A 71,280-nucleotide genomic window follows, 5' to 3' on the forward strand; every position below is an offset into this window, starting at 1 on the left:
CACAAGCTTTCTATTTAATCCTTTTCAATGGCAAACTGGAATATGTTTTATTTATTTTATTCTATAATTGGCTGGCTTGGTTGCTTTTTGTTTTTCAAAAAAAAATTTGTTTGGTTGGTTTTAAATAGTACAATTCAGTTGAAGAGTGGAATGTTAATCCTGGAAGGGAAGAAACAAGGCAGGTGTGTCCGGTTTTGGACTCTTTAGTACAGAAAAGACAAGGAGCTAATGCAGAACATCCATTGGAGGGCACAAGGATGATGAGGGGTCTGGAGCATCTCTTGTCAGCAGATAAACATCTCAAAGGCAGGTGTCCAGAGAATGGCGCTGGACTATTTTCAGTGGTGTGCAGCAACCGAATGAGGAGCATAACTGGAATGGACATAACTGAAATACAAGAAGTTTCACTTCAGCATGAGGAAGAAATTCTTTATGTCGAAGGTGGTTCTACAGCTCCGGTAGAGGTGGAGGAATCTCCCTCTGTGAGAGAATTCAAAGCCACCTGAACTTTCTGTGTGACCCTGCTTTATAAGGGGTTTGGTCTGGGTGATCTCCAGAGATCATCTTTATTTTGTGATTGTGTGATTTCCCCCAGGATCTTTTCCAGGGCCATTTGACTTCTTCACATCCCGGAGCTGCTGCAGGAGCACCGTGTAATTGGGGCCGGGATCTACGGGTGTGTGTGTGCACAGCTGGACTGGTTTTCCCTCACAATTCCCAGTCTGTGCCACCCCTGGTCGGTTTTCCCTCAGGGTTCCCGGCGAGTCTGTGCCACTCTAGTCCAGTTTCCCCTCAGGGTTCTTGGTGTGTTTCTGACACCCCTGTCCGGTTTCTCCTCAGAATTCCCGGTGTGTTTCTGCCATCCGTGGTCGGTTTCCCCTCAGAATTCCCGGTGTATTTTTTGCCACCCCGGGCCGGTTTCCCCTCAGGGTTCCTGGTGTGTTTCTGCCATCCCTGGTCGGTTTCCCTTCAAGGTTCCCGGTGTATTTCTGTCACCCCTGATCGGTTTCCCCTCAGATTCCCGGTGTGTTTCTGCCACCCCTGGCTGATTTCCCCTCAGGGTTCCCGATTTGTTTCTGCCAGCCCTGGTTGGTTTCCCCTCAGGTTTCCCGGTGTGTCTGTACCACCCTACCTCAGTTTCCCCTCGGGGTTCCCGGTGTGTCTGTACCACCCCTGGCCAGTTTCCCCCAGGGTTCCCGGTGTGTTTCTGCCACCCCTGGTCGATTTCCCCGCAGGTTTCTTGGTGTGTCTGTGCCACCCGTGGCCGGTTTCCCTTCAGAATTCCCGGTGTGTCTGTACCACTCTAGCGCAGTTTCCCCTCAGGGTTCCCGGTGTGTTTCTGCCAGCCCTGGTCGGTTTCCCCTCAGAATTCCCGGTGTATTTCTGCCACCCCTGGCCGATTTCCCCTCAGGGTTCCCGGTGTGTTTCTGCCAGCCCTGGTCGGTTTTCCCTCAGGATTCCCAGTGTGTCTGTGCCACCCCTGGCCGATTTCCCCTCAGGGTTCCCGGTGTGTTTCTGCCAGCCCTGGTCGGTTTTCCCTCAGGATTCCCAGTGTGTCTGTGCCACCCCTGGCCGATTTCCCCTCAGGGTTCCCAGTGTGTCTGTGCCACCCCTGGCCGATTTCCCCTCAGGGTTCCCGGTGTGTTTCTGCCAGCCCTGGTCGGTTTTCCCTCAGAATTCCCAGTGTGTCTGTGCGACTCTAGCCCAGTTTCCCCTCAGAATTCCCGGTGTGACTATGGCACCCCTGGTCGGTTTCTCCTCAGAATTCCCGGTGTGTTTCTGCCACCCCTAGTCGGTTTCTCCTCAGAATTCCCGGTGTGTTTCTGCCACCCCGGCCCGGTTCCCCCGAGGTCCCCCGGCCCCTCCCGCCGCCCTTCCCGCCGGACCGCCCTCGCCGTCACGTGCCGGGAGCGCGCTCCGGGTGCACGATGATGGTGGCGGCGGCGCCCGGCGGCGGCGGGTAGAAAATGGCGGATTTCGAGGAGCTGCGGGTGAGGAGGAAGGAGGGAGAGAAACGGCCGCGGGGGAAAGATGTCGGTGCTGGGGAGCCCGCACCATCCCTGGGATGAGAGGGGAGGGAGGGAAGGAGAGGGCCTTTCCCGACTTCCCGGGGGTCGGCGGGGTCTGCCTGGGGATACCCTTCTCTGTCAGTGCCCGGTTCCCCGTCCCCGCCGCGCGGGTCGTGCTGCTGCCGCCGCCGGGGAGGTTCTTCCCGCTCCTCCCGACATTTTAAAACCCATCTCGGCGCTGCCGGGCGGCCCCAGGGCTCGAACGGCTCCTGCTGGGCCCCGCTCTCCGAGCGGCTTGAAGGGAGGGCGATGAATAAACCACCGGGGCTGTTAAAAAACGCTGATAGTTGTAGAATCTCTGTAAATCCACGGACCCGCTTTCCAACCGGGGAAAGCCGTGCCTGCTCAGCGTGAAACCCCAGCGCTGCTTTTTTTTAATTTTCGGTTCATTATCTTTGGTATTGTGGCGGTGGACTCTGTGTGTGTATCAGACTTGTCGGAGTGGGTGTGTGCGTGCGTGTCCTTTCATTTTGTTTTAAGGTGCGTACACAAAGAGCTGGCTGCTTTTCCTCCTCTTTCCTGAACAATCCGCCGGGTATCTTTGTGTGGAAGGAGGAGGTCGTCCTTCAGCAGCATCCACACCTGCAGAAAGTGGGATTCCTGGTGGGAATTCCGTGTGCAGGCCGCTCCCGCCCAGCTGGACCTTGTTACAGGAGGGATAAAAGCCGGTTGAAATTGAGCCACTGTGAGTTGGGCTTTATTGGAGAGAGGGAGAGCCGTGCTGGTGTGACCCGCAGTGGGAAATGTGCTGCAATGGCCAGAGAATTTCCCGTGCTGAGGCTTCTTCCAGCACTAACACTGGTATTGCAGCTGAGGAGCTCACTTATAAAAATATAGTGGAAAGAACTGAGTTTCTTTGTCTGAGGACAACAGTGCTCTGTCTCAGTTTTAGGTTTTAGGATTTGTTGGCTTTTTTTTTTTTTTTTTTTTTTTTTTTTTTTTTTTTTGTAAGTGAACCTGGTGTTGTCGGGGATTTTTTTTTTCCCCCTTTAAATGTGTTTGTGTTTTCTCGATTGGTGTCCTCACCCATTCTCAGCCCTCATTCCAGGGTGTCTCAAAGGGTTTGGTTGGAGCTCCAGTGTAAACTTTGTGCCAGTGGTGACTCCGCTTTTATGGCTGGAGTTGTGATCTGTCTCTCCCAAAGCACTGTAATCATTTATCTAGATATCCATAAATATTGATAGTCTCCGTCAGGGCCTTAGGTTCCTGAGTACCTTTAAAACTGACAAGAAACTGAGGTGCACAGATAGATGTAATGCAGGAAGTGTGGAGGGAAGAGGGAACTGTGTTTCAGGCCGACTGCAGGGCTGCCCTTTCATCATCCAAGACTAGTTAAAAAAAAAAAAAGTCTGAAGACATATCTTTTGATTTTCTCATTTGTCTTATTTGTAAACTGGAGTGCCTGTGGGATGAATCTGTTAGCCTGGAGCTTCTCTGAATGTTCAGTATCCGTCTGATAATAATTCACGGCCTGTTGTGGGGAAGCTCTAGGTAATTTTTGGAAAAGAATGTAATTGTCTACCTTGTGTCTGCAAGGCCGTGGCTGAAATTTTCCTTTTTTCTTCTTGCATTTGAATGTGCCTGCTTGAATACTAGGCACTTGGTTTTGATGCTTACATTTTTTTTCAGGCAACCAAATCTTCCTGCTTTTGACCAAAGACAAGAGAGATTCTCCCACCCCCAGCAGATTTTGTGAATTGGTCTTTAGTGTGATCTGAAATGGCTGCTTTATAGATTAACCTACTGAATGTTTTTATGGCAGTATTGTTTGCTGCTCTCTTGTTGGCTGCAGTTTCCTGTAGTAAGTCATCTCTACCTGCTTTATAAAAGGCTACTTGGGTCATTTTGAGAGTGGAATTTATTTTAGTAATTTGTTAGGAACTGACTAAAGGCAGGAGGTCGGAGTTCTCTCCTAAACCCTGTTTCTTGAGGGAAGCAAGCAGAAGCAGCATTTTTTTAAAAAATTATTTTTATTTTTTTTTTTACTTTTCAAGGCACAGGAGCATTTTAGCATTTGTTTGGACTATCCCTGGCATCCTCTGGATCTTCACAGTAGAAGTTCTATGGAGCTGGGACTCAAGGGTTATAATTGAGAGGTTATAGTGAAAGAAACCAGACTTCAAGAAACCTGCTGTTACATGGAGGCCTTTTGGAAATCTTCAGTTTTGTTAAAGGATTTGGATGTTTGCTACTTTTCAAGGTTTTGGTGACAATATCTGGTCTAAGGCTTACCCTTCCAGACCATGTGATGAAGCTTTTAATTAGTAGTGTTCGTTGATTTCTGTAGATTTGTGGTTTCTGGAGTATTAGGGAGTGGCTGAGAAGATAGGAAGCTCATGACTCTGTTGTGTCTAGTTGTGAGTTACAGTTAGTTTTTTGAGATACCATTTCCAGAGCTGCTGTTCACAAGATGTGTTTTTAAACCTGGCTCATACCTTTATTCATAATCCCCTCCCCAGAGCAGCCCAGTAAATGTTGAAGGAATTACTCAGGCACAGGCGGATGTGGAACAGAATCATCAGTCTGGTGTGGAGGCCAGAGATGACGAGTAAACACATTTTTTGAGCAGAATTGGCCCAGAAGTGGGGAACTACAGCTCCTTCTGAGAGCCATCTGTGAGAAAACAATTCCATCCAGCTCCCAACAGATTCTGAACTCACCAAGGTCTGGCTTGAAGCTTGTTGAATCTCAACAAAACACTGCAGATAAGAGTATCAGTTACATATTGTTATTTAGTATTCTTGGGTCCCTTGCGTTTCTGCTGGCGTCCTGACTCTAAAGTGGAAACGGGTAACGTGGAGTCTTTGAAACAGATCTCTAGTTTGGGTGACAGCATCAGTCTCATAGTTCGTGTTTCATCATATTTTGAAGTAATTTTTTAGTGTCATGTTTATGGGGCAAAACAGAAGGCTCTTTATAGGCAAATGGTCCTCTCTGTGCCAAATCTGTGACACTTGTGATCAGTTTCATAGCCACTGTGGAAAAGAGCTCGTTTGGTTGAGAAGAGATGGAAGTGTGCTAATATATCCTTTCTGGCAGGAGAGGTTGCACAAAATTTACTAGAAAATCACGTTTATAAGTGCTGGAAGTAGGTCCCACTTTTACTTTTTTTTTTTTTCTCTTGCACACCCAGCACTGAAGTCACACAATTCAAACGGGAAGAGAAATGTTGTTTGGATACCATATTAAAATACAGAAATTGAAGTCTCATTCTTTTATATATTGGATCTCTTGTTCATACCAGACTTGGTGTCTTTCCACTTCTCTTGCTTTATTTTTTCCAGTCTGGAAGGACAGTGTCACTGCCTCATGTTTACCAGGTGAGGCAGTGCTTGGTGCTAAACTGCTGACAAGAAAATGCTGAGAGCTGTTTTCACGTGTCCTCCTCAGGCTCATTGCCAAGGAGTGTTTTATTTTATCTGTGTTAGTATCATTTTATTGTATATGCTGACCAGTTTTTGATGTGGGAATCAAATTCCACATGATGATCTGGATTAAACTTAAGATGGTGGAGAGAATAGTTATTGGGAAGTTGCTGTTGGTGCTGTAATGATCCTTAGGCTGCAGAGAAGTGGAGTGTATTAAATAACATAAATGCTGATAAAATACTCTTAATAATCTATGATAATATGCTGTTACCTTGCGTGAAATTCCTGTGTTCGCCATAATTCTGGATTATTGGGGTTTATCGAGACGCTTTAAAAGTTTGCTGAATGTGAAATCATTAACAATTAGCTGGTTGTGCCGAGACACAGTGATTGGGAGAGGAAGGAGATAATGTGGTTTAGGAGTACTCTAAAAAAGAGGCTGCAATGAAATGGCCAAGCTATGTTTTGTCTTAAATATCTGTGTTTGTTTAACTTAGGATTTTTGCTGTTATTAAGTGCATGCAACATTGGACCTAATTCCTAATTTAGAGTCTGTGCAGAGGAAAATCTCCATAATACTGAGGATCTGGTGGTTATGATTTGCATTGACTGTGGTTTTCTCCAGAGCTTCTTTTGCTGTCCTGTACTACTGACACAGATTCCAGTAATGGCATCTCCATTTTTCCCCGTGGCTCACATTTCTTTATCTATGGTTACATCATGTTTGAGAAAATGTTTTCACTCAGCAGAGAGGTCTTCAACCATCCCAGGACAACAGGTTGTTTTTCCTTAACCATCATCACCCATTTCCAGCCTTCTGTAAGTCAGCATGGACGCAAATCTACCGCAAAAGGTGTCACAGATGAACTGCTTTGCTCTGAACGTCCGTGAAAGGCTTTAGAGTCAGGAGTGAGGGGATTTGTGGAACCTGTCCTTGGTGTGTCCCTGCTGTACAGAGCATTCAGACACTTGGGAGGTTGTCTGGGAGCCCGTGTGGCTGAGGCAGAGCTCCTGGGGCAGGCTGACCAGTGCTTTGGGCAGGCTGGGTTGGTTCTGCAGTTCAAGTGTCCAGCTGGCTGCTGCAGCAGTGCTTGCCCTGAAAATCACAGTTGTTGCTGCTTATTGTAGACATACATCAAGAATTAAACAGGCATTTTCAGTTACCTTGGCATTGAGAGAGATACAGAGAGATGTAGAGTGACTGTTAATATTGCAGGGGAGTGTGGAGAATCACACAGCTCCTGTTTGGAGAGATGTTTGGTCCCTTTCTTTGCTCTGAAACACGCCTGCCCCTTAATTTCAGTGGTATGTCAGCATTTCCTGGGCTCCTTATCATCATCCTCCCTGGGAGATTAATGCCATTCCAGATACACCTACGGCTTAATGCTTTAGAACAGTGTTTCTGCTGATGAATCATGGTTGCTAAAGTTTAACTGTAAGAAACAAAAAAACCCTAATGAAACTTCTTATAACCTTCAAGTATGAATTTCAGGGAGGGGAAATATTTCTGGAATATAAAAGTGGTTGATTTATCCAGTCTGATTTCCTTCCGTAAAGTTCTGTCAAACTACTTTGTGTTCATGGGGTAACATTAACATTAAAACTAAAATGGCTTTGGTTTTGTGTTAAAAAAGCTTTTTTTTTTTATTGGGCTGTGCAGCTGTAAAGAACTTCTCTTAAGAGAAAATGGCATCTACGTGACACAACTTGAATGTCTAATCTTAATTGAGTGATGTGAAAAGCATATTAATAACGAGTCTGCAGTCTTCTGCAATATGCTGGAAAACCAAAAGAAAATAACTTGATAAACGTTTGTTGGAGGCAGTGTCTGCCTTGCACCATGGTTATAACTGTTCTCAGACATACATCTCCATGAAAGTTTGTTGGTGGTAATGAGTGTCCACTCTATGTTGGTAAACAGAGTAGGAAGAAAAGTGCAGAATCGTAAGTTTGGTTTGGATGGGACCTTAAAGCTTCACCTCCATGGGCAGGGACACCTTCCACTGTCCCAGGCTGCTCCAAGCCCTGCCAGCCTGGCCTTGGACACCTCCAGGGATCCAGGGGCAGCCACAGCTGCTCTGGGCACCCTGTGCCAGGGCCTCCCCACCCTCACAGCCACCAATTCCTGCCCCACATCCCATCTGGCCCTGCCCTCTGGCCCTGGGAAGCCACTGCCTGTGTCCTGTCACTCCATCCCTTGTCCCAGCTCTGCTGGAGCCCCTTCAGGCACTGGCAGGGATGTTTTCTTAGACACGTTTGTTGTAGCCTTAAAGGGAAAGTAGAATCAGCTTAAGAGGTTGTCTATTGTTTAGATACTCCTGTAAAACATCACTTTTTGCAAGTCTTCTTTCTAAAGCCTGTGTGAGGTTTTACACTGATGGACAAAATTATGTATATTTTTCATACAAGCATTTTTAATGTGGGTGTTAATTTAAAATTTTGATGGCTATAGCGTTGAAGCCAGGCTGTGTCTTCTAGTAAAATGAAATCCATCTTGTAACAAAGTGCTAGTTTGTGAAATTTTTTTTTGTATGAAACATTAGCTGTGTCGAGGCGTGACTGGCTGCACATTTCACCTTGATTAACTTGCAGGAATGCACAGAAGGCAGGCAGCCGGCAGGGTAATAGACAGTATTTTGCAATACATGCTGTTTCCATAATCCCAGTGTAAAGGATTATTTTACTCATTTGCATTGTGGTTATGGAATCCAGCATCGTGCTTACTGCCTGCATCTGAAATAAAGGAGCTGGCGTTGCTATCAAGCTTATGCAGCTATCTACAGAAGCGTGCAACGTGAAGTTTTCTGTAAATTCATGAATACCAGTATTATCTTTTAACACACTTTCTCTTTTATGCCGTGACTATAAAGCTGTTACAGTACTTCAAGCCATTTTTAATGAATGCTGGAACACTTTATTTTCATCACTCTGACTGAGAGCAAGGAAAAGGAGAAAGGGAACGCCAGGTGGAAACTAACGTTCTCCATCTTGTATTGTTTTGTTGTTGAGAGAAGTCGCTGGAATGAAATTCAGGTAACATCTGCTGTTGGCCTCCTCAGAAGTTTGGGTGAGCCATTCAGTGCCTCATTTGATTTTTTTTCTGGCTGCTGTGTCCATGTTGGGTGTTGGGGGAATCCCTGTGTGGGGGCTGCTGTGTTAGCTCTGATCAGAACAGCTGCTTGATAAAAGAGTCACTGCATCCCAATGGGCTGTCTGGAGATATGAAAATCAGGGGCTGAAATATGATAACCTTGTCTCATCAGTGATGAGGAAAGGGTGTGCCAGATGAGGTTTCTGCCACAGTGTTTTAGATGGTCATTTTGATGTGCATAAATAGCGTGGCCCTTGAGAAGGTGGGTCCTGGCTGGTTACTCCTGCTGTGTTTTCATGGCACAAGGAATGTCCATTGGCTTGGACTTGGGGCAGCACGTGCCCAGACTTGGGTCAGGGTGTGCCCAGGTGGACAAAGTGCCCTGGGCTGTCCCAGCCTTGGTGTGACACAGCCCCAGGGCAGGGCCTGTCCCCTGGGCTGGCACTGCTGAGGCACCTCCAGTGCTGGGGACAGCTCTGGGCCCTCAGGACAGGAGAGACACCGAGGGGCTGGAGCGTGTCCAGGGCAGGGAACGGAGCTGGGGAAGGGTCTGGAGCCCCAGGAGAGGCTGAGGGAGCTGGGGAAGCAAGTTTGGGTTCTGCTCTCAGGTAACAAGGGATAGGACAAGATGAAAAGGCCTCAAGTTGTACCAGAGGAGGTCTAGATTTGATACTGGGAAATATTTCTTCACCTGATATGCAGCCCTGCACGAGTTGCCCATGGCTGTGGTGGAGTCCCCATCCTTGGGGGGATTTAAAAGCCATGTGGCATTTGGGACATGGGTCAGTGGTGACTTGGCAATGCTGGAGCAATAATTGGACTTTATTATCTTGGAAGTCTTTTCTAATCTGAATGATTCTATGATTTTAAGTCCAGTTTTCCTCTGACCCAGTTTGCTGATCTTAATGCCAAAACAATTTTCACAATATTAAAGAGAGAATAGGAAGCAAGCCAGAGGCATTGAGGGGGGTTTTGTTTTGGTGATTGACTTGATGTTTGGGCAAAAGTTGTGTTAAAACTTCAGCTGAGATCAGATGTGTGTCAGAACACAAATGTTAACTCTGTGTAGTAAGGACTTGGAAGGTAAAGTAAAAACATTGTATTTTGAGTTGTGTCCCTTCTGAAATCAATGCCCAAAGCTTTAATAAAAGTCCAGATGCACTTCTGAACTGTTTTTGAAAATACATATGAGCCCAGATGTCTATTCAATATCTTCTGTTAGTGCCTTCACCTCCACTCCTTGAGACTGGAGTTGTTGTGGTGCACCAGCACTGAGGGAAGGCAGGTGTTCTTTCACCTTTAAAAACTTTAGCTCCTTGCTGTGGTGAGGGTCCCCCAGAGATAGGAGGGAAGTTGGTTAGAAGGAAGCTTTACACCTCTGAAATGGAGGTGTAAAATGCTCACAAAAATGTGAGATGGTGCATCTGTGCAAAGGTAATTGTTAGTAGGAGCAGGGCACAAGATTGTTTCCTTTTGCATAGAGGACTTTTTAAAATTTATTTTTTCATGAACAGAAGGATTCTAAGCTTTTTAACCTTGCACTTCAATCCTCAATCTTCCAAAACTAATCTTGATAACCAAGTAAATAGTGTTACTTGTTTTAAAGATATCTTTGTGATGCTTGATAACAGAATGTGATCTGACAAGGAGAGGTAGTTCTTTGTGACGTTTGAAGAATCAGTTATGTTGTTTGTATATCATATGCATATCACAATATACAATAGATAATGCAGCTTTTTAAGAACTGTCCACCTTGCTGTGCATACCTTTCAGCAATTAAACCTGATAATGCCCATCTCTGTTTATGCATCCCTTTAACAGTGCCCAAAATAAAGGGAGTTTCACAATAGACTATTCAGAAATTAAGAAATAAAACAAGGAATAAATAAGCTTAAAATGTGTTGGAAGACAGGTGATAAAACTGATTCACTTGGTTTTATTTTGGTTTGGTATTTTGTTCCACAAGGTGAGACAGATTCTTCTGGTACAGCTTGTGCTTGTGCCGTGAATTCAAGATTTTGTTTTCACTATTGTTTGAGTGCAGAAACAAATCTTTCCTGGCCAAACTCAACCTGCATCCCGGACTCTTTGTTTCTTCATTTTAAGCTAACTGCACTCTGGTGTTCTGTGAAGGTGTGGGCAGCACCCATAACCAAGTAACGAGTTATCAGATTAGGTGGAAAGACCTCCTCGGGGTGCTCTTGGCTCACCTGTACTTCCTTGTCTCTCTCCCCTTTTTCCAGAATATGGTATCAAGTTTTCGCGTTTCTGAGCTGCAAGTGCTGCTGGGATTTGCTGGACGTAACAAAAGTGGGCGCAAACATGACCTCCTGATGAGGGCACTGCACCTGCTGAAGAGCGGCTGCAGCCCGGCGGTTCAGATAAAAATCCGGGAGCTCTACAGGCGTCGGTACCCGAGGACGATCGAGGGGCTGTCGGATTTATCGGCCATAAAGCCCGCGGCGTTCAACCTGGACAGCAGCTCCTCTCCGGTGGAGCCTGACCTGGCTGTCGCCGGCATCCACCCGCTCCCTTCCACCTCGGTCACGCCTCAGTCTCCATCCTCTCCCGTCAGCTCCGTGCTCCTCCAGGACACTAAGCCCCACTTTGAGATGCAGCAGCCGTCCCCTCCGATCCCACCCGTTCACCCCGATGTTCAGCTGAAGAGCTTGCCTTTCTACGATGTGCTCGACGTGCTCATTAAGCCCACCAGTCTAGGTAAGTGCTTAATAATGCCTCTGCAGCTTGCTTGGCTCGTTAAATGAGCTTTGCTTTTGACAATGCTGAGCCCCAGACTTCAGTGGCTCTTTGCAGCTGGGACCAGTGGAAACTCCTTTCCTTTTATGTGTTTTCCTTTTCTTTACCATTTCCCCTCAGAATGCAAAACCACACTTCAGAAAATACAGTTTTCTGTTATAAAAGCAATATGGTTAAAGACTTCTGTCTTTTGAACATTAAAAAGAAGAGCAGGGTAATTCAGTTGGAAGGTACCTGCAATGATCATCCAACTGCCTGACCAAAAGTTAGAGAATAATAGTTAAAGCCATTGTCCAAATTCCTCTTAAACACTGACAGCATTGGCTGCTTTTCCTAGAGCCCTGTCCTACTGTTTGACCATCCTCTTGGTAACAAAATGTTTCCTGATACCTAGTCTGAACCTCCACTTTTTGGCTGAAAGATTGGCCCCTGAAGTTTCTGCCTAGTGCAAATGAGGAACAGTTTTGTCAGAAATAACAGATAAAGGATTTCAGGGTCAGTAATTTACAGATTGCAACAAGGTAAAGAGAGCCAGTTCCTTGGTTTGCTACTTTACCCTTATCTCACTCCCAACGATTCTGCAGGCTCTGAGATCTGGTGCTGAAATAGATACTTTGTGCTGGGATGTTCAGAGTAGTGAAGTTTCTCAGCCTACAAAGTTGTTGCAATGCTGTGTGTTGTAATATGGAATGGACAGTGTCTTCTAAATAACCTGAAATACAGTTTGTCTTCCCCAAGTGCCTCAGTCTTGAGCATTTTTTTGACTTTTTGAATTATTTGGAAGTACATCTTCTGTCTTGAAATTCACTCTTGCTTACCTTACACGGCAAAAAATATTCCCTAACTATTTAGTAATAAGTTTATAAAATAGTTTGCATCTTCTTAAACAATTTAGTTTCTTAACTGATCATAAAGTCTTTTTAAGCTGTGACTTGTACCTCAGTGAGGGATGTACTGATCATCTGCCATCCTCCAATACCTAAGGCAGAAAACTGTACCAACAAACAGTAATTACAGTACCTGTTGTCACATCTCTTTTTTTCTCTCATTTTTTTGTGCATTTGAGAGTTAAGAATTTAAATAACTAATAAATAAATAAGCTAAGTCAGAGAGCTAGGAGTATAATCTACCTCACTGCTTCATGCATGAAAGGTGACAAGTGTGGTATTCCTTTGCAAAATATGAGAGCACAAGTGTAAGTGTGGGGTTTGGTTTTAACCCACACTGAATTAAATAACAAAATACTTCCACTGTCTTGTTTTACATGTGCTCAAGTATTATTCTTAAATATCAAATGTGCTCTGTGGTCTGTGTGTGTGTGCATATGTGCACACTGTAGCTGTTTGGAATTGCTTGAGGAACTTGGTTTGCTTTGTCTGGGTTCCATTTCATGTTTGCCTCCTTTTCACGTTTATTTTTTCTTTGGGTATAGAAGCAATCTCCCCTGAAGGTCACAGTGCACAAGGCAGTCCAGCTCTTCCAAATTTGCCTGGTTGAGTTGTGCTGTTTTTGCATTTGTCTTCCCTGCTGCTTATTTTAAATTGGACATGTCTGATCTATCTTTGTTTCAGGTCAAATTTTTTAACCTCCCTTCAATTTTCAAATAAAGTAGGAAAGTGACATGTCCCTACTGTGGACTTCAAATACTAAAACATCCCATCACTGACAGGCAGGTTGGACTCTGATGTAAATGCTGTATTTATTTATTTTTTTGTCAGATGCCACTGAAGGTTAACTCCAGACATGAAGTCTGTCTGGCTTCTCTGGTTTGAAGGGTTGTGCTCCCTCCCTTCCTCCCCAAAGATACAATTGCCTGTAGCTCTTTGTGAATTTTCCAGCTGTCCATGAATAACTTTTGGTGCACATGTTGTTCCTGTAGTACCTTACAGTAGTTGTTGGCATCTCTGTGGTATTCCTTTTGTCAGGTATCCAATGAAATATTTTGTTGTGTGTTTGTTTGACCCTCCCTCCTTTGGGAGGAGGGATTATAACACAATTTGCCAAGCTGCTTTAGTGCTGGAGTGTAATGTGATATTAAACTGTCTGAATGTAGTTTAATGAAAGATTTGTTCCATTTTTTTGTTAACAGTTAAATGCAGTTCAACCACCATTTGAGTGACTTATGCCCTATTCCAGGAAAAGCTCAACTGCAGATCATGTTATAATCAACAGCTTTAATCACCATGGTTCAACCTCTTTTGTGTCTTTTTTTTCTTCTTCTAGTACAAAGCAGTATTCAGAGGTTCCAGGAGAAGTTTTTTATCTTTGCTTTAACACCTCAGCAGGTCAGAGAAATCTGTATTTCCAGGTAAGAAGTAAGAGTGTGGTAGAGTGTAGGTAAACTTGCACAAAATTTCAGGAGAAAGTGTGAGGTTTTGGTCCACCATATGCATCACTTACTCTGCAGATGCAGAGTGATAATACTCACTGAAGCTACTCTTGAGTTTGTGTCTGGTCTGTTTCCTTCAGGAACAACCATGCACAGAATTTCTGTGCATTTTGTGAAAATCGTACCCTGTTAAAGAATTAACAATTACTCAATTCCAAATTTTCACTGTTTAGAAAGGTGGGAAGCTTCCTTACATTTCTCCTGGCTGCAGGGATGGAAGCCTGCTTTTCTGTGTTTTTCCCAGGGTTGATGTTGTAAACTATGAGAATTCATAGATGCTTTTTCATCCCTGGCAGCATCCTACTTTATTGTTGCTATGAACTTTTGGTGGAGGATGCTGATTCTGAAGCCCTCTAACTTGGCAGTAGTTAAACAGAAATGTCAGTTGTAATGTGTTCATAGCTCTATAAAACAAAAATAAGAGCAAAGTTTCATGATGCTGGGGCAGATATGTCAGTTGTTTCTCTGTGTGGCTGCAATATGGGTCCTGCTAAGTGTGTCCTTCTCTTTTTCTTTCTCTTTGTCACAGGGACTTCTTGCCTGGAGGCAGGAGAGATTACACAGTCCAAGTTCAGCTAAGGTACATTTTGTGTAGTGTTCTCTGAAAACTTAATTGCCTGATGGATATTTGTGGGGACACTTGAAAACGATGCTTTTCTCTTTGTGTGGATACAGGCTATGCCTAGCAGAGACAAGCTGCCCTCAAGAGGATAATTATCCTAATAGTTTGTGCATTAAAGTAAATGGGAAGCTGTTCCCTTTGCCGGTAAGTATGTATGTATTTGTGGCTTCTTGGTGACTTGTGGAGCGTGTATGTGTTTTTCTGTTGTGTTACCTTGCAGAAACAGTCAAGCTCTTTGTTATCACTCAGATTTCTCTAATGTTAGGCATGGAGTTTGTACATTTGCTGTGTGAGATGGCCATTACTGCTCTTAATCATATTACAGCCACTGCATGGACTAAATCTGATTAAGCCCCCTATAGCCAACCCTGTCTTTTGCTGTTAACATAACTAAATAATTCAGAAACAATCTGGTGTGTGCATGGAGAATATTCCTCACAGTGGAGTTGATTTGAGGGTGGCAGCCCTTTCTGTGTGGGCTGCCTGTATTTGTGATAGGCTTGAGTTCCTTCTTTTTTTGAGGGAAATGGCATCAGCCTCTTGTGTGCCACTTGTGTGCACTGCTCTGCATCAGTCTGGTTTAGAGCACAGTTTGTTGTGAGGATGAAGAACAACAGCCATGTTTTAGCATGTCCTGATAACAGGACACTGTTGGCAGTCACACTTCAAGGATGTCTGATATTGCAAAAATTAGTACACAGTCTCAGGGTGATCTGGAGGCTTGGGTATAGACACAAAGGGAAAAGCTCCTCTCTCATTCTTAAAATATCTCTGGAATGGGTTTCTCTCTTTTTTCTTTCAATAGAACAGAGAGAAGTTCTTGCACAACCCATTCAGAAATACTTCTTGAGGCTATAAAGGGTGGAAAATGTCATAGAACAGAGAGGTTTTTTTCAGTAGTGGGTTTGGAAAGATGCTGTGTGGAGAGAGAGAAGGTGTGAAACCTCTTTTTAGAATGTTTTTAACCAGCTTGATGTGTCAGATATATTGTCCTGTACACTCCCTCCTCCCATATGCAGCTGTGGCTGCTTTTTTATTTTTGTCTCTACTCAGCTTAAATGAGACTCCTAGATTCTCTTCCTCCTACTTCAGTCTTCAGTTTATGAAAGGGTTTCTTTCTCGTGTTCTCTGCAAATGCTGGTTACATTCTGTGTGATAACTTCGAGGGTGTTCTCATCTGCAGATTGTCTGTCAGTAACCAACAAAAAAGAATTTGATCTGATGTTATCTTATGTACATCAGTGCCAGCTGATTCTCAGTCTTGTTAATATGGGTTACACCCTGCTGTGCTCTCCATTTTGTGTGTAAGGTGGCACAGTTGTAGCAGAAACTACTGCTAATCTTGGATTATTACTTTGCTTTAGGCCTAAATCCTCTAGCTTCTTCCTGCACTTCCTTCCTGATTTTTTAATCTGTTCCGCTGAACTTTAGGTGAGAAAGTGAATAAATCACTATTGTCTTGGCAGCTTCCCTTCCCCTCCTCATTCACTATGAGCTGAATGACAAATAGTGTCTCAGTCTGAGTGCTTCTGCAGAAGCACTTTTTTTGTTGATTCAGTCTCTCTCTGCATCATCTGGCACTTCCTTTCTGTTGCAGGAAGCATAAAGTAACTTTTTTCCTCAAAGACCACTATTACCCATTGCACTAATGTTAGGTAATTAACCAGTGACCTTCTGTTGCACAGTTCATCAGTGAATTTGTCTTAGCCTAGCAGGGCATTTCATGCCTCTATGGAGGAAAATTATCCTTGTTCATCTCCTTGCCTGCAATCCTTACCAGAAGCTTCAGAGAAATGCTGCCTGTGTGCCAGTATTGCACCAGGCTGTGCTCAATGTTAACACCATGTTTCCTTGTATCCTACATCTGTGTCACTGGGAAAAGTCAGATAAATTAGCAGTTATGCTTTCTCTTGATGAATTTCCTTGCTGTAGCAGATGATCACCTGCCTTGAGGAGTGTGGTTCTTAGCAGAACCGTGGAAGACTTCAAGGCCCAAATAATAGTGGCAGTTTCTTGCCACTAGAGGTGGCAGCTTGCCTAAAGAGTGCCAGGCCATGCTGGTTGGGAGGCAAGCAGAATGCTCCTAGAAGGACAGGAAGGGAAGGTTCCAAATCCTTGTAGGAGTATGAGACTGCATCTGTTCTCAAGAATAAGCTCTGTGGAAGAAAACACTAAAAGCTTCACTGAAATGAAGCATGTGCACTGTTGAGTCTGTCTCTAAGAAAAAAAATAATTGGGAAATGTAAGGGAACTTGCATTCACTCTGTCTTTTAAATGTGAAATTGTCACCAGTTCCCATATCTGGGAAGTGGTCTTAATCTGCTGCCTCTCTGTTCTGGGATAAGCCCTTATGGAATACTGGGCTAGTGAGTGGAAGAGGCTGATTTCTTTTTGATTTTTTTATAAATTATTATTGTTTTTATTTCCAGACTTAGCATCTTTTAAAGTAACTCCTTTCCCAAGCACTGGGTTGTGAATGTGTGTGTATTTCTGTGGCTAAAGAAATATTTTTTCCCCAGCCTATCCTTTCTGGGCGAGTTTTTTGTTTAAAACAACAAACAGCACTGTCTGGAAATGCATCAGTCAGGCCTGTGCAAGAGACTGAGCTGCATCTTCCTGGCATCCTTCAGGTGCAGGATGAGTTTGGGATGAGTGGCTGCAGGCTGGCTGTGAGCTCAGAGCAGGATTTCTCAGGGTAACTGTGGCAGACTGATTTGTTTTTCTTGTGACAGATGCAGGGCAAGAGGAATAAGCTGCAGGCTTATTGCATGACGAGGGCATTGGAACTGGATGATCTTTAAGGTCACTTCCAGCCCAAACTACCCTGATTTCTGTGATCTCTTAAATACAGCTGGTACTGCATGTGCAGTCCTTCTTCAGGGGCCTTGGCAGAGGACAGGTGACACCTGGTGCTGATGGGGCCAAGTGTAGTTGATACCAGGCAGAATGGTCACTGAGGAGATGTGGGGCTCTTGGAACAAGGTGTAATTGTTTCTCTGATAATCAGTGAAGTGTTTTCAGTGTGTGAAACACTCAGTTAAGTCACATTACTTAGCTCTGTTTGTCACTAAGGCTGTGACCTTGTGATGTTTCACTCTATTCTGTTAGGGCGTGGGGGTGGGAGGACAAAACATCCACATGACCTTTTTTGTCTTCCAGTGAACTTACCTGGACCCAAACTGAGTTCTCTTTCACCTTTTCAGCACTTCTGTAATGCCCTTTTAAAACAACAAATGCCTTATAAATGTGTTTGGCTTATGGTGATCCACTGTGAGAGTCTGATATTTCTCAGAATAAATGCTGGCTTTGCTCTCCAGCCTGGAGAGCCTCTAAGTTTGCCTGCTTTTCTCATCTGTTTAAACAAGTGTGTGTCAGCAGTTTCAGAATACAGTGGGTAACACATCCATTGTCCTTTTTTTCCACAGGGATACGCTCCACCACCAAAAAATGGAATTGAACAGAAACGACCTGGGCGTCCCTTGAATATCACATCTCTAGTTAGGCTGTCATCAGCAGTGCCAAACCAGATTTCCATTTCTTGGGCTTCTGAAATTGGAAAGGTAACCTCCATGGTCTGTGGGATGTGGGAAGTCATCTTAAATAACCTGCTTGAGCATTCCTGCTCTCCCCTGCTGCCTGATGTGGCTGGCAAGTGTTCTTGTGTTAGATGTCTGAGCTTATTATCAGTGCCAGGAAACAAAGTTTGCTCTGGAACTGTGGTAGTTTTCAATAACACATGTGAGATTCACATACAGATGGAAAGATTTTCTTACAGGATTCACATTGAAAAAGTCTGTTTTTCGAGTTTGCCTGAAATGCATGTCAAAAATAACAAACTCTTTTTGTGGTATGAATAGTAAATCCCCCTGTAGATTTATTAAGGAAAGAAAAGGAGAGTGCAAGGAATTTTTGACTTGAGGTTTAAATAACTTGCAGCACTTTTTCAGCTGTTGTCAAGTCAAGAACTGTTTATTCCTTATCTGTGACTGGTGTAAATTCTGGACGCAGTTATCAAAGTAGTTTTCTCTACAAGGCTTTATTCAAAACCAAATTCTCTGGACTGAAAATACCACATATTTCAGAGAGACTCCACTATAAGTTTTCATGTTAAAAATTTAAAAAGAAATTGTATTGAAAGCTAATACTCAAAAAATAAATGAAGAGCAGTGCTGACATCAAAGGATGATTTTCTAGAAAAGGGATGGAGACAAAAATCTGAGCCATTGCTTCCCAGTCAAAGCACAAAATCTTAAAATGGCTCCAGTGCTGTGTGTGGTCTTGGCCTCTCATGCTGCTGCCTGCTGGCTTTCCTCCCTGCATTGCCAAAATACACTCCCATGGAAGCAGATGACTCGGAATGCTTGGACATCCTCCCCTTGCCCTGAGAGGTGAAGTGAGTTCTGTGGTTTAGTGCTGGTGCCAGAATTCCCTGCTTTCCATCCTCAAAGTGAGACCCTTAGGAACAGCAGGGGCTTGTTGGGATGGGCTGGGCTGATACTGGGGAGCCAAAGGGGCACAAACCCCTCAGTGCTGGGCAGGCTTGAGCCTGTGGAATCCTCTCTGTAAGGCAACAGGTGACCATTCTTTAAAGAAAAAAACAAAAATCTTAGTGGCTTCATGTGCAATTAGAATGCTTTATCTGCTGCTCTAGGTAAAAGCTGGTTTTCCTATAGGTAGTAAAGGAGGAGCAGGGCTGTAGGAGTTGTTTGAAGTGCCTGTGCATTACCCAGGCAGTGCAGGAGCCATAGAAAGGTGGTTGGCAAGAAATAAGAGGTTGCAGGTTGTTCTTGTTACACAGATGAAACCATTTTTTATCCTGCAGCACTGGGGCTTGCAGACTTTTCATTAGTGACCTAGAAGAGGGAGTGAGCACTGAACAAAAGAAGCTGACAAGTGGTGTGAGTTAGGGAGGAGTAGAAAATGCTGGGGAACAGGGCCAGGCTCAGCAGAACGAACAGGGTGTAATAAGGCTGGGCTTAGAAGTACAGAACAAGCTGAAGAACAGGTACAAAGAAACTGGGGCAGCTCTGTACCATCTGAAGCTGTTGCTTGTACCATAAAGACCATTTATCTTTTGTCAGGTGATTCTTTGAGCTCTCCACTGACAGTGGAAAAAAAGGGGGAAATTAAGGAGACCAAATGTGAGAAACTCTTAAAAGACTACATGTATGAGATGTGTCACATATGATCTTTCCAGGAGAAGAGCTCAGACTGTCTCTTGGTTGTGGAATTACCTTTTAGTTCAGTCATAACTGGAGTAGGAAAATTACACCTGATTGGCCAGAGAATCTTGGCAGAATGTTGGACCTCCACAGAACTGAAGTTGTCTGTCAATGCTCTTAATAATGATTAAGCACAAAGTCACTTTTTTAAAGCTGTGTGCTTCCACTAGTGTAAATAGTCATCTCTTGTCATATTCGGAGTACTGTATGAAATCAACATTTGATCTTTAATCCTTCTTTTTGTAGAATTACTCCATGTCTGTGTATCTGGTTCGCCAGCTCACCTCAGCTATGCTTTTGCAGAGATTAAAAATGAAAGGCATCAGAAACCCTGATCATTCCAGAGCACTAAGTAAGTAATTAATTTGCCTGTCTATACTCTTGGGGAGTGGTTAGTGGCTCTTTAGAACTAGAATTGGTAATATAGAAAATATTTGCTGTATTTTGAGAATGAAGTCCATGCCCAGGGTTTCACAGGTTCCCTTGGCTGTTGGTGAGGCATCACACTCTTTTTCAGTGAGGGTTTTTAGGGAACATAAGGAGAAATCCATCTGAAATGTGGTTATGGGAATGCCACAATCACCTCTTACTGTGCTGGGCTGTGAGGTGCAGGTAGTTGTCCTGAGTTCTCTTCACTTGTACCTCACTCATAACCATTTATTTATCTCTTGACTTGCTGGGTTGACTTTTCTCCGTGTGGCTGTTGCTGCATCTCCACTTAAACAACATCAGATAATGTGATACAGTTTGCCAGTTGCTTATAAGTAGTGGAACTGTTGTTGTTTGTGAACTAGTTTCCTAGATTAATTTTTTTAGATAGCTGAAAGAAAAGTGCATGTACTTCTGAATTGAAGTTACCATTTGAAATAATGACTTCTATGTATAAATTCTTTATTTATTTTAATAGTTAAAGAAAAGCTAACTGCAGATCCTGATAGTGAGATTGCCACAACCAGTCTGCGAGTCTCTCTGATGTGTCCTGTAAGTATGGCTGGAAATTTCCAGATAACAGATCCATATTTTCATCTGAAGTGCAGAATTGGGGATGCCTTTCAAAGGCCTTGCTTTAGAATCCTCACTGGCTTTATATTTTATTAGCAAGCCAAGATAAAATAGTGAGGAGAAAGGTGCATCTACCAGCACCTGATTGTAGCAGCAGTAAACCCAGCTGTGGTTTAGGGCTGTGCATGCCTCAGCTGTGATGCTGAGTCAAGCTGCTTCTTGTGTACAGTGAGTCCTGTAGAAGGATTAATCTCCTATATTGAGGTGATGAGGCTAATCAGGCAGGCTGGCAGAATAATTAAAGGATGGAGTGATAATTAAAACCTCTCATCTCCTCATCTTGGCGGCTTTGCCTATACTGCAGGTACAGTAGCAAACAACAACAAGAAAAAAAAAGATGATCACTTTGTAACAAGGTAATGCTGCCTTGGGGGTTCTCTACCCAGCTAGAGATTGGTCATTCTGAGTGTAACAAGTACCTGGACCTCAGGAAAACACCTGAAATATTGGGTTAAAAGAAAATTATAGAAGGTGGGCACTTCAGTAGATTGTTTAATAAAAATGAAACCCTGTAAATAACATTGTTACAGGTCCATTAGAAGTGTTTCTGACTATTCTCAATGTGGTGAAGCCTTGGAGCAGGGCTTAAATTTTCCTTTAGGAATACTGTGGGTGCTGTGGATTTAGTTGTAGCACCCTCAGCCCCAGGCACTCCTGTAGTGAGCAGGAAGAGTTGTTTCACCAAGTGCCTCTGGATTAGTTGTTAACCATTCAGGCCTGTTTCTCTGTCTTCTGTTTTGACACCCTTTAAATGCATCTCCTGCAGCTGGGGAAGATGAGACTGACAATCCCATGCCGGGCTGTGACCTGCACACACCTGCAATGTTTTGATGCTGCTCTTTATCTTCAAATGAATGAAAAGAAGCCTACCTGGATCTGCCCTGTCTGTGACAAAAAGGCAGCTTACGAGAGCCTAATACTTGATGGGTAAGAGACTGGCTTTGCAGAGTATAGAATTACTTAAAAGTTTTCATTATGTACTCAGTAGCTACTTTTGTGAGTTGAGTTTTAGCCATTCCATACTATTTTTTGTCAAAATACTTCAGGCTGGAGGAACCAGCCTGAACTGTTAGACTCTGTTAGTTTCTCTTCCTATAATGAAGTATGTTGTAAATCTGTCTCCTAACTGCACCATCAAATTCTTTGCTGTCAGTGTATTTCCTATGGACAAATAAAATTGCAACACCTGAGGATAGGTCTTCTTTTTAGATGTCTCTATCCCTGAAAGGTGTTAACTTCAAAATGTAACTTCTAACAGTTGTCTAACTTGGTTTGAGGGATGATAGTTTCTGCTTCAGTATGGAAATCTGTGTGTTGCAGTAGTGTTGGAGTGAACTGTGGCTGGGTTGGCATAATTTTATTCTCTGATATCTGCGAAGGCTGTAATTACAGGCTTTCAGGTAAAGAGGAACTAGGGGGAGAGGAGATACAGCAGGTAGAAGGTGATCATAATTATCTTTTTCTCTGTGTCTCCTTTTCACTTAAAATAAAAATGTCACTTAGAATCAAAAGTGAAACTTTATTTCTTTTTCAGCCTCTTTATGGAAATCCTTAATGAATGTTCTGATGTGGATGAGATCAAATTCCAGGAAGATGGCTCCTGGTGCCCCATGAGGCCAAAGAAGGAAGCTGTGAAAGTGTCAAGTCCACAGTGCACCAAAATAGAAAGTATGTACATCTGGGTACTGGTTGCAAACCAGCACAAAGTCCTGGAAACTTAGTTTTAGGTTGGTTATAATGCATGTGGATATTGGTATTTGTTTTGTGGAGGGATTGCTACCTCTAACCTTTTTGTAATTTAAACTAGAAAAGAAAGGGTGGTGTCCCTAAGAGTGCATTTTTGGTCTTTGTCTCTGCTCTTTATAATAGCAGTTAAGAAAATGAAAGGTTGCTTTTGTTTTATATCCTTAAAATGATAAATGAAAACAAAAGTTTGTTCTTTAATAGTCTCAGTGAGACAGAGAAGAGTCATAGAGCAGGTACTGGGGCATAACATTCTTTGTAATGGCCAAGGGAGGTGATCTATTATACAGGATCTGAGTTCCTGGTCCTCTTGCAAATAGAAACTGCTGACATCACCAGCTTTTGGAGAACAATGATGTTTTATTTTCTTTTTCAGGTTCCAGTGTTGTTAGCAAACCATGTTCTGTGACAGTGGCCAGTGATGTAAACAAGAAGAAGGTTGATGTTATTGACTTGACAGTAGAAAGCTCTTCTGATGAAGAAGAAGATCCTCCAGCCAAAAGGAAGTGCATATTTATGTCTGAAATACACGGGAGCCCAACCAAAGGGTTTGTCAATTTTAAAGTCAGTTGTTATTCTGTAATGTCTCAGCTAAACTGATCTGTAGAGAAATGTACTTGGAATCCAGCTCTACCCTTACAGAGGAGAATGTCTAGGCCTCTCCTGTAGAAGGTTGTATTGCTACAGTAACTTCGTACAGGCAAAACACTATTAAATAGATTTACACCTCACAAAAGACTTGTGCTGACTGTTGCTGTGTTTGCAGGGACACTTCTCCGTAGAAAAGGAAGCTGACTAAGCTAGTGGGCAGTGTTCTCCTGAGAAAGTAGATTAAACCAAGTGGAGGAACTTTATGCATTCTTGCTGAGTTAGTGTCATCTTAAAGGCTTTTCTCTTGCTGTCTGCTCTGTATCCTCTATCTAATCTGCTCTGGTGCCCAGGGAACGAGGCTGTGTTGTGTGTTTCATTCATCCTGTCAGTCTTGGAAGGGAGCCACTTTGCTGTTTTGAATCAAGATGAGCTTTTCCTCCATCTCTCTGTTAAACTTTGGAATGTCTTGGATGCTGTTGTTGGCTGTGGTCATCAGTCAGTCCTGCACCTTGATTAGCCCAACCAACGACTCCCCAAGTCCTCTGGCAACCCCTTCATCTTTGTAGTCAGTCAGACTTGAGCACCAGGCTTGACCAGCTTCCCTGCTGCTGTGCCACCTTCATTCTGTCCTGGTCTGTGCCCCTCAGCTGGGGTGCTGCTTTTGGCTTCCAGAATGTTCCTGCTCTTGGCCCATGGGGCACCCCAGACCTGCAGAGAGTGAGGGCCCCTGCTCAGGCTCACAGCACTCACTGCTCCAGGCTCAGCTTTCAGTGATGGCTCCTCAGTTGGTGCTGCTGCCTGCATGGGGTGTGTGTCCATGTCTCTCTGTGTAGTGGCTTATGACTTGTACTCAAATGATAATAATAATAATAATAAACCCAATCCCCTTCTGTTTTGAAGGTCCCCCTTCTGTTTCAGAAGTAATGAGCAGGTGTGGTGAGTCTCTAGTCCACAGGAATGTCTGTGTGGTCCTTGGTCAGCAAGTAGTTGGTCATCTTCAACCACTTTCAGCAGTGATACTGCAAAGCTGTTGCTTTTTTGTGAGGATTGTGGAGGAGTCCTTCTGCAAGAGACTCTTCCTCACTTTTACAAGAAAGTGTAGCTACAGATACATCTCTTAATGAAGTTTCAGAAGGCACCAAGACTTTCTTCTGTGCTCCTATGTTTGAGATGGCTACCTGCAACTGTAATTGTAGGAGGACTGACTACTTTTCTCTCTATGACCCATGTATTTTTCCTTGTTTTTTGGGGATGGATATGGCATATTGGGGTATAGCTTATCTCCTTTAAACAGTGTTGTCTGAATGCTAGTTTTGGGAAAACTGGGGTGTCTTCTTAGAGGCAGCAACAATGTAGGCTGAAGTATAAGAGGTGCCTGAGAAGGGAGGGTCTGAAATCCAAGCTTCTGATGTCAGATTAGCAGGTAGGAGTGTGGGAAGGAAGAGGAGTGGATAACACTGATGGCTGGAGGGAGCGATATGGAGCAGAATTCTGTGTTTCCTCCTGGCTTGGGGAGTTCATGAACTGTTCTATGCTCGTGGCTGGTGCCTGGGCACCACCTGTGGTGGTGTTTGTAACAATGCTGCCAAGAGGTCGGGCAGCACGAGAGGGAAGCAGAAGGGTTGTACATGCTCCTTGAGAGCCAAACTGGAGGCTGTGAGTAAAGACAGGCTTATATTCAATTCCCACCTGTGTAATCTGTGTCATCCTGTGGGGCAGGATAATGGTCAGTGGTGCCCTTGGTGTAACGGGTGGGCGCTGAGCAGCAGTTCTGTGGAGAAATCAAACCGAGCACTCTCCTCCTGGCTCTGGTCACCTGCACATCCCTCTGTGGGTACTCACAGTTGCTGTCTGACTGCTGCCAATGACTCCAGCACTGTACTTTGTTTTAATGCCAACTTGCTCTTATGTCACAGCTGCTGTTGAGAGCCAAGATACGGTCATGTTATTATGAAGACTGTTATGAAAAAGGAGTTTAGAGTGGAGTACTTGTGTAGTGAGTAGCTACGCCGTAGTTGTGTTGTCGCACGGTGACTTGTGAATGACAGTGCACAGCAGTGCATGGTTTCCCTTGTGCAACTAACTAACAGCCAGGTTGTTTGTAATTTCCCATGCTGTTTGAAACAGGGTTCTCATGTATCAGCCATCTACTGCCAGAGTGCCCAGCGTGACGACGGTCGATGCTGCTGCTATTCCTCCTTCATTAACAGACTACCCAGTACCATTCCATCACCCACCAATATCCAGTATTTCATCAGACTTGCCAGGTAGGTGCTGGGTGTTTTTTCATGTGTGTTCTGACTGCAGTATTAATTTATGGGGTGGGTAGAAATTGGAAGAATTGATTAACTCTTTGTTTTTGGTTTTTTTTTTTTTTTTTTTTTTTTTTAAATGGAACAAGTCTAAATGCAGTATGGCACTGATGTGTTGTCTAGACAAGCCCAGTACAGGCTGTCTGCTTGTTTACAGATTGCATTTCACAACAGTGATGTGGCAAACACTGCTTTTGGGGTACAAACTGGCACTTGAGCACGGCAGCCAGAAACTGCTCTTGCCATGCTCAGCCAGACTTTGTGTAAACATCCAGTAGTTATGTGTTGTAGATGCAAGGGAGAGTAGTTGCTTGTTTTAGTTACTAAAGGTGTGAGGGTGCTGACTCATCCCAGCCCTCAGTGTAGTTACTCTGCTAGCTGATTGTAGTGGTGCTCTGTCTAGACTGTTTGAAAAAGGTTAAGGTGAGCTACAATCTGTGAGCTGACCTCTATTGACTTTCTTTACCTAGACATACCCTAAATGCCTATGATGTATTCTTCAACACTGCTGCTAAATATCAGACAAAAGGTGGGGATACTGATTGTTTTCTATCCTGGCTCCTTGAAAAGAACACTGTGTATAGGGACTCTGGGGGTTCTCTTGGCCGGCTGTAACAAACCCAGAGCCCAGGAAGTGGTGACTTGTGGTGACAGGTGTCACTTTGGCCTCCTGTACTTTCCCTTTCCCTGCTCCATTGCCTGTCTCCATTCCTCCCCTGCAACATCTCTGGGTTTTTTCCTCTTCTTTCAGCACCAGTTTGGCAATGAGATGGATATCATTCCCCTTGTTTCTCTGTCCATTTTTGGCTCCCTTACTGCTCCCTCCCTCCACTTCTCCCTTGTCAAGAAATCAGTTGTCTTCCCAAATTGGGTAGGAGAATAAGCTGGGAGAACAGATGTCTACAGCTGTTGTCCAGCTCTTACCAACTGAAGTTCTAGAATTTGTACAGATGAAAGAAGCTGTCAGTTCTGTAAATGCAGCTGATCTTTAAAATCTCCTTCAAATTTTTTCTCTAATGGAGAAGAGAAGGAGAGCTGTCATGGGCCAGAAGAAATTTGGAGGTGAGGGGAGAGGGAGGGAGTATATCATTTTTCTGTTGACATAGCAAACACAAGGCCAATATTTAGAAAAAAAAAATCAACCAAAAATGTGGTAATTTCTCATTGGTTTCATAATTCTAAACATCTTGCCCTAAATGCTCACACGCTAATGGTGTTTAAGATGGACACTAGTTGTCACTGCTCTTGGAGGATATACATTGAACTACTTGTAGTTTCCTCTTCTTCGTTCCTTTTATTTGTCTAGACACAAAACGGGGATGATATTAGAAATGTTTCCTTATTGGCTGCCCGTGGGTGGAGGAAGAGACCTGCTGCTTGTTTTTGGACTTGTGCATGTTGTGACTTTACTTCATTCCAGCATCTTTAATGTGATGACACTCTTCATGTCCCAGTTTGGCCAAGTCAGGTACAATATGCAGTGAAACTTGCATTAATGAACCAACAGCTCCAAATGGCAACCTCCATCTAAGCAACCACATTGAACCACCCAGCAATATCCAGTGAATAATACATCATTATGTCATCCTCATTCTTAAAAAGAGCCACTTGTACTAGATAACTCGTTTTGCTGCTGCCTGAAGTAGTCGTTGAGAGTGGTGTCACAGTGGTATATTCCATTTAGAAATTCTGTATGAATTGCAAAATCTGTTCTGCAACCACCAAAAAAAAAAAAAATCCTTAAATTTGTTGTGTGTGAATAAAGGAGAGACTTGTCTATTTATCATCCTTCTCTTCTTCTAGGTCTGGATTTTCTTTCGCTAATCCCAGTTGACTCACAGGTATGTTTCTGATCTTTTATGGGGTTATTTTTCAAGTTTGATTTTTGTGATGTTGTGCTCCAGTAATTATCAGGGTGCCAGACTGTGTTTGCAGTTTGCTTGCTTAGACCTAACTAGGAAAACCTAGCAAGAGCTGGTAGTGAAGATACATTAAAGAGGATTCAGTTTAGCTTTTCTATGATGAACCCAGGCCTGGAAACTCATTCTTTACTGATAGTAAAGAATGTTAGATTTAATTTTTAAAGTAAATATGTGCTCAGCACGAACTTGAATATACCCAGAGTGTATTTGAGGCCTGGCACAGGCTGCACTGAGCAGCTGTGGCTGCCTGGAATTGTCCAGGTTGGAGCAACCTGGGATAGAGGAAGGTGTCCCTGCCCATGGGAGGTGAGGGGATGGGATGAAATGAGCTTTAAGGTCCTTTTAAACACAAACCATTCTGTAGAACACAGAGGGGAGGGCGAGGGAGGTCACAAATTTGCAAAACTCAGCTTCTCTATGCACACACAGGAACGTTGTCTGTCGCTTGTTGTGTGTGGGGAAGATGTATCTTCAGAGCATACATTTCCCTCGTGCAGTTAGTCTCTTCACTCTTCGTTGTTTGTTTCAAGCAGTACTGTCCTCCTATGTTTTTGGATAGTCTCACCTCAACCTTAACAAGCAGCACGCCTGGCAGCATCATCACCTCCACCAGCCACCACGAGAGCAGCACGCACGTTGTTAGCTCCTCCTCGGGCCGGGCCGAGGCCGGCGTCATCACCAGCAGCGGCGGCAGCGCGCCCGACATTATCTCCCTGGACTGACCCCTGGGGGCAGCACGGGACCCCGCAGGCATTGCACACAGCTGCTGCTGCTCCTCCTCCTCCTCCTCCTTTCCCCCCCAACCCTGGAATTCCAGCACCTCGGAGCTCACGCTGATATTTATTTGAAAAAAGATTTTGCCTCCTTTTGGGAGAGAGTGGGGTGAATTCGTTGATGCTAGGAAGAGAAGGGGTAGAATGATTTTTTTTTTTTTTTCTTCCCTGGTTGGGGCGGTGGTGTTGTTTTGTTTTTCTTTCTCCTGCTCGTTGAATAGCTGGTGTAGAAAAAAAGGCCCTTTTGAGAACACGTGTTCAAGCTTTTGGTTTGTTCTGGGGATATAGACTTCTGTTGTGTGGATTCCATAAGTGGTTTCTAATTTTGTTGTAAAACACAGCAATAATGTAAAAACAACATAAGTTTGGTTTTTTTAAAATAAAAAAAAAGCACTTACTCTAGGACAGCAATTAGGACAAAGCTGCAGAAGTGTAAGAATTAGTGAATTTTTAATGTTTTCACTGGGGCCTGTAATAAACTTCATTAAGAGAATGAAGCTCTGAAATAGCCATGACATGTGTTTTATGTCTTGTTCCCCACCCTCCCCCTTACCTGGGGATGTACAGGAAGCCTCTATAAATGGAGTTGTTGGGGGTTTTTTTTCCAAGTTTCATGTTTTTCGCAAATGCAACAAGAGCCTAAGCTGTGACCTCTTCCTCTTTTATGTTCTTTGAGCTAGGAAGGGGACAGACTATCTATGCAAACCCTGCATCACACAGTCTCTGTGCTGCCATGTTGTAATTGGGACACCTTGCCACCACCAAAAACTCCCATTATACAGCTGGGTGAACAGCTGCTTTCTGTGGCAGCTGCAAGGAGATGAAATAGGAACAACTTTCTCCAGTGCAGGTGTATTTTCTAGGATTCCCTGATTATGGTTTCTGTCTCTTCAGCAGTTGCTGTACTCCACGTGGACTGTGAGGGAGGCTTGGCTTTTTTAGGAGATAGAAGCCATAGCTGCGCAGTATCCCTACCTAGTTTTGAATTGTGTGTTTAGGGCTTAATGATGCTTTGCCCCGCATTTCCTGGCCTCCTGATTGTTGCTTTTCTACTTCAAAGGGAACAACTTGCCCCCCTGTTTTACTCCTCTGATGACTGTGCTGCTTTGTTTGTGTGTATGCGGTGTCTGCCCACACACACCTGGGGATAACCTCAGCAGTACTGTATGTGGAAGAGGTTACAGACTAGGAGAACCAAGTCATTTCCATGGAGCTGGAATAATGGTATTGTCTATGTATGCTGAAATAACAGCTTTTCTAAGTGTTGCGTTTCTGTTAAGTAACTGTATTTGAGATATTCCTTCCCTAATGACCAGACTAGGTTTTTTGCTAATTTTGTGTTCCTTTTTTCTTACCTCTTTAGTTGGATTGTCTGGTGCTTTTTTGCCTTCCAGTACTGTTACAGTATTTGAACCAAGTACATGGATGAGAAATATTGAAACAGGATGTTTTGTAACTTTTGTCTGCCCTATACCCTTACCTTTAATGCTGCATTACTGTTCCTTACTGCCTTTTTTTGTATGATTTTTCACAGCAGTCTTGAGTTCGTATGTTGGTCTTAATAGTGCACCCAGTTTTCTTTTTTTCTTATCTGTTTAATATTTTGTACCTGTTAAGGATCAGTTGTTAGCATGATTTATTTCCAATAAAACCATGCTTTTCATGAAGTTTTTCCTGATGGCCTGCAGCAGATCAGTGCTTTCTGCATCACCATTGCACGTCGACTTGACCTATAAGTAGAGTGTGGAAAGAGGTTCTAAGAGTAATTCTGAATAAAAGATTTAAAACTGGTCTCTGCTGAAGATGCTGTTTGTGCTCTTAATATCAATCCCGAGCGTGGCTGAACTGGATGAGGGGATGAGAACATCTCACATGTGCCTCAGGAAAGTGAAGTAAGGACAAGTGTCCTTAGGATGTGCTCTAAACCAGTCAGGCTTTAATAAAATACAGCTGCAATTTTGTAAATTGCTGTGCCCTGTGTAGAAGGCAGTAATTGAGGCTGAGGTAGGATTGTGTTCTTTAGCTTTTGTGGGCTGCAGGCTGCATTTAGCTTCAAACCTTCCAGAGCCATGACAACAGCAGTGGGAGCTGAAGACACTTGAGCCTGGGTTGTCACAGATCAGGGAGTGTGCTTTTCCTACAGTGCCAGGGAGGACAAGCTCTGCTGAGGATGAGGGTGTACCAAGGAGTCAGAGCAGCACAGTGCCACCTTCCATCCTGCTTCCACAAGAGACCAAGGAATTTGTTGGGGTGGGTGGGGAGAGGGACAGGGGCTGCAGCTGAGGTGGAGCCTGCACCACCCTTGTCCTGCTCAGCCACACTGGCCAGTGTAGCTTGATGTGCCTTTGTTTCATTTTCCTTTTAACAAGTCCCCAAACACATCAGGATCTCTGTCCAAGGACTTCTAAAAAGACAAAGCTTGGAGAGAAGGTTAGATAACTTCTTGCCTCTTTCTTTCCACTGTTTGAGTGGACTGTGTCAAGTACACCTCTGAACCAGCTGCAGGAGGGCAGTAAAGCTGATGCGATTAACACACCAGGTCCCCCCCACTGCACAGATAACAACAGCTGTGAAAGCCTTGCTGCACAAACCAGCTTTTTTCCCCTCACCCATTCATTTAATGTGATTTTTCTGCCGTTTCTGGAACCAGCTACTAAAATCCTGGTGACAGAAAGACTCTTACCTTCTTCAAGGCTCTCAGCCTGAGCTGACTTCTGGTTTTCATACTCACCATCAGATAAAGCTGTTGGAGAGCTGTGGAGACAGGACTTTCCTGCCCAACAGCACCACGCCTGCTCCAGGAGCTGGTGCACCTGCCCAGCAGCAGGAACAGGCATTTCCTGAATTGGAAAACAGTGTGACCACAGTCCTAGGACTGTACCTGTCCCCTGTGCTGGCACTGCTGAGGCACCTCCAGTGCTGGGGACAGCTCTGGGCCCTTCAGGACAAGAGAGACAGTGAGGGGCTGGAGCGTGTCCAGGGCAGGGAACGGAGCTGGGGAAGGGTCTGGAGCCCCAGGAGAGGCTGAGGGAGCTGGGGAAGGGTCTGGAGCCCCAGGAGAGGCTGAGGGAGCTGGGGAAGGGTCTGGAGCCCCAGGAGAGGCTGAGGGAGCTGGGGAAGGGTCTGGAGCCCCAGGAGAGGCTGAGGGAGCTGGAAAGGGGCTGAGCTTGGAGAAAAGGAGGCTCAGGGGGGCCCTTGTGGCTCTGCACAAGTCCCTGACAAGAGGGGACAGCCAGGGGGGTCGGGCTGTGCTCCCAGGGAACAGGGACAGGATGTCCTGGTTCCAGCCAGGACAGGGCTCCTCTCCACAGCAGCTGGGAGGGGCATGGCCAAGACCTGGAGGTTGTTCTGTAGGACCTTACATTGCCAGTGGTGGGAGGGAGGGAACCTCTCAATGGAATGGAGTGTTTGCAGTTGGTTGTGTTCCGTGGTGACTACTTTGCATATGAATCTCTCACTTTTATACACTTTTATCAGTACTGGTACTTTCACTGTTTATCTTCTTATCTCATTGCTGTTCCCAGTAGATTGTTCTTATCTCAACCCCTGATCTTTACCTTTAGTGCCTCCAATTCTCCTCTCCAGCCACCTCAGTGGTGGGGATGAGAGAGTGATTAGTGAATACCATTCCTAAACTACTAACTACACAAGAGCAAATGGCCTCAAGTTGCGCTGGAGGAAGCTTAGACTGTAAATTATGGAAAAATTTTTCACAGAAAGGTTGTTGGAAAGAGGTGGTGGAATCCCCATCCCTGGAGGTGTCCAAGGAGTGACTGGATGTGGCACTTCAGTGCTCTGGTGACAAGGTGGGGATTGGTCACAAGCTGGACTTGATGATCTTTGACTTGGAGGTCTTTTGCAATTTAAATAATTCTGAGTTTGTGATCCCAATGTTAGCAGGGATTTTCTGTATCTCTTTTAAATCTAGCTGGTGGGTGCTGAAAAGCTTGCCTAGAACTTGTATATCTAGGTAAAGCTTCTTGTAGGAGACAAGGAACTCAGAGTAAAAAAGAGGGTGTATCATCTTTGGAAAGAGGGGCAGGCAACTCAGGAATTGTTCAAGGACATTGCTGGGTCATGCAAAAAGAAAAATGGAGAGGTGAAAGCCCAGTTAGAGCTTAATCTGGCCACTTCTGTGAAGGATAATAAAGAATGTTTTTATAAATGCATTAATGGCAAAAAGAGAAGCAAGGGCAACCTCCATTCTTTATTGGATGAGAGGGAAATACAGTAATTAAAAATGAGGAAAAGGCAGAGGTATTTAACACCTTCTTTGCCTCAGCTTTCAACAAGAATTGTCCTCAGGATAAGTGGCCTCCTGGGCTGGTAGGTGGGGTCAGGGAGCAGAATAGCTCTGCTGTTATCCAGGAGGAAGTAGTTGGTGACCTGCTGAGCCACAGCATGGCCCAGGGATCAGACCCAGCCAGTGTGGGTTTAGGAGGGGCAGCTCCTGCCTGACCAACCTGAGCTCCTTTTATACCCAGGTGACCCACCTGGTGGATGTGGGAAAGGCTGTGGATGTGTCTACCTGGACTTGAGCAAAGCCTTGGACACCGTGAGCCACAGCATTCCCTGGAAAAGCTGCAGCCCATGGCTTGGGCAGGTTCAATCCCCTCTGGGTTAAGAACTGGCTGATGGCCATGCCCAGAGAGTGCTGGTGATGGTGCTGCATCCAGCTGGTGTCCAGTCACTGGTGTGTGTTGGGGTGTGTGTTGGGCCCAGCCCTGTTGTATATCTTCATGGATGATCTGGGTGAGGGCATTGACTCCACCATCAAATTTGCAGGTGACACTAAGCTGGGAGTGAGTGTGGATCTGCTGGAGGACGGCTCTGCAGAGGGACCTGGACAGTCTGGATCCAGGGTCTGAATCCAGCAATGGAAGGTTTGACAAGACCAAGAGCCACGTCCTGCACTTTGGCTGCAGCAACCCCTTGCAGGGCTACAGGCTGGGGACAGAGTGGCTGGACAGTGGCCAGGCAGAAAGGGACCTGTGGGGACTGATGGACAGCAGGCTGGACATGAGCCAGCAGAGTGCCCAGGTGGCCAATGGCACCTGGCCTGGATCAGGAGTGGTGTGGCCAGCAGGACCAGGGAGGTCATTCCTCCCCTGTACTTGAGTCCTGTGTCCACTTCTGGCACCTCTAATTTAGGAAGGACATGGAGAGGCTGGAGTGTGTCCAGAGAAGGACAACAAGGCTGGTGAGGAGTGTGGAACACAAGTCCTGTGAAGAGCAGCTGAGGGAGCTGGGAAAGAGGCTTAGCCTGGAGAAAAGGAGGCTCAGAGGGGACCTTGTGGCTCTGCACAGGTCCTTGAGAGGAGGGGACAGCCAGGGGGGTTGAGCTCTGCTCCCAGGGAACAGGGACAGGGTGAGGACACAGTCCTAAGCTGTGCCAGGGGAGGTTTAGGTTGGACATCAGGGAGAAGTTCTTCAGATGGTGATTGGACATTGGAATGGGCTGTCCAGAGAGATGGTGTTGTCACCATTTTTAAAAGACTGGATGTGACCCTCAGTGCCATAGCCTGGGTGACAAGGTGGTGTTGTGGTCACAGGTTGGACTCAATCACCTCAGAGGTCTTTTCCAATCTAATTGTTTCTGTGGTTCTGAACTGACAGCCTTTTCCCATCCATCTCCCAGAGCACAGAGAGTTCCTGTCAGGAAATCAAAGAACCTCTCTTCTGTCTAAGAGGGCAAAACTTGACTGTTCAGCAAGAATTCCTGACAGAGCAACAGTGAAGGGAGGCACTTTCTGGGTTAAAAACAATTGTGGTCTAGGCAAACTGTAAAGAACATCATTAGTCACAGGTGGATTTTTTTTTTTAAAGTGGGTTTTTGACACAGGCAGGAGTGGTCACAGACAACAGGCAACAACAACCACATAAGTCAAATTAGGGTGTCATTTTTATTTTTTTTTTAATAGATCATCGTGCCAACACCACACTTTGTTAACACTCTGTATGTATTCAATGTCATGCCCTAAAAAATTTCCATTTCCTTCCTGGTTTTAAGAGGAAATTGTCAGGATAAAACTGGGCAGTGCATCACACACCATGAAACACAAGTGATTACAGCTTACCTAAGAAGTTATCCAGAGGTAGAACAAACTCCTTGAAGCCTTTGCCTTTACTGTTTCAGGCACAACTTACCAAGGATCTCCAGTCAGAATCTGCCAATGATCAAAGATGCACTGGAAAAACCTGGCTGCCAGTGTTGAATCTCAAATTGGCAGTAAAACCTAGTAGGAAGGGGAAAAAATATAAAAATATTAGAAAGGGATGAGCCAGATATGGGAAAAAATAGAACTGGCTTATTGTGAGTTTCTGCATAGACAAAACCCTAATGGTAGCTAGGAAACTGCTGCTTTCCAATTAATTCTTTAAAGCAGGTAAAAGTGAGGCCAACTCCCACTTGCAGAAAGATACCATGTCACCAAGTTAATTGGCAATAAAAAGGCAAAATTCAGTTCAGAGAGACAGAGTGGGATATGGAAGAAAAGGTGTTTCACATGTCACAGGAACTGACCTGGTCAGCTTGAGCTCCTTGGGCTATTATAAGCACCCAAAAGTGTTAATTCAGTGCTCTGAAGCAGCCAAGGTGAGAAATGGAGTGCTTGCACCTGTGAGGAAAGGAACAGGACAGAAAACAATATGTAGAGTGGAAGCCTGTCCTTCATCATGAACCTGTGCAGTGTGGCTCTATTATTATCAAAGCAATTACTGCAGAGAAGGTTCCAGAAGGGGAACAGAACAAAGCCCTGAACACACTCAGCCAGCTCAGGCCCTCCTGAGTGGGAGAGGCAGCAGTGCAGTAGGGCAGATACAGAGAGATTAAAAGTAACATGGAAAAAGACCTCCTAAATACTCAAACCCAGCCACACAAAAAATGTGAATTATTATTTTCAGAAGTTAGATTTCTGGTTTAGGCTTTAAAAGTTGACCATCTCACTGATTACTTAAGCAGGTGCCACGCTGATGCTTTGAAAGGAGCCACCTCCAAAATAAAACATGGCATTTCTTGCAGGTTTTTTTTCCATGTGAGGAGTTCCAAATGTGCCCCATGAAACCTCCTGATGTCACAGGATACTCCTGGAGTGCATTTTTAAAAAAGGAGGAGTGAAATGGGAGGCACAAACAAACCACAGTACCAGAGGAAGGTGTCTGTTCTACACTGTGAAGTTTCAGGGGCAACATATGAAAGATCACATTACTTTAAAGGTGATTATTTTAATCACCTTTTTATTATTTTATTTTAAAGGTAGCCTTGGGATTGACAAGGGGGTGTCCTGTCATGGAAGCTCCTTGGGCTGGCACAGTGTCCTCCTTTTAAATCTTAAAATTTGTACTAAATTTCCTACCCTGCTGCTGCTGGTGACCAATTCTTCCTCCTGCGTTTGCTGCAAAGGAAAATCTTTACTTAAAATGATGGAAACCCAACCTGAAAAGGAAAAGTCTGAGTGTGCAGGAGCTGCCACGTCTTTCTGGCACCCTCTGCTGGCACCAGAGCCTGGAGGAGCTGCCTGCCAGGAAAAAAGGAGTAAATTATCTGAGCTGGAGATGTTCTGAACGTGTACAGGACAACAGGCTGATAAATATTGTGCACCTAAAAAAACTCCATCAATTTGGCTTAGAAGCATCACTACAGCTGCAAAACTCCCCTGCTTTGCCAGGATAGGTCACAAGTCATAGAGGTGGAAAAAAAATTCTCCATTTTGCTCTTTTGTCTTTGCACTCACATCCTTCAGCCCGATGGCTAAGACTTTTTTTTAAGCAGCTGGGCTGGTATATTTCCTGCCTACCACCCAGCACTGTGGTCTGGAATTAATTTTTAAAGCAGGTTTTAGATCTTCTGATTGTTTTTAAGATAGTTAAGACAAATTGGTATGTGAAAAGCTGGGTTTAGTGATAAACAAATACTTTTAGGTTGGAATGTATTTTCCAGGCTTTTTGTGGAAAAAATCAATTTACTAAGAAAATGCACTTACTCAAAAGCCAGAAGTTAATGTTTAAACAGTTCAAAAAGAGTTTATTAAAAAATCCCCAATTCTTTCTGCTCTTTTTAGTTATTTAGGATACCCATTGCTTGTTATCCCTAAGATTTACTGACAGAAAGGAAGAAAGAACTTACCTCCAAATAGTAACTTTGCCAGAGGAAAGGTAATTTAGAAAGAAAAAATTGCCTACCCATTTACATTTTGCTATTTCCATTTAACCTTTTCATAACTTTAGAATAAAAAAAAAGCCTCCTAGAATCAAAGAATTAGAATGGTTTGGATTGGAAAGGAACTTCAAGCCCATCCAGTGCTACCCCCTGCCATGGGCAGGGACACCTTACACTATCCCAGGCTGCTCCAAGCCCTGTCCAGCCTGGCCTTGGACACTGCCAGGGATCCAGGGGCAGCCACAGCTGCTCTGGGCACCCTGTGCCAGGGCCTCCCCACCCTCACAGCCACCAATTCCTGCCCCACATCCCATCTGGCCCTGCCCTCTGGCCCTGGGAAGCCATTGCCTGTGTCCTGTCCCTGCAGGCCTTGTCCCCAGTGCCTGTGCAGCTCTCCTGGAGCCCCTTGAGGCCCTGGCAGGGGCTGTGAGCTCTGCCTGGAGCCTTCTCTTGTGCAGGTGAAGAGCCCCAGGTGTCCCAGGGCTTAGAAGAAGGTTGGCTGTCCTAAAGGTGCTAAAATAAAAACAGTCTATGCTTACTTACCCTCTTACAATCAAATCAAGACAAAATAATGTTTTACCTTAAAAACAGGATCCAGAACTAGCTGGCAGAATGTCTTCAGCAACTTCTTTCCATCTGGGCTGGTGGCTGATTTGCTGAGTTTTCCAATTGCTGGATCAAAATATTGAAAGGAGATGTTTATTTTTATTCATGCAGTTTGAACTCGCGGAGTATCCGCTTCCCCTGCAGATTTCCACATTTGAGCAGAGATTCAAATAACAGAAGGTGCCTAATTTCAATACAGAATAACTGCTAGAAGTCTGTGGAGGCAAGGGATGGCATTTTGTTACTTTAGGCTTTGATTATTTATTTTTTTATTATTATTATTTTATATTTTTTTTCCCCTGTAAACACTGACTTTAACATGCATTTTTTTCAGGTTGAACAGGATTTGGAGCAACCTGGTCCAGTAGAAACTGTCACTACCCTTAACAAGAGGTTGGAACAGATTACCTTTGGGGTCTGTTCTGACCCAAATCATTCTGGGATTCTATTACTTTTAGGCTTTTTCATGGAAATAGGTACTTTAAGCAATTTTGCTATCAAGAATTCTCCTACTCTGCTGTCTCTAACTGCATATTGAAGCCTTGCTAAAATCGTTTAAATAAGATAAATCCTGGAGGAACCTATGAGCTGCATGAGTCAAGGTAGGTCAGTTTATTATAAGGCACCAGAAAACAAAAAAAAATATTGAACTTTCACACCTGTATAAATCATTCAGTTAACAGCAAGCTGTGTACACACAGACTAGGAGAACCAAGTCATTTCCATGGAGCTGGAATAATGGTATTGTCTATGTATGCTGAAATAACAGCTTTTTCTAAGTGTTGTGTTTCTGTTAAGTAACTGTATTTGAGATATTCTTTCCCTAATGACCAGATATTAGGTTTTTTGCTAATTTTATGTTCCTTTTTTTCTTACCTAAATAGCTAATAGCAAATCAAGCCTGTAAATTTCAACAATTTCAGGTTTATTAAATTGACACAATTCACAAATACTCACTGGAATCATGAGGCTGGATTTGGTCTATCATCTTGTGTTTGTGCATTAATTTTACCCATGCAGGCCAATGAAATAATTTAGGCTCTGAAGCTGTTAGAGTGAATCTTTGCTCTCATAGAGAAGAGAAGCCACACACACAGAATATCTGCACGACATGAAATTTCTCTTTCTCGGTGTTGCGGTTTAACACTCAGATACTTAAATATTTTTGTTGCAGGAGCTCCAAACTCCCCCCTGGGGCTGCCTGTGGGAGCTCAGCTCAGCAGAAGCACTTGTATGCACCTCTGACATCCTCAGAGTGTCACTGTGGTATCTCAGCATGGATCTGCAGTTCCCTCTGCTGCCTCTCCACCCCAGAGGCTTCTCACCCTCTCTTCCACTTTTATTTTCAAGCCAAACTGCAGCTTTGAAGGAAGATTTTCATTCCATACGGTGGGAATGTTTATAACAAAGGTTAAATTGAAGCTTGAGAAATATGTCTGTGAAGCCCTGAGTAGGATCTGGAGGATGATCACTTTGTGATGAGTGTTGACTGAATTTTTTCATGAACTTTCTCTGGCATTTAAAAGAGAGGTGGCTCTTTCCTGCCACACAAACGGAACTGGCCTGACTTAAGGGTGGCTGAGGTTAATGGAATATAAGAATCAGAGTAAAATCCTAGCTGAGAGTCCTTTTTTTTCAGTAACTAGGTAAGCTGCAGTCAATTTTAGCTGTAAAAAAGCCAGTATAGCAGAATTCCATCTGAGCAAAGGGAAAACAGGACTAAAAACTGGTGGGAAAGCTGGTCTTGTACCTCTTTGCTGAAAAAAAAAAAAATAGTATCTGAACCAGCCCAGTTCTGTCAATTCCTTACCCCAACAGCTGGACCACCAGAGTAAATTTCCAGTTGACTTTGCTTTTTTATTTCACAGTTCTCAGCTGCAACACAGGAAATACTATTTGTCTTTCTCCCCAACTTTCTGCTTCCAGAGATGTCCAGCACATTATCAAATAATTACTGATAGAAAAACAGAGACTTACATCTTCAGATCAGAACAGAGCAAATTAAATATCTTCTCAGTCAGAAATAGCAGAAAGGCCAAAGGTTTCTTGTTGTGTAAGTGTCAGAAGCAGCAAAATGAGGCACAGAAAGCAAATCTTATGGATTTAAAGAACAGCTCCCCTTTAGCAGTTTGCCCTAGGCAGATGTCTGACATTTGGGATTTGAATGAGAAACTGCCTTGAGGTTACACATTTTGTCACTAGAGGATGATCTGCTTTGTGAATGCTCCCCTCCCTCCCAGCTGCTTTCATTCCCCAGTAATTTTGTCTGAAATAACATCCCCAAAAGAAAAAACATGGGACAGTGAGGGGAAGAGGGGACTGAAGAATGACTCTGAACTGCCATAAATATATGCAACTATTTTACTTCAAGGCTGGTACTTTCCAACACTGGATTTCAACCACAGCAAAGTTTTCGTATCTTCTTTGCCATAATATCAATCATTGGTCCAGTTTCACCTTCTCCATAGATGGGAATGATGACAGTAACATTTCCCACAACACTCTGATAAGGTTCCTCCAGCTCCAGGTGTAATCCCAGCAAAGAATAGCCCATTTTGTTAATCATCAGTATGGGTTTGATATGTTCTGAAACAGCCTGTCACAGAACTGTCTTTGTCTGTACACAAACCCCTTAATAAAATGCAAACACAATCAAAACTTGTATTATATATGGGAAAGACCTCTAATCTACTTGATAGAGCACTGAGTGGGAAAGTCAAACTGGTACCAAAACCATCATTCTCAGTTTCCTGTACTTTTCTAACGGAAGGAAAAGAGAGAAAGGCAGCTCCACTCTCCAGGATTTTACTGAAGGATCAGCTTTATTTCCTGTATTCCTACACAGGTGTATTTACACCACATTCAACACACAGGTTGGATATGTGCTGCAGTTAGAGGGTAGAAATGAGCCGAGACACAGACTTCTTGTTTATCATAGCATGAAAAGCATCCTGGTTTATTCCTCTTTATAGCTCAGCCATCCTGACTCCAACTATTCACTGACTCTGGCTGCAGCAAGCTCCTACTGGAGATTTCCCTGGCAGCCTCTGACTGCTGGTGATTTCCTGCTAAACTCTGACTGCAGGTATCAGTGTGCAGACTGTGACTGCAGGGATTGGTGTGCAGACTGTGACTGCAGGGATTGGTGTGCAGACCGTGACTGCAGGCTTTTACCTGGATAGACTGTGACTGCAGGGATTGGTGTGCAGCCTGTGACTGCAGGCTTTTACCTGGACAGACTGACTGCAGGGATCATTTTGCAAACCCTGACTGCAGGCTTTTACCCAACTAGACTGTGACTGCAGGGATTGGTGTGCAGACTGTGACTGCAGGCTTTTACCCAACTAGACTGTGACTGCAGGGATTGGTGTGCAGACTGTGACTGCAGGCTTTTACCCTGCTGGACTGTGGCTGCAGGGATTGGTGTGCAGACTCTGACTGCAGGCTTTTACTCAGCTAAATTGTGGCTGCAGGTTCCAAGAACAGGCTCTAACTGCAGACCCAGACTGACCTCACAGCAGTGATTCTCTCTCCCCAAGATCATTCTTCATCATTTCCCCCATCAGCTAACCCACTGTTTTATCACACTTATCTTTATGGGATATAGTTGTGACTCATCAGGGTTGAGGCTGAATTTGGTATTTAACACAGCTGTCACTTTTCAGGAGAAAGCTCACCTGTATTCCCTTCTCCTACTATGAAGTGCTACAATCTCCTAAGATATAGGACAGGCCATGGGCTAAAAATGCATATCAGAATTCGTATCACTGGACATTAAACTTTTAGAGAAACAAGCTTCTCCCATCACTTACAATTTTTTTTTTTCCTTAAGAAGAAGAAAGTAAAATACACTGAGTTCTTTCCAGCTGAAGAACATGTTTACCTGAAACAGTCAGTCACAACAGGGGCACCATCAGGGACAGGAAGGTTGCTGTGACTTCAGAGAAGAAATCAACATTTCCAAGGAAGTCAATTAAGTTAATAAGAAAACCCAAACCATCCCTGAACTCTCTGATGAAGGCAAGGTGATTTCTGAGAGTTTACAATTCACAGAAAATGCACTGTAAGAGAAAAAAAATTAAAAGTAATAAATTAATAATGTTTCATTTTTCTGCCGGTTTTATAAGGTACATTGGTTGGGCAATTACTGTGCCAACACTGTTATGGTGCCAATACTTCTTAGTATACTTAAATATTTCAATTTCTAAAGTTATTAGGATCTAAAATTCTGCTTTTGGTGTAATTAATTTTTATCCTTGTTCAAAACCAACACCCTAACATATTAGTCACAGCATGATGTGACTGTGAGATGCTTGTATATCAACGCTCCAATTCACTTTAAAATTTATTTACTTTAAAACTTTACAGTTGCAGACATCAAAGACAGAGGAAATAACAAGGCACAACCCTCCACAATAAGAAATCCACTAAAAATGAAGGATACTACAAAGAAACTCTCCAAAAGCATCTTCCTCCATACTGAGGAGCAAGTGGGAATGGTCAGTGGGTACCACCTAAAATCTCTCCTGCAAAACTGCCCAGATTGCACTCTGAGGACTGTAAGCTCCTGTTCTGTAGTGCACAGCTTGAGGCACATGTCAACTCAAAAAAAGATCTGGCAAGAGGCAAGGCTTTCAGCAGAGCCCTCTTCTGTCTTCAGATTTTAACGAAGAAGACAGGAGGAAAAGATGCAAACAGAATTTAAGTAGATTCAATTATGATACATCTTTCTTGCTCTTTTTCTGTGTGTCTGTGAGTCAGGTTCCTCAAGCTCTGGCTGAAGAAATCATGCTCTACACACCGAGGAGTCTGACAAGGTTGATTTGTTCTGTTCCACTGTGAAATTCACCCTGAGGAGGGTGGAAAAAAAAAAAAAAGAAAAATCAGCTATTGCTTTCTTTCAAAGTATGCAAGTGTTGATATGAAGTTTTAGAGTTTTACTGTCATTAAATTCACAACCTAAAGAGGAGATGAGGTGCTCACATTTTAAGCTTAGCATTACAAATATCCATTCACATTTTTGGTGTGTTTGTGTGAGTACAAAGAGCAGAGGCATAACTTAAAATCCAGCCCTGGTTTTGTACCACAAAATGTCAACCACTGCAGAAAAATGAAGAACCCACTTGCAGAGATGGAACAGACCGTCTCCTCTGATGGAATCTTGAGTGGGGTCAGATGTGATAAACCCCACAACAGCCCATCACCTCTGAAGGGCCAGCCCTCATAGAGAAATGACTCAAAATAATTTTGTGAGATGGCTCTTTGGGTGTGTTTTGTAAAGCAGAGGTGTAAACAAAAGATAAAATAACAAACAATGCAGAAACAAAAGAAAAAGCTGAGCAAACTGCCAATAGAAACTAACTTCATTTCTGAAGAACATATAAAGAGACCAAGACCTTTGTCTTGGCACTGAACCAATGCTGGTAAGAAGGGCATGGAAGATTCTAGTTTTCCTTCCTTATATGTTCAGAGGTAAACTGAAACCCTTTTCCTTGTATAGAAAACATCTACCTGGTTGTGGGAAATGCCCTGCTACACCCTTTGAAATGTTCCAGGAGGGTTTGGTGTGCACAGTCAAGAGCTGCAGCTCTCACCAGAGCTCGATCTCTCTCCTCTCCTCTCCTCTCCTCCCACCTCTGCTCCTCACTGTGCCAAGCCCTGTTCCCACTCCAGCTCCCCATCTCCCAGGATCTGAGCCCTCTTCCCAGCCTCCAGCACACCCTGGGTCTCCTCCTTTTGGAGGCAAAACACCAGCTCTAGAAACTGGTGGTCCAACTCAGCCAAAAACCTCTTAAAAAAAAATTAATGAGCTAAGTGTGGAATTTTTAGAGCCCCCTTCACAAATTATATACCTGAAAGAAATAGTTCTTATTTCCATAACTCTTTTATCTTTTGCTAAGAGTATTTCCCCATGTTCAGATTGTAACAAAAAAAAAAAAAAAAAAAAAGGAAAACAGAAATTTTGACCCCCAGAAATGCTGGTCTTTATCTGTTAAGTACATGAGACACCTCAGCAAAGCCAGGTGAGATGTTACTAATCTTGGCCTGTCTCAGTCAGTCACAAGCACCTTTAATGTGGTTATTCCTGCAAATCCCCTTAGTGCAGGAAGTGCTTCACAGGGACAGGGAAAAGGACAGAAGTGAGAGGGAAAAAATGATAGGGAATAGCAAACAAGTAAAATCAGAAATCCCCTGTTTTAGCAGTGGCTTGTACTTGCTGATGAAGTGAAGAAAAATGCCCCACAAGAAACACCCGAATAAAGCCTGTTGGGGCTGGAGTCACAAATGACTGAAAAATCAAATTAAGCACGCATTTCTCTCACTACACCAACAAAAGTTTCCAACACAGCTGGCGTGCTAATGAGCACATCTTCCTGCAAGGATAAGATATTAATTTAAAATATCAACCAGCCCAGCTCAAAATATAATTAAATGTAAGGGACAAACCAGGATTTTTTTGTACATGAACAGATACACTGTGGATATAAATTACTGCATGTTCTCTTACTAACTTCAGATCTTTAGTTCAGTTTTTTTAATTGTATGTTTTCTCAGAAATTGGTTCTCATTAAAATAGCCAAGTTCTGTTTGGAAATGAGAAACATCTAAGCAGCAGCCCGGCCTCTTCACCCCAAAATGTGTTATTTCCCTACAGTCCTTTTCATTTATACTTTCTTTCCTACTTAAATCAACCAACCAACCCCTCCTTCTTTTGCCACCAAGGGAAACTTGGTATAAACAAGACAACTTTTAGTGTATGTTTACACTTTTGTCCACCTCATATGAAGGTACCTCATTTCTGAGTTTGACCCATTAGGTTATTCTTCAGCTTAATGAAGAAACAATGATACACTTTTCCTAGAAAGTTCTGCAGTTCCCTGGCCCCCAAAGTCTCACTCACAGCAACACTTACATAACATATCTGAACTTTGAACTACTTATTTCTTCTCTTTCTTTTCAGCTTACAGATGGCACCACCACTTTTCTGCATTTATAGTTTTCCCTATTTTTAAAGTTGTGCTGTGCTAAAAAATACATATATAATCAAGAGTCTTAGCAAGAATTAAGTATAATGCCAGAAGTGTGCTGTGTACATCTACTTCATAATGCAAATAAATGCTTAAATGTTGAGAAATTCACCTACCTGCTCCCTGTTCTTTCTAATTTTACGTTTTCTTACTGAACTTTGCATCTGATAAATATTTAGGTAGCAAAGATAATCACATTTTGACCTGAAACCTTTTCCATTGTCTTCAAGTTTCTACCACATTTATACATACAGGCCACACTGTGGTCTCCTTTTGGGACAAGGAGCAGAGATGGCCATAGCTGTTTAATTTTATTTCTTATTTTAAGCCTCCTACGTGTGTCTATTTACACTAATTGTAAACGTAAACATCATGGACATATTATTTCAACCGGACTGGTTGTTATCCTGTGGCAGGAACTTCAGGATTATGTATAAATAAATGCTATCCACTTCTAAACCTTTTATTTACCACTCCATTTACACAAATTCCAGGACAGGCTCGGACATCTGTGCTGCTCTATAAGAGAGAAAGGTGCTGGCATCACGGTGGTTTTGGTCTTAAATACAATTGAAAATACATATTCAGATTAAAAATTAAGAGTGTCTTTAACTTTAAGTGTTTTTAATTGAAGAGCTGTTACAGAATTTCTGTTCTGCTGTGTCAATCAGCAATCAGATCAAAGGTATCTTGCAATGAAATACTTGCTGCAAAAGGGTTGAGATCCTCTGTGTGCTCCAGCAAGCAAGAAATTAATGAGGTGAAAGCACTCTCTGCAGAAGGGAAAAACATCACCACTTTATTAAAAACAGAACTTAACTTTTTTTCCCCCAAAACTTCCAAGTTTCATGGCCAGTGCAGGCAGAAAATGACCTTCCTTCCTTTTACCTTTTAGCTGACACTATTTGGGTAGTTCACATTGCAGTGCTGCCAGTAATGCCTCCAGATTAGACTCCTTCCTCTCCTGCAGGGCATCTCTTCCTCTTAAAGATGTTGAAATTCTTATTGTAATGAGCAATTACATGTTTCACCTCAGAAATAAATATCCTGAAAGCAAAAGGACAACAAGAACACTTACATAAGCTGACATGGGTAACTAGAATGTCCATTTCAGTAAAAAATAACATTAATGCAACGAAAGAATACAAGAATTTGAGAAAAAAAATTTAAAAGGGAAAAATTTTAATAGCATCAATTCTCAAGGAATGCAAAGGTCTGCAAGCATCTGTTTTATCACTGGTTCACTAGAATAAAAACAGACTCAAAATGGGTGAAACATGTTACAAGAACTGCAGTAATTTAAAAGAATCACAGAATCCCAGAGTAGTTTGGGTGGGAAGGGATCTTCAATCTCATCCAGTCCCACACCTTGCCATGGGCAGGGACACCTTCCACTATCCCAAGCTGCTCCAAGCCCCATCCAACCTGGCCTTGGACACTTCCAAGGATCCAGGGGCAGCCACAGCTGCACTGTTCAAAATTAAGAGGAAAAATAAATTAGAAGAAAACCAAAAGACCCACCCAGTGAATGTAACTGACTGATTTTTCCTATGAAAATCTAATGTAATCAAAGCCAGACTATTGGTCTTGGAAGTCTTTTCCAACCTAATTCTGTGATTCTGTGATTCTTCCTCTGGATGAGTCCATTGCAGCCCTGTATCATACACATACACCTGGTTTTCCCCCAGCCTCACCTAAAGCAGTGCTCATATTACTAACACTGATGATCAGGGTTGAACCCCAAATCTCATGGTTGAATTCATGGCAGAAATTTGTGGGCAAAACATACAGGAATGTTCTATTCAGTGACCTGCCCCAACCACACCTGCAGAAGAATGACAAAGGGAGGACAACCAACACCCTCCCTATCTGTCCACCTCTTCAGAGTCACAGCAAACTGTAAATCCCCATTCCTGGTGAAGGAGAGGGTGAGGGGTGAAGCCGTTGTGTCCTGCCCTGTGCTGGCAGCTCCCGTGTCCTCTCCCTCCCAGCTGCAGGGAGGGAGGAATATGAGATTTACCACAAGACACTGGGCCAAGTCTTAGTTCTTTCTAAACATGGAATTATAAAATATCCTGAGCTGGAAGGGACCCACAGGATCATCCAGTCCAGCCCCTGGCCCTGCACAGACCCCCCAACAATCCCACCCTGGGCACCCCTGGCAGAGCTGTCCAAGCTCTCCTGGAGCTCTGGCAGCCTCGGGGCCGTGCCCATTCCCTGGGGAGCCTGGGCAGTGCCTGAACCCTCTGGGGGAAGAGCCTTTCCCTGATATCCACCCCAACCCTCCCCTGACACAGCTCCATGCTGTGATCCTCACTGCTCTGCTCCAAGGGCCCCCCTTGCAGTGGTTTTTCCCTCTGAGGATGTTTATTTTTGATTTCAGGCTTGGAGCAGGTAGTCAGTGCCATAACCCCTCATTAGTTACCCTTAAGAACGTGTTAAATGACTGATCAGTTCCCTGCTGGAACACAGGGATGACACCAGGTCCCTTTAAAAATAACTTGCTGTCATGGAAGGCACTAAAGTAATAACAGCACTTCACGTCTCTAATACAGACTTTCATCCGAAAACGACTTTTAGAAATATTGGGTAATTAAATTGTCAAGCACAGAATGAGTGTGTGAATGACTTCACTGAAAAGCACCAACTTCAGGGACCAAGCTAAGGGAACATTTATACAGTAATACTTCCTAAGAACTGAAGGTCAGGAAAGATGAATATCAAATCAAGAATATTATTATACACAAAGTGCTATGGATGGGATAAATGGTTGTATCAGCCCTACAGAATGACAGGTCCTTTTTAAAACCCTTGTCATCCTTGGGTGTGGAAAAATGCTGCTGTAACTTTCCACAGAGCTGCCAAAGGAGAACTTGCAGGGCTTGGCTCAACTGGACAGAGCTTAATAGGATTAGATAAGTTTAAGATAACAAAACAGCAGGAGCATGCACTCAAAGAGCATCAGAATGTGGGAATGCAGAAATTTTGCCCTGCAGGTTGGTGTTTTTTTTTTTTGTTTTTTTTTTTTTTTAGTTAAACATCAATTTCAGTGGTCATAAATGCTCAGCCAGGAGTTCAAAATTACCTGTTGCCGCAAGGGCATTGTTCTTTGTATTAAAAAGCAGGTATTAGCTGCACCAAGCTCCTCGAAGCAGTACCATAACAGAGGAAAAGCTGTATCTGAGAGCTCCAAACTTTCTTTGGCCAGATAATTAACAACTTCACGTTGAGCAGGCTGCAAGCCCAGCGTGTTTGATGCCTTGTCAGTGCCTGTATTAAAAAAAAAAAAAAAAAAAAAATCTATATGACCAAAATCCTTCACTTGGCCAAGAAAAAGAAGGGCTCTCTTGTTCATCTCCTTCCCTGAACAAGAAGAAACATTCACAAGACACTCCTCTGCCAAGCTTTTCCTGCCCAAAGGCACATTTTTCTTTCAGCATATCTTCGAGGGGTTGTGAAGCTGATATAAAATAACTTCCTTTAAACAACCTGGTTGTGTCACAGCAGAGGGAAAGTGCTGTTGTTTTGTTCTGAGGAGCTGAGCAACACTTGTAAGGGCCTTGCTTGTGCAATCTGAACTTCAGTTCTGTGCACAGTCCTTTGTCAGCATGAAGAGTCCTTCCTGAAGACTTGATGTCTGGTAACAAAACCCGATTTTTCTTGTGTCTGTGTGCACTTAAACACACAATTTTTGGCCATTTTTGCAGAGCTGGTGCTCAGGCACAGTCCTGTGCATACAACTGAAATTTATTTTCCTCTGTCTTTTATTCCTTTCCATTTTTTGCCAATCTGTGCAGGAAAGCAAAGCTTACAGAAATGTTGAAAAGTTTCCAAGTTAACAGGTTCCCGAAAAAAAAAAACAACCACCTGATGTACACTGGCATGCCATTTTCATGGGCATTTTATTCTTTGTATGACCTCCTTTCCATTTTAAAATGACAGCTCTTCCACAAAGTGTCTTTCAGCTTGTTCCCTACTTACAAAAACCTTCTTACAGGTGCTAACCATTCCTCTTCCCACATTAGTTTTTTCTTTGCTAAAAGCATGGTCTTTTGTGTTTCTGGAGCAATTACTGTCCTTATTCTCTCCTCCCCAGCATTGCCTTTAGCCCTGGATTTGGAGAGTGCTGTGCTGAGCCCCCTTCTGGCTGTATCTTCAATCAATATAATCATCTAAATTGTTCCTGAAGAATGAAAGAGCTGTGTGCAATTCAGCACACATTTTAAAGGCAGAAGGGAAATTGAAGAGACATTATTTTTGTACTTGGCTTCTGCCAGACTTGATTTCTTTAATACGCTGGGGTTTGCTTAGGGGGAGAATCTAAAATGATTCTGTGTAAGTGATCAATTGTTCTGGGTTTAGAGCACGGTAAATAAGAGCAGACCAGCAATTCTGGAGGATTGGAAAATGTTGAAAAGAGAGGTTTGTCAAAGGGTAGCTGAGGCTTCATGAGGAGAAGTTGGTTCAAGCTGTACCCAGTATTTTATCACCATTGTACAGAGGGTATAAAGACCCAGAGCATATTCAGTAACATATATTGGAACTGTTAAAAATTCACTTGCTGGTTAACACTTGTGTGTCAGGAGAGGCCACGATGGAAAGGGGGGAGCCATTTCCCACATCCAGTGTTTCTCAGAGTTTTAATCCATTTTCACTCACCCTGCTTTGCTCTGGATCCACCTTTTCTCGTGCACGTATTCAGATTTTTTCTTTGATTTTTGTCTAGGTTCTACTTTCTATTCAATTCAGATAGATAGGTTTGCCTTTATAGTGCACGGAGTACTTGTTTTTCCATTCCTTGCCTATTCAAATAAATTTTGATAACATTCAGTGGTTTAGAGGGTGGGTGTTTCTGAAGTTTGTTAGTCTTGTGTGGACAGGCAGGACTTTCTCTGGCCATCACCCAGTGTAGCCAAGCAAAAGAAAACTCAATTATCATCACTTTGTGGTTTCCACATCGGTGCTGCCTCAGATCTTGAGAATTCCAAGAACATCAGAGGAGCTCAAGCCTGCCTTCACCTGCTTGCATACAGGTGACTTTGCCCTGAACAAATCAAATTTGAGCCCTCCCTGGATAAAAGTGGCACAGCCTTAGCTTGCAACATATTTTATTCTATAAATCAAATGCATTGACTAAAATATTTTCTCCTTTGCAATATTTTCTCATTTGCAATATTTTCTCATTTGCAATATTTTCTCATTTGCATTATTAAAGCACTGCAGCTAACCAAAACCAATCTGCAGCCAACCAAAACCAATCTGCAGCCTATTTATTTTATTTACCAATTGCATTTCTCTATACCCACCACTTACAACCCTGAGGTATCCTGCAAAGACAGAAGGTTTATCTACATTTCAGTAGATTACCTGTTTGGATTTCTAGTAATGATGCATAAAAAACTCGTAACTTTATTACTAAGTCAATCTACAACAAAATCTTTTATTGTTGTCAGACACCTGATGGGGTCAACAGCTTCTCTTCAGCTGGTAATTCATGTACTGACAGGAGGCAGTCCTGCAGGTTTCTCATCAAGGAAGTGCTGGATCTCAAAATACTCAAATTATTTGCCTCAAAAATACTCAAAATAGTATTGTAAATATTCTGCTTTACAACATCTCTCTCTGAATAAAAGCCTGTTGTGGATAAGTTCATGGGAGCAAAAAGGTGTTAGAAAGGTGTTTCTAACACTGATCAATACAGTGTTAGACAATCTGCACAACTGATGCCAGTAAACCTCATGCAGAGCAGAAAAGGTCTAAAATTTTTGATTTTTAGGAGTGGGAAAAGAAAATCATGTAAGTTATAAGTGTATATTTTTAACTCCCAGTATTTGGGATTTTCCAGGGTAGCACTGAAAGTTCCCTTAATCTTTTGCCATAGTTTTTTTTTTTTAAATTTGGAAATATATTGCCTCAAGCAGCATGTATGTTTGAACCTTTGAGTATGGAACTTAATTTAATCTTGATAATCGGTGGTATATAGTTAGAGATTAAGTGTAATTTTAACTTTTCTTTCCATAGCAGGGTTTTTTTTTTCTAATAGCACACCAATCCTTTAAAGTTTTTAATCAGAAAGTTGATGAATTATTTTGCTGCTTTTTTATTATGAACTTTTTTTTTCTTTTTTTTTTTTTTTTTAATTATGCATTGGCCACAGTCAAGCAATCTCCTTGGAATTTGCCTGCACTTCAAAATCACCTCTGTCCACCTCACAAAATATGAGGCATTTGACAGAGATATCTTCCTTGGAGGTTTTATTTAGGGATGGAGAGAGACAGGCACTTCAGAAAGTCATTTCTACTTCTTGTTTGCCTGTGATGTGTTGTGACTGAATGATAAGAAGGATGTGCCATAGGATATTATTTCTGCTCCTTCACTGGATGCAAAAAACATCTGATATTAATTTTAACACATAAGAGCAGCACATATATGATCTTCAAAAGTGCTGCCTTAGTGCTGCATTTATTCAGTTCTCTTTAAATCAGCAGCATTGCTCTTGTCATTTTAAGCAGTTTCGCCCCCAAATGGCTGTTTTTGAAAAGCTGCGAGGAAAAGAGTGTTAAGCAAAGATAATTATGTGTAAATTTGAAATGGATTGTGTGTGATCATTTGTGCTGGTGAAACACACTTGCTTGTCTGCCTGGACCAAATGGATGAGTAACTCATCCAAGCTCATTTAGAGTTTAGGGATGGCCTTGTTAAAAGGCATCTGACTCCATTTGGGAAATGAATGAAAGACATTACTGAAAATTTACATAATTTCTTTGCCGAAAGGTCCCTGCTTGTGAATGAAATTAACAATGCTTCCTTACCTCAAAATAATTTATTATTATAAGATATTTTACAATTATGTGCGATTATTTTAAATTATAATATTCAATATAGTGAAACGGATGTAGAAATAGCTCTATGTTATCAAAGACTCAAAAGGGATTAGTTGTAGCGTTCATTCAACTCTGGTTGCAAAAGACAGCATGAAAAAGAAGGGAAAGCAAAAGGAATTAAGTGTTTTTCTGCTTCAGGAAGGACACAGGCAGATTTTCCACAATGTATTAAATAAAGGGCTACACCACTCAGCCTTGTGGTAAGTTTGGTATATTGAGAACATCTGCCAAATTGCCCATTGGGAAGGTCACATCTGTTTCTCTGGGAGCGAGATGTGTTTTGTGATGGATTAGATTAGATTTTGTGATAGAAAGGATCAGTTTGGCCAAAGGGGTTGGGTGAGGAGCCTGTCCTGAGCAATGCCCTTGCAGGGCTCAGCAGAAATCCAGGATGCTCCACCAGGAATGACCAGCCACGAGTGAACCCTCCTGCACAGGGCTTGAAGCATCCAAGGAATCCGCAAGTCTGTATTTATCAGGAAATTAATGGATTAAGACTGAATGGTTCATGGAGGGCATTGAGGGGCTGGAGCATGTCCAGGGCAGGGAACGGAGCTGGGGAAGGGTCTGGAGCCCCAGGAGAGGCTGAGGGAGCTGGGGAAGGGTCTGGAGCCCCAGGAGAGGCTGAGGGAGCTGGGGAAGGGTCTGGAGCCCCAGGAGAGGCTGAGGGAGCTGGGAAAGGGGCTGAGCCTGGAGAAAAGGAGGCTCAGGGGGAATCTTGTGGCTCTGCACAAGTCCCTGACAGGAGGGGACAGCCGGGGGGGTCGGGCTGTGCTCCCAGGGAACAGGGACAGGAGGAGAGGGAATGGCCTCAGGCTGCGACAGGGGAGGCTCAGGGTGGACATCAGCAGAAATTTCTCCTTGGATAGGATAATTAAGCTTTGGAATGGAGTGCCCATCCCTGGAGGTGTCCAAGGAAGGCCTGGAAGTGGCACTCAGTGGTGGGCACTGGGCACAGCTTGGACTCCACAGTCCTGGAGGTCTTTTCTAACCTGAACCATCCTGTGGCTCAGTGGTAAAAACACTGTGAGCACTTTAAAATCTGTGGTGGAGGAGTAGTCACCTCGAAGCCCAGCTGGATCAGCTGCCTGGGGCAATCTCTGGTTTAACCCATTTTAAGGCAGGTGTGGCCCTTTGAGGCAGTGGATGTCGCAGGGCTGAGCTGCAGTTTGGGGTGGCCAGAGGAGGGGAAACAACCCCTTTTACAGTTATATTACTTGAGGTTGGTGAAATAAATACAGATTTTCACCATATTCCTCTCATACTTAGTGGTGGTAGGATTGTAATAATCAGATTTATGCAGGTTTTCTTTTTAAATATAGCCCTCTTCTAGCAGAAGTGATCAACATGCCTCATTCAGAGCTACTGTGAAAGGAGGTGAAAAGCATTACTTCTACAATAGCATCACTGTTAAAATATTTCTACTTACCTGAGTGATAATAGGGTAGTTATAAGAGCTTTCTGTGTAGTTTCTCATTCTTTCATCTTTTAACATAACTACCACCTCCCTCACCCAGCAGCAGTCATGAGCAGGTCACTGTAATATTGAATGTGCTCTCAGTAAAAAATGGCATTTTAAGACTGACTGTAATTAGGGGTAAAAGCAACTCTTGTGCTAAATGTTTGCTCCTAGGTGGCTCTTTACAAAGCAGTGTTTTTCATTTCATGGGCAGAAGGATTTTTTTTTTTTAAGCTCACACTTCCAGGACACTTTTTATTGTCCCTGCCACAACTGTGAGGCACCAGGTTTCTGCAGAGCAGGCAATTTTGTCAGTGATGCATGAGATGAAGCAGCATTCAAGCCATGCCTTCAAATTTTCATTTGGTCATAATACCAACAGGTCAATGGACCTGTTTTTGTCATCAGTGGGAAAAGATAGGAAGATTTTTTTTCATCCTTGGGCTGGGCTGAGCATGTTGCATAATCAAATGTTCCTTTAAAGCTGGGAAATAACATTAGGGGGGAAAAAAGAAAAGAAAAAGGAACATTTTCTCTCCTAGGCACTGCCATATGTCTTTCCAGGTGGAAATACAACAGGGTGCAGTACGGCAAGGATTGTGCAGGGCCCCTGTTGTGCTTGGCTGTTGGAAAGCATATGGTGCAATAATGTTCCAGTTCTGACTGTGAATTTTCCTTCTCTTGTCTTCTCTGGCAGATATGATTGTTCTGATGTGTGTTCAGCTTTTCTGTTTGTGGCTAGAAAAATAATGTGTTCCTCTATCTTCAAGTCTACTGTAAGATCAGGTCCCACTTCAAAGAAAATCCCAGAAGAAAAAGAGAAAAAGTAGGAAACCTTTTCTCACTAGTTTCAACTACATTTACAACTTTGAAGAGTTTGCAGAGGCTTGGATTTCACCAGCCTTAATGGAGACTTTAGGATGCTGAAATTCCAGGAGAAGGAACCTCTCCCCATCTTGAAAGAAAACAACCCTGGTCCTCAGGCAGTTTTTATGCCCTTGCAATAACACTGACCTGGTGTTGCCTTGGTCTCAGTGCCTCCTTCCTACCCTGGGAGCTGATTGCTTGGGAAGTGTCACATTTCAGAGTTTATTGTTTGCTATTCAGGTTTCTCAGGACACTCTTCAGGCCATGATGCTGCTGAAGTTTTAGCACCAGCTGAGTGCCCATCCTCCTGCTCCCCTCTGCTTGCCAAGAACTGCACAGCAAACCTCTTTATCCCCAGGGCCTTAATTTCTGTGGGATGTGATGAGATGCTTTGGACATGTGTGTGATCAGAGATTATGGCAAAAAGAAGAAGTAGTTGTATTTGTTTCAGTCTCATACCTCTGTATCAGGTCAGTGCACAGTACAGTTCACGAGGAAGGAGGCTGCTTGTGGCTTCTTGAGGAAAAAGGAATAAATCTTGGGCACGTGGCAGTTTTGAAATAAGGAACTCATGCAGGGAAGTTCATCTGTGACTAACTTCTGTTCTGAAAACAGAGAGGGCTGTATCTCTGTCCAAAACCACTCCATTGTGATCTCTAGAGCTGCTACCTCTATCTTAACTGTGGGTATTTCCATTGTCCAGTCCCTTTAAAAAACCCTATTAGCCTATTGCCTTCTGTGATTTCTGTCTGCAGAAAATCTCTTGGGGCAAAATGAACCTGTCACAAAGTTCCCTGCATGTAGGGTATTTCTACACTGGGTTTCTGCACAGTGGTACCCAAACATTTAGAAGCCTCCAGGTATGTTTGGCAGGAGGGCTGAGAGGAAATTGTGGATGCCTGTTTGGGCAAGGCTGTCACCTGCCAGCTGTGGCTGTAGAATGGCTGTGACAGGCCTAAAATACTGAGTTGTTCAATATGCTCTTAAGAAGTATCCAAACCTCCATCTCTCTTCTCCCTTTGCTTCTCTTACCTCATCTCCTTCATGCCTGTTGTCCCCAGGGGATGGAAGTGCAGAGTAATGCAAACCAACTCAAACAAGTAGAGATGCAAAACAAATACTGCAGATTCTCCTATTGATTGCAGTCCAAGCTGTACTTCCAGGCAGTGACTTGTGAGTGTCACCCCTTGTCAGTGGAGCACATGGAGCATCCATCAGATTGTTTGCCTGCCCCTGCTGCAGTTGTGCCTCTATATGTGCTAGTTGAAGGATTTGGGTTTCATCATCACCACCATCATCATCATCATCATCATCATCATCATCATCATCATCACCATCATCATTATCATTGCTATATTCTTGACAGAAAGCTTTCTTTTATATCTCAAACATTGACCAGAGCAGAGCTGGCAGCATCTATGAGAATGTAATTTGTGACATTGGTAGCAAAGTGGCAGCATCATCTTGCTTCCCCAGCAGGTACACACCTGCTGCTCCATAATGCTCTCCATACACTGAGTATTTATTGTATTTTGTGTTTTAGTGTTTTTGCACTGGGATCAGAGGGTGCTGCTCCACAGCCAGAGCAAAAGAAGGCAGCAAGGTTTTCTGCAGGTGACAGTGGACACTGCTGTGTTGATAACAATATCTCTTTATGCAGGTGTCTCCTGAGCAGCTTACAGGCTAGCTTGCTCACTGGTCTGCATACAAGGGGTACAGCCTTGTACCCTTTAGGTTTGGTGGGACTGAACCTCAAGCAGGAATGTGGCAAAGAAAGGAGGACCCTTCACATGGGCAGCAACCAGGTTTATTCCACCTTGAGCTCCACCTGAAAAGTGGCCTCTGGGCTTTGGGTTTCAGGTTAAGTAGAAGGGACGTAGACAGAGCAGGGGAGTACCTAGAACCAATCCATAAGGGGGGAGGTGTGACCCAGAACAGGGGACATTTAACAGAATAATAAAAGAAGCAGGGAACCTGAGAACTTGCTAAATCACTGAACATCTCCACCAGAACTTTCCAGGCTTTTGGACAGGATTACAGGGTGATTGACAAGACCCACCACCAGGGAAAAACCACAGGGGGTTTGGGCATGGGGACAGTGGGACAAACCATTACAAGACAAATAACAAAAGCATACAGAATTTTGGGAAACCCAAAATGCACACCATAACATCCCTTGGAGGCAGTAGGACCTCATCTTCTCCCTGCCCAGAAGCACCAGATCTCTTCAGTAGCCTATGTACCCACATTTACAGCATTTCTGAAACCAATGCCTTTTGATCTGCTCTGTTTCCTTCACAGAGATAAAACTATGTGTGAGTTCTCACTCCTGAGATACTCAGTCTGAACTTGCCACTTCTCCTTGATCCTCAGGACTGGGTGAAAACACTGTTCTCTCTTTCTTTTTACTGACTTTTCTGTGTGAGGAAACAAAATTTTATCCCTTCTATTCCTGTATATCCCATTGAATCTTGCAAATATATCTGGTTTGGGAGGTCTGAAAGCTGGACTATGGTACAGACATTAATTCCACTGAGTTAGAGTCTAGGTTTAGTGGTGGTTTGACTTTAACAGAGCAAGTTGAACAGAGCTTGGAGAAATCTTTCTCCAACTGCTTTTTAAATCAAGTAAACTGCTAAATTATTACAGAATTGCAAAGGTTTGGTACAGAATTTCAGAGATCTGGCACAGAACTGTAAGAGAAAGGGTGTAGTCCTGCAATGTAGCTTCTCTTCCACAGTCTTATCTGCATTGAGTGTCTGTAATCAAGCTCACACATTTATCCAGCTTTAAAACTTCAGACGTGATTTGCTGTGCAAAATGTGATGGAGAGTTGATAAGGCAGGGACATTTCTCCAGAAGTCATCAGCAATCTGCTGTGAGTGCTCAGCCTCACTGGAGATCTACACCCGGGGCACTTTGCAGGAGCAGAAAGCTGCTTTGTGCCGCGTGTTAAACAAACAGCAACAGTCAGTTCTGGCCTCAATCAGATATTAAGCTAATACCCCAGATTCTGAAAATTTTAACCTGTTTTGTGCTGCCACTTTACACACCTGAGTGGCCTCCAACACGTCACTGTTTGAATCAAGTTGCTTATGAACCACTTTGCAGAATTATCCTGTAGATTCAGCATTTAATTAAAAATTATGCAGGTAATTTCTTTCACCAGCACCCCCCACCCCCTTGTTTTCTTTTTTTTTTTTTTTTTTTTTTTTGTTTTGTTTTGTTTTGTTTTGTTTGTTTGTTTGTTTGTTTGGTTTGGTTTGGTTTGGTTTGGTTTTTGTTTTGTTTTGTTTTGTTTTGTTTTTGTTTTTGTTTTTGCTTTTTAGCAGTGATGCACATAAAAAAGTTTAGTGTATTTAAAACTTTAGATTTAGAATTGTGTTATTTTGAGAGGTATAATCCATCTTTAAAAATGGTCTAAGTGTTTCTTATGGATATAAAAATAAAGTCTGACTGAAGTAATGCTCCTTTGAGAAGTTTTACTTATTCCAGGTGATTTTGGTGCCACTGGAGTAACTGGAAAGTCTGTTTCGAGGAAAGGCAAGGGATTTAGCTCAAGAAAGAGGCTTTCCTCAACACAAACAGCTGTTTCTTGTCACATAAGGGAGAAAAGCTGCAAAGGAAAGGGGGCATCAAATACAGAGTGATTACAACTGCAGCATCCCTTGCAAAATCTGGAGCATAGGAAGGTTTTCCAGCTCATGATGCAAGAGCTGTGGGCTGGGCTGGAAATTGACATCAGGAGGAAATTGAAATCCAGCATTGGTGGAAGCTGCCTGTGATGCAGAGGTGAGGGCTGGATCTGGCTTGACGATCTGGTGAGAAAGAGAGGAGCATCCCGTGATTCTAAGATCAGGAGAAGCAGGAGAAAGGGGCAGAAACACAGAGAAAGGGGCAGCCTGGCAAAACAGGAGGGCAGCCAGAGCTTGTGTGGGAGTTAAATAAACAATCACAGTAAAATAAGGGGAGATTTGGTTTGCAAAATGCCAGGTTGCTGCTGCTCTCCTAGTCTGGCTGGGTTTCTTGCAGAGGGTATGTGCTGTTTGTTCTCTGCTCAGCACGTTCCTGATCCATCCCCACGAGTTTTACAGGATCCACGGTGATCTGCGTTAATCTGAAAGCTTGGTTTAAAAAACTGTGAGTCAACTCCAAACAACACAAAGGAATTAGGCTTTTTCGAATTGTGATTTTCCTCTTTAAAGCAAAATACCTTTGTTATGTCAGGAGGTGGGAGTTCAGAGGCAGGCATGGCACATCTGTAAGATGCAGGCGTGCTATGGCAGGGGGAATTGAAAGCTAAAGATCTCTTGCAATTATGTGCAGAACTTCACGTGGACTTTAGACTGGTTCCTTTGGACGCGCCAGCAATCTGCTAACACTTGCAGGTAACAAACAGAATAGCAAAAAAAAAAAAAAAAAAAAATCTTGGAGTACTTGAGTAATTCCAATAACATTTTCATATGTTAAGAGAATGGTGTGAAATTGTATAAGTAGGAAATAAAGAGCCATCACAATGGAGACTGGCTGTGTGATGAAGTGTAAACAAATCAGAAGTCAAATTAAGTCCTATTTGATCTGACTCAGAGCTGATTTGCCTCAACGTGACTTCTGCGGGCTTGCAGGGTGTTTTCTCCTGCGATACCTAAATAGAATTTGAGCACTGTGCAGATGCTGCCAAGTTAATCAGAGGAATGTTCATTTGAGCACGGGCACGAGTTTTTTTTTCAGGGTTGAGCTCTCAGGGTGTTTGCTGAGGCTGCAGGTCGTGCAGGACCCCACCAAACCAAATATCAGGGCAGGTGATCCCATGTAGGGTGGGAATGGGAGGAAAAGGAACCCATGTCTTGGCACCTGACCCCACGAATGTGACACTGCCTCTGTCCTTGGAGAAAGAGATCTAAGATATTGTTCTCTGGTTTCAAGTAAATCTCTTATCTAGGATCTGTTATCCACTTTCCCCCCAGTTTTCTGGGAGATTGCAGTAATGAATCTTTCCATCACGTGCAGGGGAGGCTGATGGCAGCACTGCACCTTCTCTGGCATTACACGCTCTAATTGCACGCCAGGTTTTCAAGGGTGCAGAGGCATCGTGGAGGAGAGTGAAAGATAAAAGCAAAGATTAAAAAAAAAAAAAAAAAAAAAACCCAAAAAAAACCAAAAAAAAACCAGGAGCAGATCAGATAAAAAACGACAGAGTTAATGCAGCTTGCTTCATGGGCAAAAAGAGAATACTCATCTCTTCCTGCAGGAGTCAGAAGCCACAAACACAGGCTGCAGCAATTGCAATTAATTGCACTCCAGAAGGATGATGCAGCACCCATGGCCTATTACAGCTTTGTTTTGAAGAACAAAATGACTCCTCAGCCACCCACTGACCCTGTGCTCAGCACTGTTTGGACAGAAGGGTTATGCACACAGCTCCTTTCTCAAAAGACTTTTCCACAGGTACATCAGATTGAAGGGTCTGATGGTCTAATTACTTGTATTATTTTAATCAACACTAACCAAAAAAGGAGATTTTTTGTGCAAAAATGATCCAAATTTCAGACAGAGCCCAAACAAGCTTGGTTTATGTACAGAAGCACCTAAACCTGTTTCTAGAATAGTTCTGATATTTCTAGAGTGTATCAATATGTGTATGAATCATGGTTTTGAAAGACTGCGACTATTTTGTGTTAAGCTGTTTAAGAAGCAGAGGGATTTTTGACCACCAGTCTTAGTTTCCTCCAAATCTAATTCTCTGCTTTTGCAGAGTGATTTTATTCTTGGCTATGTTATTACGTTTACTTTAATATTAACTTGTGTTTAGGAGTCCTCTTCATATTTCAGGCATAAGTGTTTTTTAAAGTACTGAGAACCAGCAGTGTTTTCTTGTCAGGAAAAGCCATAAAACGGGAATAGTCAGTATTTGCATTTATATAGCATCTTCCCTCATAGGATATGGAAGTGCTTTGAAAATACCAAGCTGCCCAAGATGAAAAAGTTGTGTGATAGTTACAGACCTATCACTGACTACAGTGAATGTGATGAAGTATTTGCACCCAGGAGCCCCAGAACTCCAGGATTTACATGGGAAAAAAACTCAGAAAAGTGGAAAACAGCCTGTGTCATTAAATAAGTCAACAGTTCATTCTCTGACCTTTTGTAGGACACTCTGGATGGCACCTGGGGAGTCACATGTGAAGAGAAGGACGAGCTCAAGTTGTTGCAGTGTTCCCAGACAGCTCAAGTCTAACTGTGCAGAGCTTCTAAAGACCATATTTTATAGGACTGAATTAGAATAACCCCTTTTATTGTTGAATTTGATGAATTTACGTCTATCTCGTTTCCAGAACAGCTTTTACTTGGAAACTATTTTTTTAAATTGGTGTGTGGGAGGCTTGCTAGGTCACTGAGAGCGACAGACTAGAGGTGTAATCAATAGTTCATTTCTGGGAAAGAGTGAGCCAAAGGAGGTGATGCAGGGCAGGTGAATTGCTCTAATGGGATTCAGAGTCACAGAACAAGAAAATTACTTTTTATTGCATTTGCCCATCATCATCACTTCTAACTCTTAGAGTTCATTTATTAACTTTCCAATTATTTCTCAAAGAAATAGGATGCAGTTGCCTAACAAAACGCTCAAGAAGGTGATTCTTGCTATTTGGGTATTAGGACATGCTGTAAAATATTTAAATTTATTGACGGCAACTGTCAATGCAGTCTCTGTTAGGAAAATTAGTTTTAAGTAGGACAAAACCCCCACCTCACTCATGTTCTCACTGAGTCTCTCTGTGTCTTTCCAGCAAGGATGTGGTGCCATTGAGGAGCTTCCTGTTCCCTTTTCGAAGCACAGGAAGATAAGTATAACTTCTAAAGTGAAATTCCATGCTAAACTCTTTGACCTTTAAAGTCTGAAATTCTGGTGCCACAAGCTTAAACTCTGATAATATTTTTGGTGTTCTTGGCTGCTTGTGTGGTTTCAGCAAAATGCCACTTTTTGAACCTCTGAGACTGGGCAGATGAGCATTTCTGGTTTGTGAACTCAGTTATATATATCCCAGCTTGAGATCTGAGAAGGAAATAGCTGTTGGCCTGTTTTTCCTGGCAATGTGAGAACTGTGTGCTCAGTTATCAGTTCTGTTTTGCTGCTGCTCCTGTCAATATCTTGTAAGTGATTTTGCAAGTAAAAATTATGTGTGACCATCTTTGTTGGAGGGACTGCATGTTCCATGTGATCTTGGCAAGCTGTCAATATTTTGTAGCTCCCAAATTATCTTTTAAAGAGATTTCTTATTTTTCAGTAACACTCATTTTACAGTTAATTCTAAAATATTATTACTTTTGATATATTTTTCAGTGTCCTGGTAAGGGGGTTTTGTTGATCAGTAGTCTGGCCATGCTTAAGTCATGTAACTTATGGCATTTAAAATGTGCAACATTCTGTTTTGAAAAGAAAAATACCACTTTTAGTGGATGTATATGCTTGTACTTACTGATGTAAAGGTAACCATGTATGGACTAAGAACCCCAAGTTCAATGGGTAACTAAATTTTGGAAATGAGGCAACAGCTGGTGAAATTTTCTCAACATGGGCAGCTTCCTAGACCTGCAGCTGAAACTGATACCCTTCCTAGTTAGGCAGCTAATGAGAAAAAATATCAGTTTCAAAGAGCAGAATCAAAGCAGGGCAGATGCCTGTCCACACCTCAGTAGATCTGTTTGGCAAGAAGGATTTATTCTTAGTGATGAAACAAAAAAATATTGCTGTGTTGTATGTTGGAGTAATTCACAGCTTCTGGTGGCCTATGCCCCTGAATTAAAACCACCAAAAAACCACAGGATTTTTGTTATTTGCAAAAAAATGATTGAACTTAGCACAAGTGACATGACTCCTACTGCTTTTCACCTAAGTTTTTGAGAGCTCTCAAGGCATGGAACAGAATGAGAGCTATTATGAGTTAGGTAAATGAATCCCATCTGCAGCACTTTTCATTACCTGACCAAAAGAAAAATGGGTTTACTTAGGGCTGAAAGCAAATTGCTTGTGGTCCTGGTCTACAACACTCACCAGGTTTTCTGAGCCACAAATCAAACTAATTTTATGTGATTTTTTTTCACTGTTGATTAATTTTTGGCAGCACTACATAGATAGAAAGAAAATCCATCATGAAAATAATTACTGAAGTTTTGGGGAATTCCAAGGAAAATTTATTAAGTGGGAGCATTTATTCAACACTACAAGGGGCTGCTGGGAGGAATTGTGGAATTTTCTTGGAGATACTTGGAGCTTCCCTGGAGGAAGTGCTGAGTTACTCTGAGCAAACTGCCACAGTTTCAGGGTGGACCTTCTCTGGATGGCACTGAGTGAAAATAGAGAGTCACCAGAAGTTGCTGCCTTCAATTAATTGTCTCTGCCTGTGGCAGGGGTGGATTCAGACTGGACCTTGGGCAGGAATTGGTGGCTGTGAGGGTGGGGAGGCCCTGGTACAGGGTGCCCAGAGCAGCTGTGGCTGCCCCTGGATCCCTGGCAGTGTCCAAGGCCAGGCTGGACAGGGCTTGGAGCAGCGTGGGATAGTGGAAGGTGTCCCTGCCCAGTCCCAGGGGGTAGAACTAGACGAGATTCAAGGTCCCTTCCCACCCAAACCATTCTGGGGATCTGTGATGAGCTGGGAGCTCCAGCTTCTTTACAACAACTAAGTGAGATTAAAACCAAGATAAAATATCCTCCTAACATCTCATCTAAATCATTCATCTTCTAGGTTAAAACCCATTCCTCTTGTCCTGTCTTTATCTCTCCCTGTAAGAAGTTGCTCTCCATCTTTTTTATCAGACCCCTTGAGGCCCTGGCAGGGGCTGTGAGCTCTGCCTGGAGCCTTCTCTTGTGCAGGTGAAGAGCCCCAGGTGTCCCAGGCTGGCTCCAGAGCAGAGGGGCTCCAGCCCTGGCAGCATCTCCGTGGCCTCCTCTGGCCTGGCTGCAGCAGCTCCACGTCCTTGTGCTGTTGGAGGCAGGGCTGGGGCAGCTCTGCAGGTGGGCTCTGACCTGAGCACAGGGGCACAGGGGCACAATCCCCTCCCTCAACCTGTTGTCAGTATCTAAACTGATCATTTAAGCACTTTCTGTAGTGATGGGGAGAGAGGAGCACACCCAAGCGCTGATTTGCCTGACCAGATGCCTTAAAAGGCAGTGAAACTTTTCCAGAGGCTCCTGTTCTCCTCTGCTTTTATAGCATGTGTCTTCTGAACAGCTTTTCTACAGATCTATCACCGAGAGAACTAACATTCCATCAGAAGAATTCTGGCTTTTATCTACCACAGTCATGCTCTGAACAGGCCCAGGGCACATTTCAAGCTGGACTTAATTTTTTATAAATTTCAGTTTCAGAAATTTTATAAATTTCAGTTTCAGAAAAAGCACAGAACATATCCTCAATTAGATGTATATGTAATATATGAAGATAGAGCATGAATCAGATTTTTTTATTTGCCACTTTTAATATACTATAATATGCCTTTTTTTTTTTTTTTTAACATCTTTCTGTATAATGTGACATCCAATTTTTTTTTTCCCTATTATTTGCAGTAAGCAGAGCAGTGACAGCTAAAACAATCTGGTGCCTGAACTCTGGAATGTGAACATTTAAAGAGAGGACATTGAGATCATGAACTTTAGGTCTGAGTAATTTTTTTTTTTTTTTTAATGCAATATTTTGTTTGGTCAGAAGGTAGCCTGATAGTCTAATGCATTATTTGGAGCTTAGATACTTGAGTGAATGGACATTGCATTACTGTTTTCTGTTAAGAACTAGCAGAGTAAAACAAAAATAGTAGTTCTCCTTAATCTACATATGGGACATTCCATTGGATCACAGGGAAACCATTAAGGTAGGATTTGAAGAATACAAATGAAAAATTACAATGAAGCAGAACTGGAGGCAAAATCTCTTGTAGAAGCCCCTGAGAGTGAGTGAGTAACCCTAAATAAATACTAACTGGATTTGAGGTGGAGGTTCTCATTAGTGAATAAGGACCTAAAAATTGAACCTAAGAGAATGCAGAGTATTAAATGATACAAAGAGAAGTAATTTTAGAGATGTGACGTAGTGTTTTCAGCCTACATAATACTTTAATCCTCAGACCTACTATTCTAAAAGTATCAGCCGGTGTTAATCAGGAATGCTCACAGCAGGGATTGAAATGGCCAGTTCACTCCTTTTTTTTCCAATCAAATTCTGCTCCCAGCCACACTGCTGTCCTGTGTGCTTGAGAAGGTAGGATTTGGTACATCATTTGATCTTCTTTTGACTGCAAGCCAAATGAAAAAACTGCATTTGACTCACTTGCTGTACAAGCTGGTTAGATTTCCCTGTAGATATTCACTAGCTTGTGTAAATCCAACCATTTCTTAGGTGTTTTAGAATGTGTTTTCAGTGTGTTTTTAAGGGGTCTGGGGAATGCTGAGTCATTATTCCTATTCCTAGTCCTATGTTGGAGCGTTTCCATAGGATGGGGGATTTTTCAGTCTGGCTGATTTGTTGTTGTGCCTCTGACTCCCTGGTACCCTCCTACCCTCTTCCAGGTTTTCCCCCAGAGTTTTCCTTATGCAGGGCAGGAGGGATATGCTGGCTTAGTCCCTCCTGAGGATGACAAGGAGTGGGACACTTGCTGAGTGACACAATTTTGACACCATTGTCCTTAGGTACAGGGAGGCTACATCTCTTTGGTAATTAAATAATGCCCACCATCCTTCCTGAGTCAGGTGAACTCTTTCCTTGAGGCTGGAAGGAGCTGCCTAAATGTGAAGATAAGTAGAGGCCTTGCCTCTCCCAGTAGCTTGGCTCTGCTTTTGCTCATAATAGATGACTCTCCAGACTCTGAGAAAGATCTATTGGCTCTTAATGTGAGGCCAACACTTGGGCAGTTCTCACAGCCAGTGGCTGTGGGTTTTTGTGTGAGCCCTTTCCCAGTCAGAGAATGAATTAGCTGTCTTATTTTTGCTGGAAGAGAACAAATCACAATAATTTGCCATAGCCAGGATTGGCCATTGCATAACCACACTAAAGGTCCTTCACCCCAAAGATGGACTGAAAACCTCATAAGCTTGATATGAGTTCTGGATGTGAAAGTTTGCCCAGCTGGACCCAGTGTGTCTGGTTCACAGGATCCCAGACTGGATAAATTTGGAATGGACCAGAGGGAGACACCTCTGGTCTCACCTCCCTGCTCCAGCAGGTTTATCCTACAGCACAGGGCACAGGATTGTGTCCAGAAGGGTGTGGAATACCCCCTGGGAGGGAGGCTCCACACCCTCTCTGTTCCAGGGCTTGGGCACTGCCCAGGGCAGAAGTTGTGCCTTCTGTGAAGGGGGAATTCCTGGGCTCTGTCCCTGCCTGTTCCTCTAGTGGTGTTGCTGGTCCTGGAGCAGAGCCTGGGCTCTGCTCTGACCCTCCCTGCACACAGAGACACCGAGGGACACCCAGGGACACCCAGGGACACTCAGGGATACCCAGGGCTGAGAGCCCCTGTCAGCTGGGGCTCCTATTGAGGCTGAACAGCCCTCAGCCTTTCCTGGGCAGGGAGATGCTCCAGTCCCTCCATCATCTGGTCACCCACCCCTGCACCTACTCCAGGAGTTCTCTTTGCATGGATAAAGGACACCTCTGGCTGCCCACTTTCCTGTGCTGGCATATCTCTTTCTGACCCATATTAAAAACCTCTGCAGAACATTGGCGTGCCCTGAACTTCCCAGGGGATGCTGTGCAGTTTTCCATGTGCAGGAATGCTGGGTGGACATGCAGGAGCTGCAGTGCAATAGGCCTTTGCAGTGGGAAAGGTTCACAACCACAGTGTTGTTCTAAAGGTTTTTAGTGATGGAGTCTCATGGGTGAATTTTTCATCCCCTCTATCTAGATGATATTTTCATTTATGATCCGAGATCCTTGCTTTTCAAGAGTTGATTCCTTTCCAGTGCGTGGCTGAAGACTTAAAAAATAAAGTTCACATCTCATTAGCTTATTGTCATTTTGAGAACTCATCCTTCAGAAACACAGGGTTATCATTTTTGCCTGAATCTCACGTTGTATAATAGGGAAGAGTTTGTGCCCTTCAGAGCAGCCTTAAATAGCAGTAGCAAAAAGAAAGCGATCAGATGCCATTAGCAGCCTTCTGTTGGATTAATGGCCAGCAAAGTCTGGTGAAGATGCCTGGAGCTTTCTAGCATCGCTGTTGTGACTTTGTACATAATTGCCCACGAGCAGCCACACAACATCCAGCTCTGTTACACAACATCCAGCCCAGCACGTCCCTCCCCACCGCCTTCCCAAGGGAATGCAGGGTATGCGCCTCTCCTGAGGGGACACGGCCAGGCAGCAGCTCTCCTGTGCTTAAAATCCTCCATCCCTACGTGTCTCCTGGGCTTTCTGTCCTGCACACTTGTCTTTATCCTCCTGCCCACTTGAACTGGACTGGCTCTTTTGGAGAACCAGCCTGTGGTGTGCAGAAACAAAGAGATGCAAAGCGATGCTGTCCGAAGATTTCAGTGGGGCTCGTGTGAGAATGTCACAAGTCACTTTTTCAGGCCATCACTTTGCAAGGACTTTCAGATGAGAGAAAGCAGCATTACTGCTCAAAGCATCCAGCCTTCTCATCCCTTCACCTCCAAATTCCAGCACAGCATCCTTTCTCCTGCTTTTAGGTCTGTTCGTTTGTTGGGAAGCCGATCCATTTCAAAACTAATCTTTAAAATTCTTTTCCTGCTGGGTTTATTCTAAACTGGATTACCTCTCAGTTAATCATGGAAAACCCATGCAAACACTAATGCTGTACAAGATGAGGAGCAGTGCAACAACAAACACAGGTGGCTGAGAGCAGGACAGGTTTGATTTTTCCATTGGTGCTCCACTTGAAGCCAGGTTTTAGTGTTTGTAGTGATGCAGCTTCATGTTTCTTTCATTAAAAAGCCATTCATGGCACACCATGAGCTTTTCCATAAAATAATGTAGTCTGGAACAGCTAGTTGAAACTGTTTGAGAAAGCAGTATTTTCTTAAAAAATTTTATTTTTAATTATGGCCCGTTAGACCAGATGTTGCACTTTAATTAAGCAACTGTGCAGATGTAGGAGAATCAAAGAAAACCCTATCTGCACCTAAAATATAATGTAATGATATAATATAGTCTCTTCTAGAGTCAGGAAATGCTGTTTAACCCCAGGGTAACTTGCAAGCAAGTGCACAGATCAGGCTGCAGATGCAGAGATTGTGAGGGGAGGAGGAGAGGACTTTGACAACCTCCCCAAGCTGGGAGGCAAAGGTCAGAGAGGGGAAGGGAGCTGCTGTACTTTGGATGTTCGGCTTGTCAGAATTTGTTTAGTAAAAAAAACCAGGAATATTTCCCAAAGCTCCTCTTCTGGTCTCTGGGCACATCTGTTATTTTTTTCAGAAAATGAACTGAAACAACAAAGGGGGAGGAAAGTTAACTCCCTAATATCACACATGGTCGAGGAGTGATGTCTCTTTCTGGTTATCACATTCCGATTTTGTTGGGGGCAAATGTCACCCCTTAGTCCCCTCTGAACAAAGAGGTTCCCAGTAGCAAGTTCAGAAGAGGATGATACCAAGGAACCTTTCCAAAACAGGATCTGACCAGGGAATGTCTTACATCCACCTCAGTGTCTCTGATACTGATGTAACTCATCTTTAACCTCAGCAGGATTTTCAGGAGGGAACCCAGATCTTTTAGCAGTGATAGCCTGATTGGAAATCTCAATTCCCTTCCTCTCTTACCTCTCACCAAGCACCTGTAAAAGACTGGAGCCCAAGCAAAATGAATTTGGGATTTTTGAGGCACCAACAGTTCCACCAGGCATGAAACAGGAATGGGAGTAGGGAAAACAGGACAATGTCACTTGGAGGGGAGCAGAAACTCATCTGTACTAAAAAATATGGAGACGCTTTTTAGTGTGGAGACACTTTAAAGAGCACAGTGTCACTTCTGTGCTTGCTGCCAATTGTACTTGATTAATCAGGTTTTTGTGGGGGTGTTTTCCTTTGCTCTATTCCTAACAGCATATTTTTCCATAAGTGATCTGAATCTTGCTGCAGATAACTCACTGCCTGTGAGATCATGACTCCTCCAAACAGTTGCAACATTTTGCCCCCAGAAACTAAGAAAATTCTGGTTGAAAAAATCTCATCAATATGATTTTCAAGGCATTGGTCCCACAAAGGTGTTTGTTCTTTTAAAAGCAACCACTGTGAGCTTTCCTCTCCACCAAAAAGATGGGGGGAGAGTTTATCTGGGTTTGCTCCTTTGGAGCTGGCTGAAGTTTTCCTGCTGGAGTCTTATCAGATAGTTCCAAACCAGGGAGCATTTCTGTGCCACACACCTGTTCCAATAGCTCCCCCACCTCGACAGACACAGCTGCAGCAGAAAGCCCCATTCATTCTGGGAAAAAAACACACATTTTATAATAGCATCCCATCCCCCAGCCAGATGGGATCAAGCTGAGGCAGCTGCAGTCCAGGTCCCACGAGAAATACTACAAAAAAGTGCAATTAAAATAATTAGTTAATGCCTTTTTATCCGGGATGGTAACAAATAAGGAAAAAGAGCTCGAAATAGCTATTCTACATATCAGTCCTGTATGGTATTGGATGCTTCCCAAGGTTGCTCTAAGCTTTCCCCAGGGCTTTAAAAGCTTGTGGGTGGTGCTTGGCCACTTGCTGGATTAAGGATCTCTATTACTGATGGTAACGGGGGTATGTTAAAGCCACTTCAGCAGCAGATTTTGCTGTGAGAACAAAAAAAGTGAGTCTGAGTTGATAATAAAGTGATTTAGATTCCCATTCCTCCCTTGGAAATCAAGATTGCCTCCCATTGATTTAAACATGTACTGGCTTAGGCTCTTGATTAAGCAAAATTTGCTCAATGATTCAACTTTATGGGGGATGCACAAACAAAAAAATACATGGCCAAATACATCCCTGGCTCATCTCAGTGAAATCTAGCATTTGTCAGCTGCTTGTTGTTTGAGGATTTCTCTGCTAGCTTTCAAATGGTGCAATAAATGAAGATTTCTTTTGCAGGATTCTAACTCCTCTTCCTGAAGGGTTCAAGGCAAAAAAAGCACTGTACCAGGGACTTTAGGCTCAGAAAACTGTATTAGTTATTGCCACAGCAGGTGACATTTATTCTGCAGCCAAGAGAGATGGCCAAAGGGTGACACACAACCTAAAAAACAGGACAGACTCTCTTAATAATCTTCAGATTCTCTGATTTCACTCTGAGATTTCATCTAGGGGACAAATTATGCAAACATTAATGTCTTTTTTTAAATTTTATATTCCTGTCATCATTCCCTGCCATCCCTGTGGGGTAACCTGGAGGTCAGGCATCTTATTGAAGAACATGAAAATACAGAATAATATTGAATAATAAATGCGTCAGGTCGTGCAAGCTGTCCCTGTGCCCCACCTTCTTGGCAGATGAATACAGAATAGCTGGGCTGAGGGAAGTCTGAGTGGCTCACACAGTGATTTTGAGGTGTTCATATGCAGTCTGTGAAACTGTCAATGATCTTACCCTTTCCATGGATCATCAGAGCAGTTTTTGAAGCACTTTGGCTTGTGGCAGGGAAGTCCAAAAGCTACCTTCTATATAAATGAGCATTTCCTTTTTATAGTTTAAAATTATTTCATTTTTCTTGTTTTTAAAAATCAGTTCTAGGAGATCTGTTATTTTAAGGTATGTGATTCTCTTATGTTGTATGGAAATAAAACTTCCCCCATCTCCTCATCCCAGACCATTTTTTGATGTCACTGGGTGGGGGGAAGAAGCACCCAAGGTTTGCTTTGTTTTTCTTTTGTCTGTGAGTGGAGGGTTAACAGCAGAAGAGGGAAGAAGGGTTAGCAAAGGGGAATGCTAGTCATGTGTTCAGAATGCCAGCAGCAAAGCTGGCACATGTTGTTCCATTCACATGGAAGTATGTTTTATTCATTTGCTGATGATCATCTGCAGTAGCTATGGGAGAGAAAAAAAAGGACCAGGGTAGAAGTGGAAATCTGGGTAAAATTCTGTGGCTTTGTCCACCTTCAGTTTGCTGCAGGAAATGTGATTTTCTGTGACATTTTCACTGGATTTAAGACTGGCACTTTAAGTGGATTAAATATCAAGTGGAGAACAATCATAGTTCACTTCCTAATGTTATTTACCTGACACCAGCTCGTTCCTTTGCTGTTTTCACACTTGGCCCTCTTGCCATCCCACCTGCAGCTGAAATGGTCATCCAAAGCTCCTGCTATTCTCAGGAAAGAAAAGGGTGTTCTTGGGATGTGACTCATTTAACGCATCTTTGGGACACTTTGGGATTAAAGGAGCTCTCATTCCCCACAGAGCGCGTTGACTAAATCCCAGCTAAGTGCCTGGAGGGTTCTGGTGAGTGTAGGCACATTCATTGGTGGTGGGAGTCAGACTCATCTCTTTTCAGTGCTGTAAACACCGAGATTTCTTGTTTTCCAAGAGCTGTGCATGGTACTTGCCCATCTTCAGCAGGCATGTCAAGGAGTTCAGGGTGGGGCTGCATAGGGAAGTGGGTCCTCTGCTCAGTCAGGTGGATCCTGCTCTTGCAAGAGCGAGATCTTAGCATCTTAAACTGGCAAAACCGTATGTTAAAAGGCAGCAGGGTTTGGTGGGGTTTTTTTGGTTTTTTTTTTTTTTTTTTTTTTTTTTTTTTTTTTTTTTTTTTTTTTTGCCTTAGACAGTAAGTGGAAAATTGTCCTTGGTCCTTCTGCAGTACACCTGCAAGGCCAAGAAATGCTATGATTGCTGGTTGAGAATTGAGGGAAGAGGTGCTGAGGAGGGCAAAGACACCCATCTGCACTGCAGGTGGAGTGTGGGATGAGCTGATCAGGTGGCAGGTGACTCCCCCTCAGTGTGCAGAAGTCACAGTTCAGGTGCTGGAAGCAGCCATGCTATCACAAAAGTCCTGTCTTGCTTTGCCAAGCCAGGCTGGAGATCTCAGCACTGTGGTGCAGCTTTGCCTGAAGTCAGAGGCCTGGTAAAACACAGCTCATACCTACAGCTAATTAGCAAATGATAGTTAGGGCTGTTGTCCACACTCCAATGAAGATAAGATTTGTTTTTTGACTTGCTGGGAGGAAGTTTGGGTTGTTGCATTAAAATAAGACAGGATAGTTCTGCAAAAGGAGCAAAATCATTAACGATTCTTTAATTGAAGCTTTTACATTTAATATTAATAACCTATTAAAGCCAATGGGGTATGAAACACTTGGAGCTGTAGTTTGAAATCATCTTGGATGGATATTGAACTGCAACTTTTTGTAGCTGTGTAACTCTTCACTAGCTGCTGGGGAGATAAAACTTAACAGGAACACGTCAAATTCTGGAGCACTCTCCCATCTGTTGTGATGGGAGAGTGGAGACTGCAAGGACAGGCAGTGGGTATGAAGTGCAGAGTTAATGACTTTTCTGTGCATTTTAGGGAAGGTGATGTGCAGGTTGCAGGCAGCAGCTGGTGAACTCAAGTCTGGAGCTCTGTGTAGGGCTGGTCAGAGCTTGCAGGGACTTGCCAGGTGTGTGGCCCAGAGCATGGTGTGTATTCCTGTGGAGCTGGTGACTGTCTTAGTTAAGGTGATGTGTCACAGCACAGTGTTTGTTGTGAAAACATTGATTTTTTGCAGTGCCAGCTGGTTCTGCTTCATCAACTGGAAGGAGAAGTGCTGAGGAAAAAGGTTTGTCCTTCCTTTGTCAAGAGCAGAAGGATGCTGAATGTACAGATCTGAACTGCAGCTTCCTTGATTTTCCAAGCCAAACCTGTAGTGGTACCCAAGGTGAGGGGCCAGCACCTGAACATGAGCTGCCAGAGGTAAGCTGATGACCCTGCCATAGCTCCTTCCTGCACTGGAAGGACTTAATATTTTTATTAATTTGTGTTTGGTATGGTCCATTTGTCCAGTTGTGAAAGGAAAATAGGAAACCTCTATCTGGAGCAGTGTATTGTGAGGGATGGCTCCAAATAAGGAAAAGCAAGAGGAACTAGGAGGCTAGAAATCTGTAAATTAAAAAGGGCTAAGAGACATTCTCCATACACCCTTCCCACTTTGCTTTTAATTCCCTTGCTTGGTAAAGCTTAGAGCAAAAGTTGAATCAGTTTATAATGACAGTGTGCAACAGTTTAAGGCATATCCTCTGTAATATCTTTGTCTCTGCCACAGTGAAAAAAAAAAATAAATAACAACTTATTGTGATTATTGCCCCTCTTATGAAACAAGTATTTTGTCTGTGATTTCAGCAGAGAGGAACTCACATCATTGTTCTTGTTTGCCAGTTTGCCACTTGCTCCCATGCACTGCAGGGA

At 43.3% G+C, this 71,280-nt stretch overlaps 1 protein-coding gene across 5 annotated transcripts; it reads left to right on the plus strand.

The window, feature by feature from the left end:
* Positions 1–1,886: 1,886 nt before the first annotated feature.
* PIAS2 (protein inhibitor of activated STAT 2) lies at positions 1,887–29,706 on the plus strand. Of its 5 annotated transcripts, none has more exons than XR_014592419.1 (15): positions 1,887–1,991; positions 10,772–11,246; positions 13,509–13,593; positions 14,204–14,254; positions 14,350–14,440; positions 17,722–17,856; positions 19,765–19,870; positions 20,426–20,499; positions 21,347–21,507; positions 22,115–22,248; positions 22,700–22,871; positions 25,042–25,181; positions 25,697–26,694; positions 27,030–27,067; positions 27,682–27,755. XR_014592419.1 is itself a non-coding variant. In XM_083882942.1 (14 exons), exons 1-14 carry the CDS (start codon positions 1,968–1,970, stop codon positions 27,868–27,870), a joined length of 1,878 nt encoding a protein of 625 aa, XP_083739068.1. In that variant the 5' UTR covers positions 1,887–1,967; the 3' UTR covers positions 27,871–29,706. The 5 variants fall into 5 exon arrangements, 3 of the variants coding, with proteins under 3 accessions (XP_083739068.1, XP_083739069.1, XP_083739070.1); XR_014592420.1 differs by having other exon boundaries at positions 25,697–25,755; positions 27,682–27,701; XM_083882942.1 differs by lacking the exon at positions 25,697–26,694 and having other exon boundaries at positions 27,679–29,706.
* The last annotated feature ends 41,574 nt before the right edge of the window (positions 29,707–71,280 follow it).

This window comes from Zosterops lateralis (genome assembly GCF_965231275.1).
Source record: "Zosterops lateralis genome assembly, chromosome: Z".
Lineage (NCBI taxonomy): Eukaryota > Metazoa > Chordata > Aves > Passeriformes > Zosteropidae > Zosterops > Zosterops lateralis.

Coding starts and splice junctions, on each gene's coding strand:
- PIAS2 (XM_083882942.1), top strand. CDS start 1,968: ATGGCGGATTTCGAGGAGCTGCGG. Junction 17,857..19,764: donor GGGCTTCTGAAATTGGAAAG/GTAACCTCCATG, acceptor TTCTTTTTGTAG/AATTACTCCATGTCTGTGTA. Junction 25,182..27,029: donor TATTTCATCAGACTTGCCAG/GTAGGTGCTGGG, acceptor CTCTTCTTCTAG/GTCTGGATTTTCTTTCGCTA.